The 72,089-nt window shown below is 38.8% G+C and overlaps 1 pseudogene; it reads right to left on the bottom strand.

Annotated features, from left to right (window-relative positions):
- Positions 1–27,407: 27,407 nt before the first annotated feature.
- Positions 27,408–65,463, bottom strand: LOC119535439 (annotated as a pseudogene).
- Between the last annotated feature and the right edge of the window lie 6,626 nt (positions 65,464–72,089).

The following is a 72,089-nucleotide window of genomic DNA, read 5'->3' as shown; positions in this document are numbered from 1 at the left end:
AAAATACCTTGCATTTGGCATTTCGGCTGTGGAATTCTGTGTAAAATAGTTCTTTTTTAAAAAAAGATGTGTCTGTTACTCTGATTTCCATTATTTCTCTCCAGATCATATTAAGTAGTGTTGGATTTCCAAATACTCAGGCAACAATTTATTACACCTTACTAGCACTTAATCACAACTTACTATGATGCCACAGATCTACCATAGGTGTAAGATGGCTACAAACTTTTCTTAGGCAAGCAGAAATTTATGAAAATTGTAACTTATGCTTTTCATTGAGTTTTGGAGTGAAGAAAGCTCATTACTAAAACAAATTGCAATCTGAACCAATGGAATAATAAATGGGAGGAATTAGGTCTATATTTGCACATGCTTAATTTTATGTTTCCGTAAACTTTAATTAAAAAAACCCAAATTAGCAATGCTTCAATCAAATGATATATTAGTAACTGAGTATATGAAATTCTTCTTTGTACTATAATCAACTTGTTTATGTTCTACCATTTCATTTAGATCCTGCTTTGAGTTCTTACAATTTTATTTTACAGAACAGATAATCAAAAGAGGAAACTCATTTTTTGTAGGTAGTAACAGAATAAGAAAATGACCTCTGTGTTAATCCTCTATTTCTCCCTGCTCATCACTAATAACTTCCTCAGTATAAAGATTTGTGTAAAGATACTGTCTCTCCCCTGCTACCTCTTTCCCCATATACCTAACTGCTTCTCCCCAAAAGAAACAATCTGAATTTGATCATAGGCAGTAAACAAGATATTCTTTTTAGTGAACTGAATCAAGAACAGTAAAAAAAAAAGGCTCATGTTATTATTTTCATCATTTGGTGTATGAGAAAATCATACCCTCTTTGTCTGAAGTTTTACATTGGGTAGCAAAACAAAGTCTAGTCAGCTCTCCAGGCTAATATTATTTGTATCACACCACATTATTGCTTACACTAAGTCTAGCTAGTGATTTGTTTAGAGTTTGTGCTGTGTATATTAATATGTGTTACTTCAATATTCCTGCAGATTTTAAGGGCTATTAAATCATTCCACAATATTTTTTGAGAAACTACTATGAGCTGGAGATACAACTTTAAAGCAGACAGACAAATTCCTTGCCTTCACAGGACTTAAATTCTAGTAAGGGAAATAGACCATAATTAAGCTAACAAATCTATAACATAACCATAAATATTCAAAGCAGGTTAAGAAGATAGAGTACGTTGAATATTTACTTCATGAATACTTTTTTTTTTTAATTTTATTGTGGTAACATGTATACAACATAGCATTTCCATTTTACCCATTTTCAAATATACAATTCAGTGGTTTTAGTTACATTCACAATGTTGTGCTACCATCACCACCATCCATCACCCAAACTTTTCCATCACCCCAAACAGAAACTCTGTACCCATTAAGCATTAACTCCCCATTCCCTACCCCCACCCCGGTACCCTGTAATCTATTTTCTGTCTCTGTGAACTTGCATATTCTAGTTATTTTATATAAGCAAGATCATGCAATACTTGTCCTTTTGTGTCTGGCTTATTTCCCACGACATGAAATGCCTTGTTTTGGGTATATTACTTCTCAAGTGAAGTTGGGATTGAGACATTTTAACAGGTATTACAGAAAATATGCTTTTATATATGTTGGGACATTATTCAGTATATTCACACATGTGAATACAGACACACACATACACCATGTTGGCAAGGTTGGCATGAGAATGGCTTTACTGATAAATTATTAGAAAGCCATTTTAAATAAATTCATCTCTTTTCATTGTGAGTGTTTTCATTCCCTCTTACTCCAATTTATTTCAAGATATTGTTGTTTGGCAGTCTGAACGGCCAATAGGTATAGAAAAAAAATGCAACACAATGACTTAGTAAAACACAAAACATACTGGGTTCTCCTCCACACAGCAGTGGAGAAACTTTTCCTGGTTGGAGAAGTAAGACAATTTCACTCTGTCATCATCCTTGGGGAATTCCAATGTGCTGTGGAGAAGAAGGAAGTCTTAAGCTTCCTTTCATCCTGATCTATCATTAAAGAATAATGACGGTATTCATACTTCCTGAATGGCCACAAGGCAAGGGCCGATATTTTCTCCCCTTCCCAACTTGTTTCAAAATACTTGAAGATTTCCCTCAACAACGGAGAACCGAGTATCAAGTTGATAATGATAATAGCTAATGCCCAGCTAATATCAAGCCCTTACTAATTTCTAGGCATTAGTTAAAGTACGTGGCATGAATTATTTCATTTAATGCAAACAAAAATCCCACGAGGTAAGCATTATTGTGTTCACATAGTAACAGAGTCCTGAAGAGGTTAAACATCTTGCTCAAGGTCATGCATGTACTCAGGGGAGTCAGACCATAGCAAGTAGGCTCAGGGCCTCAACTTTTAAACAAAATCCATCTGTGTGAGTCTTTGATTCTGACCAATGATCCTTGTGGATCAGGTTTTAAGTGAAAAATGGGAAAAAAAATGAACTGCATGGCATGAGGCAAAACTATGAAATGTGTGAAGGTGGTCATTGGTCATGGTCAGTAGGAAAGTAAGTAAGGCAAGTCCGGAGAGGTGAAACAACCATGACATTCCTAAGTCTCTATCTGCCCCTCCTCCAAGAGATCCCCAAAATACAACAGAGAAGTTGTAGAATATAATAGCAGAGGTTGATGCAAACAGAAACCTTGGAGAAATTTAGATGATTTTTTCACTGCAAGAGTTTTTTCGATAAGTGCTCTTGGTAAAGCATTTGTAGAGCATGTTTGGAAAGACCAGGGAAAAGCCTTACGACTGTGCTGCCTGGGGAGGAGAAACGCAACCACTGTCCTAGTTTCAGCTGTGTGCATGTTAGGGGGTATTACTTCCCTGTTAGAAATAGCAACCAAAATCAAAAGGGATTCTTGTGGTTGGTGGAGACACCAGCTTCATTAACCATGACTTTCTGGTTCCTGCCTATTCTGTCTCCTGCGGCTGCAAATTCTCCACATTCGCAGATACTTCTCTGGTCATGTATTCATTCACTCAAGCAATATTCATTGAGCCTCTGCTCTGTGTCAGGCATGGAGCTAGAGGGTTGTGATATATAGAAATTAAAGACCTACTCTGTGTTCTAAAATAGCTTGTGGAATATCCTTTCCTTCCTATAGTCATTCTACAAATATTATGACAGTAAATTGCATGCATTATCCTGCTGGGTTCTGGCTTCCAACCAAAAACAAGGGTGGAAAAATCTAACCGAGCTTGCGAACTAGACAATCTAAGGAGAAGACAGAAAACAAACAAGTAAATAAATAAAGACAGATAATGATTAGTGCTATCAGGGAAAAAAAAAAATAGGATGCTGTTATGGACATTCTATGTAATAGAATGTCCATAAATGGAGGAAAGATGAAGAAAACCTCTCTGAGGAAGTGACGTGTAAGATGAAACCAGAAAGGTGCTTCGGAGACGATCAGAAAAAGCCAGTCAAAGTGCAGTTCAGGCAAGGGACACAGAAGGTTATGGAGGAAGAGGTGGGGGGAATGGAAGAAGGGGGATTTAACAACTTAATATCGATTAGACAAACAAACAAGCAAACAAAAAACACCTGAAGACATCATGCTGAATGAAATAAGCCAGACAGAAAAAGACAAATATTGTATAATCTTACTTATACTTAGAATAAGCAAATTTCATACAGACAGTAGATTAGGTTACCAGGGGCCTGTGGCTGGGGCAAGGGGCTAATGCTTAATGGGTGCAGAGTTTCTATTTGTGATGATGGAAAGGTTTGGGTAATGGATGTTGGTGATGGTAGCACAACATTGTGGATGTAATTAATAACACTGAACTGTATACTTGGAAGTGGTTAAAACAGGAAATTTTGCATTGTATAATGCTACTAAAATAATTTTTTTAAAAAACATACTTTAGTATTTCTTTTAGCGAAGATTTGATAGCAAAATTCTCTCAAAAATAACCAAAAATGTATTTGCAGAGTCAAAATTTTGAACCAGGTTTTCTGAGACTTATTCCTATGATTTCCATTACATTTTTTGTATTTTCAGAAACGCTGAGATGAGAGTCAAGTGGACTAAAGAGCCGTGAGGAAGAAAGAGGGACAAATATTCTACTCAAATTTTAACAGTTCTTTAAGATACTAAGTGACAAATTATATTTCCAGAGAATTAATAATTCTCCATAGAATAATATATCAAAGTAAAGTCTTAGGATATACATTCTATTCTTTTAAAAAATCTGTTATTTTCCAACAGTAAATTGAGACAATGGGGATGGTGGATTTGTTTCTACAGTTACTTTGAAACTTCAATTAAAAGGCTTTATTGAAAGTGTTTGTCATGTTACTTCACTTAATGGTTCAGAAAGTCATTGCTGAGGTCAATAGCTGTGGAAAAAGGACATTCTTTTTTGTTTCAGGTCAAAAATACAGAAATAACTTTTCACTAATGATTACTTCCTTCTTTTAACAAGGTACTTTTTACTATTATCATCCTAAGTTGCTGACACCTCATTACTTGGCAAATCTATATGGTTTTCAGATGTCTGATTTGTAAAAGCAAGACACCACGGAGCCCGAATTCACTCAGTTTCCTTATTTATATCACTGGCTAAAAATTAAGTCATGAGGGAACTACTAACAATGTGACTGAAACTCTGTGGTTGGCTGCTAGGTTGTCAGAAGAAAACACACCCACCCCCCACCCCCCCACACACACACCCACGCCATGTTCTCATTGAGCCGCCTCCTGCAAGTCATCCAACCTCTGCACCATCAGGCTGAGTGGGGCACGGCTGTCACAGGAAGCACTCCAGGGGCTCAGAGAGCATGGAAAGGACATGCCTTATGCTTATACTAGGTGATCTCTTTCTTAGTTGGAATATTTTTTCTAGTATTCTTCAAAAAAGTCTGAAAAGTCCCCAATTACTCCACAATGCTATCGCAGTCTTCTCTGATGGGGAAGTGGTTTATTAAGGGGGCCAAAGAGAAGTGCCATCAAGAGATCCGAAGTTTTCATCACACCTTTCCTTGCCACATCTTCAGGCTCATTCTTTTTATGATTCCTAATTCTCTAGATTCTCGCTTATCAAAGTGAGTTCCATGAACCAGCAAGATCACCTGAGAGTGTATCAGAAATGCAGAATTTTTAGCCCAATCCGGCTGAATCAGGAATTGCATTTTAAGAAGAGTTACATGCACATTGAAGTCCGAAGCACTGCTCCATATTCACAGATGCCCAGACAAAGCTTTCATAAGATCTTACCCCCTGTTCTTGCTATAATTGTATTTTCCCTTTCTATCATGGCCAGGCTTTGATATGCTGCTTCAGATATTCCAATTCCTGTTTGTTTTACCCTGTGCAATCTGGCTTCATTTCTATTTGTATGATATAGGCAAGAGTCATTACCTAACATCCACCCCTCCTCCTTTCTCAGGCTGTGGGGTTTACCCCCCACAGAGTAGAACACATGACCAGGTTAAGGTAAATAGCCCCTGACATTCTTGCTGGCCACAATGATTGATGCACTCAGGGGGATGGGTTTGCAACCACTTACTACGAATGAGAAACAATCAGATTTCTTACTTTTATTTCTATGGGGCTTGAAGATGACAGGGTGTAAGCTCTGGAGTTTCTCTTGCAATCCATCCTGCCTTTAGACCCTGTTCTGGACTCCATGCTTTAGAGAACTTGTTCTGGCCCTCCTCCAGCTTGGCTTCCCACCGGTTAAGGAATCTGCAAAGCCATGGGGAAGGCCCACCAAAGAGCCCACGATACTTCCTTCTTCAGGAACCCAGGACTCTGGAATTCTCTTCCCAAATGATGCAAGCCTCCTCTAAGACCTGTGTCTAAGACCCCTCGGATTGTCTCTTAGGTGCACCTTGCTGCTGATGCTGTGTGAATTTAGAGGCCTGAGGGGTTCCCAGGGTACAGCTTTCTAGGAGGGGTGTGGACCAAGCTTGGTCACAAGGGCTGTGGCATCCACACAGGTGTGTGCAAGGCCCTTCATGGTGCAGAATGGAGCCGAGTTAAGAAAGAGAAGCAGCCACCAATGGCCACCACTATTCTTTTCCTATTGGAAGCACACGAGACCAATCCCCCATATCTGTTCTGGAATGTCACTAATGACTTTTTCATTGCCAAGCTTTCCCTCCATTTTCATTCTTTGCGGTCTCTCATTCGTTTGCCACTAGTGACTTCCTTAAAGTTTACAAAACTCAATCACCATGTTTTCCAATGTTATTTCTGATTACCACTATCCACCCAGCTGTACCACACATAACCCTGAGAGTCAGCCTAGTCTCTTCCTTCCTCCTCAGGCCTCCTCCTCACCCTCAGCCCCTTCTTATTAAAAATTGTTTCTATCATTTACCTCCTCTCCTTCCTCACCGTAGATGTCCTGGTTTAGCTACTTCATTAGAACTCAAACCAGTCCCATTCCCTTCAAATGTATCCTCTACACAATCATGAAAATGACCTTTTAACAAGAAACAAATTACTTTTTCCCTACTTAATCATCAGTGGTTCCTCTCCACCTACAGAATACAGATGATCCTTATTATGGCTTGCAAATCCCTTCATGCCCTATTCCTTGCTTATACGCCCAAACTACTTCATTCATTCATCAAATATATATTTGTGGTAGGTAGAATTCTAGGCAGGAGGGAAACTGTGGTGAACAAGAGAAGAAGGGTGCTCACTCCCAAGGAACTTTGGGGAGAAATCACCCCCAGTAAGCAAATTAACAAATAAGCCAGTAAGGGAGAATATACAATAATAATGAGTGATGTTCCCCAAATGAAAATAGGTTTATTTACTAGAGAGTGACAGGGGAATAAATTAAGCCATATGGTCTGAAAAGGTTTCCTGAAAGTGTGACATTTAAACAGACTCGAATGAGTAGAACCAGACACCTGAAGGACAATTTTCTGGAATGTCAGAAAACAGTTTTTCTGGGCAGAATTCACAGATGGTGCCAAGACCCTAAAGGAAGAAGTTCTGGCTCCTTTTTGATTTGCATCATGTCCTTCAACTTGAGCCCCACGGCTTGCAATTCAACAAGCACGCCAGGCTCTGTCAAGCCTCCATGCCTTTAAGCAGGCAGATCTGTCTGCTTGAACTGCCCTCTCCTTCATCCTGCCAAGCCAGTCCCTGCTCCTCTTGCCAATCCCACCCACTCTTATCTCCCTTGCTAAGACTGCCTTGAGTACCACCCCCTTTCTAGGCCAATTGAGGTGTCCTCTCCTTTTGGTGGCCCTTTCCTGGCACAAATTGCCGTAATAATCCTGTCATGATATTGAAATTCTGCTAAAGGCAAAGACTGTGTTCTATCACTGTTTTTTCTTTTATCTCCTGAGCCTAGTATATTGCCCACCCAATAAAAATTTATTTAAATAGATGAAGGAAATTTTCTTTTGCAAGAAAGATACTGCTCCATTCTAGTTCCTTTCCAAAGCTCTCTGGCAGCCTTTTCTTTCTTCTTAAAAGGGTCCTCTTGTCTTTCCCCTTCTGTCTTAGTCTTCCAGGCAGCTATGACCAATACCACACAATGGGCTGGTTTAGACAAAGGGAATTTGTTTGCTCATGGTTTTGAAGCTAGGAGAGATCTAAAACTGAGGCATTAGCAAGGCAATGCTTTCTCTCCAAAGTCTGTAACATTCTGCTGCTGGCTTCCAGCGAGCCTTGGGATTTCTTGCCTTGTATCACAGCCTCGCATCACATGGCAATGTCCTCTCCTTTCTCTTCTGAGTTCTGTTAACTTCTGACTCCTTCCTGTTGCTTTCTCAAACTATTTCTGATTTTCTTTTGCTTATAAAGGACTCCAAAAATCTGAATTAAGACCCACCCTCATTCAGTTGGGCCACAACTTAACTAAAAAATAACATCTTCAAGAGGTCCTACTTACAGTGAGTTCACCCCACAGAAATGGGGATGAAGATTAAGAACATGTCTAAACTAGGGTACGTAATTCAACCTGCCACATCTCCCCATGTTGTCTTTAGTATTTTCTAGGACCCAAGCCTCCCAGCTTTCTATTTCAGAGATCCCTTGAATTTTCAGAATGTCAGCCACCATTTCTATATTGATTCAAAAAATTTTTATTTTGAATTTTTCAAAAAAATTCTATTCATATCAGTTGATTTAGGTTATTTTGTTTTATTCCTTGTCCTTGAGGACATAAACATTATTGAGAAAAGAAAAACACCAAAATAGTAGGCATAAAAATCAAAGTAAGCATGAGTTTTCACAGAATCCCAGGTATCTACTTGTGTGATGATTTGAAAATAGCCATGAGTCATAAATGCTAAGTGATTTGTAAATATTAGTCATTTAACATTCACAAGGGTCTTATGACATAGATACTTTTATTATTTCCATTTTGTAGATGGTAAAATGAATCTTAGAGAAAGATAATTTGCTCAGCTACCAGTTAGTGTTGGAGCTTGGTTTCTAACGCCCATCTGTCTAATCCAACATTCGGCCAGTAGGCCTGAAGACACGTATGATATAGTTTAAACATTAAATAATTTGACAGCTCTCTGACTCTTCTGTGGAGAGCCGTCTCCCGGGACGGGCATAGCGCATGCGCTGTAAACCTGCTCCAAAGTCCCCCCGCCCATCGAGTGGTGCCAAGATGGCGCCCACATCCTGCTTCCGGCTTCTGATGTATGTAACCACCCGCTGTATTCACCAATCATGCTTGTGTGCATGGCGTTAGCCCATTGGATACACGCAAGGTTTATAAGAAAGTTCCCGGGCAAAGCTCGGGGAGACAGCCCACAAGGAGCCGTACCTGACGGCCGCATCGAGGTTGTTCTCCCCCGAGGTGTCTCGCCCCGGGTGGAACCTGTAAAGAGGATGATTGCCTAGTCCCATTAAAAGTTTATCTGCTTTACCACTGCGAGTCCAGAGTGATCACGAGTGCGTCGGGTAAGACATTGTCCGCACCCTCTCTCCCCTTATCTCTCTGGTCCCCATCGCCGGCCGACCGAGGACTCGAGGCGGGGCGGAGGAAGCGCCGGACACTCTTCCATCTTTTGTTCTAAAGCTGTCTTTTGAGTAAAGCTAGGACTTAAATTTCTGCTGCTTATTCAGTAACTGTAGCTTGTATCCAGTTGTTTGCTATCTTGTTTTGTCTGGTCAATAAACAACTGTTCATAAAAACATTTATTTCTAAATCCAACAACACTTTTTTATTCATTTCATACACGAAAGCATTTTTCCAACTGGAAAAGGCAGAAACAGGACTCAGAAAGTGTCTGGGAAGAATTTTTGCTGTATAACTTAGAGTACATTTTGTAAACCAGTCAATACCATAATCAAGCTTTGGCATACCAAATGGCTTCTTCTAGACAATGTTTTTAAGATTAATGATGCTTCCTCTGGAAAGCTATATGAAGGCATGGTAGCAATCAGAATCTTTAGATGATTAAATCGTTAGTGATCATTGAAACTGACTTCACACTTTCTGTAAGGGCTTCATGGCAGACACCCTTTGAGGAGAAAGGAAGTTAAGCAATATACCTGATCATTAAGTAATTTAATAATAGAAAAGGAAGCCACCAGCAGGGTGCATCTCACCAACCTTCTCAAGAGAGCTATAACAGCCAATTGCAACTTTAACAGAAAATCTCATCACAGAAGCTCCAAAACTTTTGATTTCTGAAGAAATGGCTCTGATAGGTTATTTGTCTTCTGTTAATCTGTGAAAGGAAATAGCATTTGATTTCTGGAGTGGTGAATTCTTACTGACTGTAAATGTCAGGGTATGCTCACACAACAGTGGATTTAAGGGTCATTGTGAACTTCTGTGGTTGTTGCAGGTATTGTAGAGGATAATGCTAGAGTGATTGTGCATTTGAGAAAGAATAATGAAAGCTATGCTCATCTCCAACTTTGTATCTGTTCTTCAGAACAGAGCTACAGGTTGATACCGAGGGCTATTTTTGGAGACTATATAGCACACTTGGGATAGTAGAGGCTCTGGAGTTAGGCTACCTGGTGTGAAATGTTGACTGTACAAATTACTAGCTGTGGGACCTTGACAAGCAACTCTCAATCTCAGTTTCTCTACTTAGAAAATGAAAATGTCAGAAATACCTGTTTATAAGATATAATAGGATCAGACTGAACAATGCATATGGAGAAGCTTAAGGGCTTCTTCTTACAGTGTTTGGCACTTAGGAGTACCCTAAACATGTTACTGCCCTGTAAAACGTAAGTAGGCTGGCTTTGCCTTGGGTCACATTTGGTAATGGTGAAGATGATGACTCTTACACAGTAAACACATGTTTACACTTTAACCTTTCTGTGCACCAGGGCATGAAGGGGGGTGCACTGGGCTCAGTTAATGTCTCCCCACTACCTAGACCTGCCTGGCATCCCCTGCCCTCTAATGGCTTAAATATTTCCTATACAGTAAAAAAAAAGACATCATCTCATTTCTGTACAGTACCAGTTGCCCCTGCCTCTCCTGAGATGAAACGAGCACTGTGCTGAAGGGAACAATGGTAGCTCAAGTCTAGCACCTAGGCCCAATCTGACTGGACCCATGGAGGCTCAGATTTTTCCAGTGAGTGCCCAAAGGGGCTGGGCAACACATTTTGGGGGTATGAGGAATTAATGCCCTGTGGGGTGAGTCTTGATTAATGAAAGTCAGGTGAAGGGAAGAATGTATAGATAAATTGCTCATTTTTCTTTTCCACATGGCCTGGTCTGAGATATAGTGCTTATATATGGTTTATCTTGGCGACAACAAATGTCATTCTATGTCTCATGAAGCTGTGGCAATAAAAAATCACCTGGCATTTGCTTCCACTCCTTTTCTATGTCACTTCATTTTATCCCTCACTTTTGCTCCTTGAAGGTTGTACTCCCCCCAAAAACCTTAAAAGTTTATCCTTGCCTTAGGCTGATTTTTAGAGGGCTAAACCTAAAACAGGAGGGAAGAAACACCATTTGTCTTCAATAAACTGATTGTTTGGCTTGAGAAACATAAATATGTGAACAGAAACTTTAGAGCAGTTTGGTAGTGGCTTGGGATGGAGGCAATCGTCTTTTAAGAAAGGAGGAAGGGAATATCAGGACGGCTCAAAGAAGGACACTTTTTTGAGGGGATGAACAGAGTTTATGGAGGATGAATACAGAGAGACAAGAAAGGCAGAAAGAACAAATTAAGTGAAGGCAAAGGTTTATGAAAGAATGAAAACCTGTAAGCAAACAAAGGCAAACAATAAGGGCCCCTATGTCTGGAGCAGAGGGTATGTAGAGGGTATGGTATAGATAAGCTGGAAGAAGATGCATGATTCAGGTTGCAAAGTGCCCTGAAAGCCCTGCTAAGATGGAACTGTGGCACTGTATTCAAGGCAGAAGGGAGCTTCCAAAGATTTCAGATGGGGAGTGGTTTGAGCAGTATGCAAGATTTTAGAGGCAGCAGCTGACTCAGATGGTGCCATGGGTTGAATTGTCTTCCTCCAAGAGATGTGTCCAAGTCCTGAAACCTGGATCCCGTGAATGTGACTTTATTTGGAAATGAGTCATTGAAGATGTGATTAGCTACATGAAGCCAACCTGGATTAAGGTGGGCCTTACTCCAATATGACTGGCGTACTTATAAGAAGGGAGAAATTTGGATACATGAGACCGGGAGACACAGGTTAAAATGCCATGTGACACTGGAGGCAGAGATTGAGCTGCTTACAGCTACAGACCAAGGAACATCAAGGATTGGTGCCAAAACGCCAGGAGTGAGAGAGGCAGGAAGGATTACTACTCACAGGGTAGGGAGGGAAGAGGGCCCTGCTGACCCCTTGATTTCAGACTTCTAGCCTCCAAAACTGTGAGACAATGTATTTCTGTTGCTTTAAGTCATCCAGTTTGGGAGTACATTGTCACAGCAGCCCTAGGAAACCAAGACAGGTGGCTGCTTTCAACAGTCCAATAAAGTGTAACAGAGATGGATAGAACAATAAGGAAACAGGAGACATGGACACTACTCTAAACAAGCCAGACCTAACAGAGGTACATACAGCACTTTACCCAATAGCAGCAGAATACGCATTCTTCTCTAGTGCCCATAGATCATTCTCCTGGATAGAATATATAAGTCACAAATGAGACTGAATAAATTAAAAAGTATTAAAGTGATGCAATATATCCTCTTTGATCACAGTGGAATGAAGCTAGAAATCAGTAAAGAGGGAGAAAAGTAAAATCTACAAATATGTGGAAATTAAACAATCTATGCTAACAACCAATGGGTAAAAGAAGAAATCACAAGGGAAAATAGGAAATATTTTGAGGTAACTGAAAATGAAAACACAACATACAACACTTAAGGGATGCAAAGCAGTCCTAAGAAAGAAATTTATAGCTCTAAATGTTTACATTAAAAAGAAGAAAAATCTTAAATTAGAGGCCTAACCTCAAAACTGGAGGATCTAGAAAACGAACAGCAAACTAAACCCAAAATAAGCAGAAGACTAGAGTGGAGATAAATGAAATAGAGAATTGGAAAAAAAAAAAAAAAAAAGGTGCATCTTTGGAAAGATCAATAAAATCAACTAACTGTTAGCTAGACTGACACAGAAAAAAAAGAAAGAGGACACAAATAGATAAAATAAAATACGAAAATGGGCCATTACTAAAAACTGCACAGAAATAAAAAGGATATGAGAGAATACTGTGAACAACTGTATGCCAACAAATTAGATAACCTGGATGAAATGGACAAATTCCTAGAATTTGATTACAACACTTAGAAAACTAGGAACAGAAGAAAACTTCCTCAACTTGATAAAAGACATATATGAAAAACCCACTACTAACATCATAGTCATTGGTGAAGACTGAAAGCTTTCCCTCTAAAATGAGGAACAAGATGAGGATGCCCACTGTCAGCACTGTTATTCAACATTGTGCTGGAAGTTTTAGCCAGAGGAATTAGGTAAGAGAAATAAATAAGAGTCATCCAAATTGGAAAGGAAGAAGTGAAATTTTCCTTCTTTTGCTTATGACATGATCTTATTTATACACAGAAAATCCTGAAAAAATCCACAAGAAATCTACTAGAACTAATAAACCAATTCAGCAAAGTGGTAGGATATATTCCAAAATTGGTAGTGTTTAAATACATCAGCAATAAACAATCTGAAGAAGAAATCAAGAAAAAATATCCATTTAAAATAGCAGTTAAAAGAATCATATATTTAGGGATAAATATAACCATAGAGGTAAAGGACTTGTACACAAAAACTATGAAACATTGCTAAAAGAAACCAAAGAAGACTAAATAAATGAAAGGACATGCTGTGTTCATAGATTGAAAGACTAAACAATGTTAAGACGCCAATTCTACCAAATGTGATTTACAAATTCAATGCAATCCTAATCAAAATTCTAACAAACTTCTTTACAGAAATGGAAAAGCCCTTCATCAAATTTATACAGAAGGGTAAGGGGCCTGAATACCCAAAAGCCATCTTGACAAAAAAAATGTTTGAGAACTCACTTTCTGAACTTAAAACATGTTACAAAGCCACAGTAACCAAAAAAGCATGGTTCTGGCACAAAAGCAGACAAGGACAAAGAATTTAATTTAGAGTTCAGAAATCAACCCTCATATTCATGGCCATCTGATTTTTGACAAGGGTGCCAAGTCCACTCAATTGGGAAAGAATAGTTTTTTCAAAATATGATGCAGGGGAAACTGGATGTCCATATGCAAAAGAATGAAGGAGGACCCCTACCTCACACCATATACAAAAATCAACTCAAAATGGATTGAAGACCTAAATAAAAGTACTAGAACTATAAAACTCCTAGAAGAAAATGTAGGGAAGCATAATCAGGAAGTTATATCAGGCAATGGTTTCTTAGACTTTATACTGAAAGCACAAGTAAAATAGGAAAAAACAGATATGTGACCTTATCAAAATTAAAACTTTTGTGCTTCAAAGGACTTTATCATGACAGTAAAAAGACAACCTATAGGATGTGAGAAAACATTTGGAAACCACATATCCCATAAGGATTTAATATCCAGGATATATAAAGAAATCTTACAACTCAACAACAAAAAGAAAAACAACCCAATTAAAAAATGGACAAAAGACTTGAATAGAAATTTCTTCAAAGAAGATATATAAACTGCCAAGAAGCTCATTAATAGATGCTCAAAACCATTAGCTATTAGGGAAATGCAAATCAAAACCACAATGAGATACCATTTCACACATAACAGAATAGCTACTATTAAGTAAAACAGAAAATTACAAGGGTTGGAGAGGATGTGGAGAAATAAGAACACTTGTTCATTGTTGGTGGAAATGTAAAATGGTGCAGCTCCTATGAAAGACAGTTTGGTGGTTCCTTAGAAAGTTAAGTGTACAATATCATACAACCCAGCAATCCCACTTTTAGGTACATACCCAAAAGAATTGAAAGCAAGGACTGAGACATAAATTTGCTTGCCAATGTTCATAACAGCATTATTCACAATTGCCAAAAGATGGGAGCAACCCAAGTGTCCATCAACCCATGAGCAGACAAGCAAAATATGGTATATGTACAGCGTGGAATATTAGTCAGCTATAAAAAGGAAGGAAGTTCTGATACATGTGACAACATGGATGAGCCTTGAAGATGTCATGCTGAGTAAAATAAGTCAGACACAAAAGGACAAATATTGTATGATCTCACTGATATGAAATAATTAGAATAAGCAAATATATAGTGCAAGAAACTAGAATATAGGTTACCAGGGCCTGGGATGGGGGTAGGGAACATGGAGTTAATGCTTAAATTATACAGAGTTACTATTTGGTTTGATGGAAATGTTTTGGTAATAGATGGTGATGATGGTAGCACAACATTGTGAATGTAATTAACAGCACTGGATTACGTATTTGAATAGGGTTAAAGGGGAAATTTTAGGTTGTACGTGTGTTACTAGAATAAAAAAAATTTAAACCAAAACCATAAGACTGTTCAACACAAACACTGAACTCTGGGCTACAGTTAATAGTACAATTATAAAAACATTCTTTCATCTGCAAGGTATTAATAATAGACTGGTATAGTATATGGAAACTCTGTTTTCTGTGTGAGTTCTCTAATAAACTTCTCTAATAAGCAAAAAGGGAATAGACAGACTCTGGAGCTAGACTGGGTCTAAATTCTGCCTCTGCCCTTTACTGGCTATGATATTAACCAATACTCAAATTTATTATTGTAAATTTTGGATAATAATAGCACCCACCTCACAAGGTTGTTATGAGATGCCTGGCACATAGGTGCTATGTCAGCATGTAGTATATTTAATGTAGTATATTACTGAGTGTGTACTACGTGCCAGGCACAGTTATAGGGACTGGGAATACAGTGGCAATCAAGACAGACAAAACCCCTGACCTCACATGGTCTGTGTTCAATCACTCTAGTCGGGAAGACAGATAATAAACAAGGGTAAAGTTAAATATATATTATGATTTCAGGTTGTGTTCTAAATTGCATATTGGCTGTAACATTTTCATATGTTCATCAATATAACATCTTATATTAGATAGGACTCTGCAGTTTCTAAGCAACTTCTACAGCTCTTTTAATAATTATCACAACTACTTACTGGTTCAGATCTTTTTAGGCACATATTTTTTTTAATACTTTCTCAAATCCTAAAAGATAAGAAACTGAGACTCAGAGAAATTTAATAAATTGGTATGTGGTAGAGGTAAGTCTGTGTCTTTTAATTGCTCTATAGGGCCTGACAACCCTGTGATGGGAAGGAAATTGTATGCATTCCCAATTGAGGAAAGTGTGGTTCAGGTCATGTGTTTTGGGTCAAGGTCATATTTTTTAGTAAGTAGAAGTGCTGGGACTTAAAGACAGGTTTTTGGATTCCTATTTTGGTGTTTTCTATTTTGTCACCATTGCAAAATTCCCCGAATATTTTTTAGAATGGTTGGAAATGCTGTCTTGACCCTCAAACCACTCTTAGACTGTTATTATTTCTATCATGCTATGACTTAAGACATTTATAATTAAGAAAATCCATATGAACTGTGTGTGGAAGCCAATTGTTAGGAACAGGCATGCTGCTTCTACAAATAGTGATTAGGTTGTTAGATGGGCCTGCAAAAGTTTCCTGAACATTTAGGGACATGGAAATACAAGGCTAAATGGAAGCCTCTAGATGCTAATGGTTTGTTGCTTCTCTGGATTAGCATTAGGGGAGTTTCTTATCTAGGGAATCTGAATTGGGCAAGGAAGGACACACGGCCAACTCAGAAAGAGACTACCCTTTCTGAGATGAATGACACCCAATCAGTCATCCATTAGTTTAGGAAGACCAGCATTTTTATTCACCTGGAACAATCCCAAGACAGTATTTAGCACAGATGTTTCTGTGTTTTGTATAAGACAATAGTCATCTTCTCTGCAGTATTTAACTGATAAAAAATAGCATGGATCTTCAGGTCGTTATTGTGTCCAAACAATGATCTGTCCATTCCAAATTAAAAAGAAAATAAGAGATTATGGTTGAAAGAGTTTTTTGGAAATCATTTTCTAATCAGGTACTTCTTTGATACCTCCCCACCCCCATTTTCAGTGATAAAGGAAATGTCTGCCAGAGGACAAATCAATATCAGCAGCATGAACATGAAAGGAAATTGCTTGACAATACCACAGACTATCCTTGTAAGGCCCTTGATTTGGCCAGAAGTCTTCTTTTATTTAGGTGGCTTACATTTTGGAAATAACAATGTAAAACCACTTGTAACAAACATATCCTAACATGTCCCAGAGCTCTTTCATATTTCAGATCTTTTACTTTCATCTACTCACCAGTGAAAATGAAAGGGACTTTTCTGTGTTTAATTTCTCCTTTGGAATCCTAAAACATTTCCCTAAAGTTTTTTGGTCTTCAAACACTTTTTGAAAATCACTTTTTCCCTTTTTCCAAATGGTTCCTTTGAATTTCTTATATAAAACATTTATTTTAAAATATGCAGAATCACGGTGTCCAGAGTGTTGAGCATTGATGATTCCAGAAGGAAGATTGTATTAAATGTCATCATGACAAAGTGGAAACAATATTGTGCCAAAAGCAGAAAGACTCAGGGTCTAGCCCTGGACGTCCACCAAGAAGATTCACTTAAATCTTTGAGTCTCAAGTTTGTTGCAATGTCTGATTCATTGTAGGTGTACCATAAATATGTGTTGTATGAATTTACAAAATAAGAGTAGTCTTAAACTTGAAAAGTTATAAATAAGCTTTCAATGATGAATCTTTTTTTTTTTTTTTCACTCTATTCCTCTAACCTAGCATCTTTCCACTCACTTTCATGAGAACTATGAATGGTTTGGGCATCATAAAAATCTTGGCCAGCCAAGCATTTCCTAGATAATTAGTAAACTACTATTCTTCCATGAAGTTGGATGGAGTAGAAACAAATCTATTTTTTATTGGTAATTTTCTAATAATAGCACCTAAATTCACTAATTACGTGGCAACAAGAAGTTAATGCTTTAAAGTGCCAAGGAATGTTCAGAAAAATTTAATTACATGGAGTAAATTATGTGAATAATATCTACATGGTTTTAGTCTCAAACATATTTGATATTTTGTATTTCCTAACGTATATTGAACTTCATTGAGTCATGGTCATTATAGAAAGCCCATGTGATTACACATGGACCTTAAACATAGATTTTGATTTTAAAAATGCGTAATTACCAGTGCCTATTCCATTATTGAGAAATCGACTACTCAGCTCTGAGATACAAGTTAAAACCTTTAAGGAGGAAGAACAGCAGTTAAAATTGCACCAGAGGAACCGTATTGCCTTAGAAGAGTTAATATTTGTCCAAACTGGGATAAATTATTTCCTTCTTATTGGCAACATCAGTCCCTGGGATGACTGCCTAAAATTATCAGCTTGGAATTTAGGACGACACATTGCCTCAATCTGCTGTGCGCGGGGCTAGTTAATTTCATTTCCCAGAAATTCAGTAAAGTCTGCAGGCTTGTATTTATTTAACACAGGCTCCATTACTTTAAACTCTGACTTTGTGACTCTGGCAGCTCAGAAGTTTCCCTGGAATGAAAAGGGGGGAGATCACTGAAACAATTTTCCAGTTAATTGCTCTTTTTCAGCAATGGCCGTCTGGATCTGTGTCTAATCACTGCCCCAAGTATCATGTAGGAAGAAAGTGAGTGAGATAAAACTGGGAAAAGATGACCCACTATGCCACTTTACCAGTGAGATTATAACTAACAATCTCACTAACAAGCACAGTTTAGTAAAACCCTCATCTAGTCCTTAAAAAAATATTTCTTTACCAGTTCCTCTAGTAATGAGCCCCACTCGCTCTTTCTTTTTTGGAGCAATTTTAAATAAAGACATAAATTTTGTTTTTTCTAACCTCCAGTATACAAATGGAATATAATATTTTGCCATCCAGTCATTCATTTAATCTATGCTTATCAAATATCTGCTGTATCCTAGATACCAGATAAGCAGCTGGGGAAATAATGTGGAAAAAACAACCCAGGCCCTGTCCTCACGGAGCTTACCTGAACCACAAACATGAATTATTCACAAAAATTATCATGTAATTAAAATTTTCATCTAGGTGCTTTAGGGAAGGCTTTGCTGTGGATGGCAAGATTCAAAGAGAAAGAAGGGAGGAGAGAATTCCACACAGAGGTAATGTACAAAGACCCCGGTGGAAGAAATCATGGACAATTCCAGGAATTAAAAGAAGTTCCCTCTGTCTGGAGCACAGTGAATCTGAGAGTGATGTATTGTGAGACTGGAGGGATAGGAAGGGATGTAAGAGACTATGGAGCAGTTATCTTAGGTTAGTTGTCTTTTACTTACTCCCTTGTTATGGTCTCTTTGAAATGTTCTTTTATTGTATGTTTGTTTTCTTTTTAACTTTTTTTTTCATACAGTTGATTTAAAAAAGAAGGGAAAGTTAAAAAAAAAAAAAAGAAAGAAAGAAAAATAAGGAAAAAAAAATGATGTAGTGCCCCCTTGAGGAGCCTGTGGAGAATGCAGGGGTATTCGCCTACCCCACCTCCATGGTTGCTAACATGACCACAGACATAAGGGACTGGTGGTTTGATAGGTTGAGCCCTCTACCATAAGTTTTACCCTTGGGAAGACGGTTGCTGCAAAGGAGAGGCTAGGCCTCCCTATATTTGTGCCTAAGAGTCTCCTCCTGAATGCCTCTTTGTTGCTCAGATGTGGCCCTCTCTCTCTGGCTAAGCCAACTTGAAAGGTGAAATCACTGCCCTCCCCCCTACGTGGGATCAGACACCCAGGGGAGTGAATCTCCCTGGCAACGTGGAATATGACTCCCGGGGAGGAATGTAGACCCGGCATCGTGGGATGGAGAACATCTTCTTGACCAAAAGGGGGATGTGAAAGGAAATGAAATAAGCTTCAGTGGCAGAGAGATTCCAAAACGAGCCGAGAGGTCACTCTGGTGGGCACTCTTATGCACACTTTAGACAACCCTTTTTAGGTTCTAAAGAATTGGGGTAGCTGGTGGTGGATACCTGAAACTATCAAACTACAACCCAGAACCCATGAATCTCAAAGACAGATGTATAAAAATGTAGCTTATGAGGGGTGACAATGGGATTGGGAAAGCCATAAGGACCACACTCCACTTTGTCTAGTTTATGGATGGATAAGTAGAAAAATAGGGGAAGGAAACAAACAGACAAAGGTACCCAGTGTTCTTTTTTACTTCAATTGCTCTTTTTCACTCTAATTATTATTCTTGTTATTTTTGTGTGTGTGCTAATGAAGGTGTCAGGGATTGATTTAGGTGATGAATGTACAACTATGTAATGGTACTGTAAACAATCGAAAGTACGATTTGTTTTGTATGACTGCGTGGTATGTGAATATATCTCAATAAAATGATTAAAAAAAAAAAAAAAAAAAAAAAAGAGAGACTATGGAGGGTCTCAGCTTGCCCCTGAGAGCAAGGAAAAGCTATTTAAAAATTTTAAGTTGAGGACATTCTATTTGCATCATGGAAAATCATTCCAATTTGAATGTGAAGAATGGATTGAAGAGTGTCAAAAATCGATACGAAGTGGCCAATTAGGCTGTTTTAGTATTCTAGGCAACGGATGTAGTTTGTTTGGCGTAGGGTTAGTGATAGTGAACGTGTAAAGAGGAAAACAGAATGAGGTATATTTAGGAGGTAAACCTGACAAGACTTGGTGAATGGATTAGATATGGAGGGTGAAAGTTGTAGGTGTCAAGGACGGTTTCTGGGATTTTGGCTTTCAAAACCGAACGACTCATAGTGCCATTTCCTGAGATAGGAAATGCAGGAAAAGGAAATGTTTGGGGGCAAATTCCCAAGCCCAGATTTGGGTTGAGATGAACAGGTGGAAATGAGGACTAATGGGAGCTGGAGAGCTGGAATGGGGCTCAGAGGAGGGCTCTGACAGGAATTTTAAATAGAAGGTAATAGAAGCAGTGGCAAGGTTGAGATTGCCCAGGGAAAGAGCTGCTACCACAGGCTGAGTAGAAGAGAATGAACCCGAAAAGACGGAAAAAGAGCAGCACCAAGACAGTGTGGTCTCTTAGATGCCAAGGAAGAGCAAGTTCCAATGAGGGATCAGTGAACCACACTTTAAGAATCACATTCAGCTCATCAGATTTTTCCAGTGCTTTGCCTCCAGGCACATGGTAACATCTACTTTCTGGCCCATTGTAGTTGGTTTTGACCATCTGTTTCGTTTTGGCTGAAGACCTGTGAATAAAAAGGACGCATGTTGATTCTGGGCACAGCATGGATTGTTCGGTATGAAATCCAGCAGAGCTCTCCCTCTATCAAGGCAACAGGCCGTGTTCAGAATGGAACCTGCTCTGAAGACCTAAGTCCCTGAGCAATTAAGTTGAGCAGAACCCTCCTGTTAACCCTGAATGGACAGGTAGAATGAATGAGCAAGGAACCTTTGTTGTTAAAAGCCTGAAATTTTGGAGTTGTTTCTTGACTGACACCTGTGTGAAAATCTGCTGAGAAATCAAGAAAAACAAAAAAATCCATTGGATTTAGAAAAATGGCATAAGGAGAGCTTGGCAGAAGTCAGATTACAATGGGTTGAGGACTGAGAGGAATATAAGGAAACTGACAGCAAATACATATATAGAGAGAGATTGTCAAAAAGCTTATCTGTGATGCAGATCAAAGATGATCCTGTTAGCTTAAAAGGGATATGAAAGTTTGTATTTTTATAAGATGGGAGAGACTTGAGAGATGTGTGGATAGAAAGGATTCAGATAAGAGGAAGAGGTAGAATTACAAAGAAAAATGAGATCACTGATGGTGAGTATTTCTTGAAAAGGCAGGAGGGTCATTCCTTGAAAACTGTTGACAGAGTTAGACAAATTTTGATTAATGAATAGTTCTTAGCTCCTTACAAAGAGGATAACTTTTTTGGAGGAGAAAACTAAAATCAATAAATCAATTTGCAATGAGTAAACATGAAACACTGATGAAATCTTTATTATATTTACTTGCTCTCATTCTTTCTTTTTGGTCCCAATGCCATCTGCAAAGAAGAGAAAAGTTCTTACTTCTACCACTCCAGAATGAGACTTCTGTGCCTTTAGAATCAGCCCTAGGCAAAACTTCAAGTGATCAACTTTTATTTTGGGCAACATTAGTTAGGCTCATTCATGTTGCAAGAAACAAAATGATGAGAGTGTGTTGAGAGGATAAAGGACAAAATAAGGGAGCACAGGAAATCACCACATTTGTACATCAGGAAGAACTCAAAACATAGTTTAGTATAAATCTCTAGGCCACATCCACTAGAAAGCAGGGTGCAGGGCAGGGATTTGTGTCTACTTTGTTATTACTATATCCCCAGCTCCTAAAACAGTGCTTGGCACATAGTTGGCATTCAATATGTATTTGCTGAATGAATTACTAACAGCTTACCTTGCCCTGACCTTATTAATGGGTTTCTAATACTTCCTAAAGCTGTGATTCTGACATTCCTGTGACTAGACATTCCCTGATTTTTCTAATTTCCCTTATTTTCCTACTTTTTTCTGTCTGTTTCTGCTGCCAATCACCAACCCTTCACCCTGCTACTTTCTACACCCACGGACTCTGCACATTACTCAAGCTTTTGACTAGTTCGTGGTTTCTGTTTTGCACTTTGTCAAGGTGTTAATCTTGATTTTGCAACACTCCACAGCTTGTAACTCTCTTTGAAGTCGTTCGTTTGCATGTCAGAAGAGAGGATTTGATTGGTTAGTCAGTTGGTTACTACCCAATGTAGATACCCTGAAAGGGCACAGAGCTCCTGCTAGCTACCTACCTCATAGACCACTATCTAGCTGTGTGGCTTTCAAATTTGCCTATGGTAAGAAAAAAACATTTTATATTAGACCCACTACACACACATACACATATACTCACATTCGCAACTGAAATGAACTATTATACTTTTTTCCACTTGGCTCTGCTCAATTCTATTTAATCCATCCCATCCCATCCTATCCCATTTCATTCCAATCCAATTCTCTCTATTTTACTTTAATTTGGCACACAGAAATTATTTGTGACCCACAAACAGATCAAACACACAGTTTGAAAAACCCTGGTCTAGCTTGCAGATGGCCGAATATAGTTTGGGAATTAAATTTCAGTCAAATCATCTGTGGTCAGTTGGGGCCGTGGAGTCATACTTTGCAAGGCATGGAAAATTGTATCTGTGGTCAGGTTCTTTCATGGGAAGGGAACTGTGGATGCGAGAGGCCCTTCTTCTGGCCTCTCTGATGTAGGCAAACTCCTGTTCCTCCATTCACTGCTCCCCTCATCCTTTTCCCCTTCTGCCTTTTTCATCTGCCATCCCCTGCTGAAATGCTGGGCTGATGAATCCTTGCAATAGGAACACCTCTAAGGTGTATTTCCATTTTAAGATGGCACTCTTGAGAGCAAAGCACCTTTTCTAGTGGATGTGGTCTAGAGATTTATACTGAACTATGTTTTGAGTTCTTCCTAATGTGCAAATGTTGTGGTGATTTCCCGTGCTCCCTTATTTTGTCCTTTATCTTTTCAACCCACTCTCAACATTAATTTTTTGTTATGGGAGTTCAGACATGGTCATCGTCCAGAGGCACATAATGTTTTAGGGACCCTATTCAAATAATATATCATCTCCTAACACTGGTCCTTTGTGCAAATCAAAAGTTTTTTTCTGTCAACTCCATCTGAAGCCTCTAGAGGACCCAACTCCAAACTAATGTGTTTATACAGAAGTTCCTGAGGAGGTAACCCAGGGTGGTAGTAGAATAATGGCCCCTCAAAGATGTGCATGCCCTAAACCCTGGGACCTGTAAATATGTTGCTTATATGGCAAAAGGAACTTTGCAGATGTGATTAAGGGTCTGGACTTTGAAATGGAAAGATTATCCTGGCTTCTCCAGGTAGACTCAATGTAAAGGCATGAGTCCTTGAAAGCAGAGACACTTTCCCAGCTGTAGCAAAGGAAAGAGAGACTTGACAACAGAAAAAGGATCAGAGAGATGTGACAGGAGAGGACTCGATCCGCTATCCTGGCTTTGAAGATGGAGGAGGGGACCAGAACCAAGAAATGTGCATGGCCTCAAGATACTGGAAAAGGCAAGCGCACGGATTTCCCCCAAAGGCTTCAGTAAGGAATGCAGCCCTGCTGACACCTTAATGTTAGCTAAATGAGGCCCGGGTCAGACTTCTGACCTGCACAGCCATGAGAAAATAAATCTGTGTGTTTTAAGCCACTAAGTTTGTGGCAATTTGTTATGGCAACAGTAGAAAGCTGATACACCCAGAATGAACTTGCGAGTACCAGGAGACTCTGTGGAACCACAGACAGCCTCATGCAGGCGCAGGTGTCCCAGATGGGAATTCTCACAAGATATTGGACGAATGACATTAGGTGCCGCTCTTCTCTGTCAGAGAACACAGGGGTTTTGTCCCTTGGTAGGAAAAACTATCTGTGTGCTACAAATTCAATCTCTTAATCCCCATGAGGGACTAGAGTTCAATGTGGTTTATTACTTATTAGGAACACACAACATATAAACTAAAAGATAGTATTCCCAGGATGTGAAACATCCTGCTGCTTTTCTTACAGAGCTTCAAATAGACAGAAAAATTGAACTGTTCCTGAAAAATTCCAATGATGGTGTCCATAGCACATAGTTGTATGTGAATAGATGTTAACATTTAAAATTTTTTGTGTCTTCTTATGCAAAATTTAAAAATGCTCAGGAAATATACACACAAGTGTGTGTGTGTTTGTGTGTAATGAAGTATATTATCTAAAGTATATTGGAACATGTATTAGGCACATCTGCCACCCCTTTCTCTTGGCTTCTAGATTGTGAGCTTTTATAGAATGCAATTAAAAGCTGATATTTCATTCTCAAGGAACTTACACTCTGGTATATCAAAATCTCAGAGTAAACTTTTTTTTCCCAAAGTGGATGAGGTTATATGCTTGCTTGTGTACATACATACACACACATACACTAATAAAGAAATACAAAAAATCATTATTTGAATCAAGAGATGCAAAATTCCATGCATTTCTGGGACCTACCTAGTGACACAGATTTTATGGGGAAATCATATAAACTCCAGGGAAGATGATGTTAAGACAGCTGGTGACTTTCCCAAGGAGTGATCTTATTATGAAAGTGTGATCATACCAATAAAAATTCAAAGGAGTCAACAAATGGACAACTTTTTGGGTTATGGTTTGGAGACAAACAATCTATAGGCAATCTAGGGAAAACTACACAGAGCATTCTCTGTTACTGATTAGCTGCAACAGGAAAGCCTGGAAACATCCTATGATCATGTGAAAAGTTGGCATATATTTCCTTGCATGTTATCCTGAAAGCAAGAAATGAAGGAAAACAGTAATGAACTTCTAAACTACAGCTTGATGGGTGTAAATTTATGGATGATTCATCTTATGGTTGAGTAAGGATGGAGAGAGATGTAATGAAGGAAAATATGAAATTGTAAGAACAATTTGGCTTGCTCACTTAAGCTAAGGAAATAAGATCAATCTGACCTAAATTAACTCTGGCCCTAACATTTTACTATGATTTGAGCTCTTCACTGAAATTAATTGGTAAATGGCACGGTTATTAACTGTTTTTGGAAAGTTATAGGGTGATCATGACTCAAGGACAAAGTGACCCAAAAAACAGATGTCACAGACAGTCAAGGGTCTGAGAGTCAATACATAATGAAACAGGACAGAGGGAAAACTCCAAGGGGGAACTTTCTTCTAAACTTGTCAATGTGGTCTTTCTCTTTCCAAGGTAGCCTCATACTGGGAAAATCAGTCTGAATATGTGGGGAATATGGCTGTCTCCTGTTGCTCTTTCTGGCATAGTTGTACTCCAGGGAACACACATGGGTGACATTTAGCATAGGTCATTGAAGGATACCAAGAAAATCCCCTTTTGATTATTAAGTAATAGTATGCAACACCCTGGGCATATTCAAACCACTTTTGTACATTTGATTTCCCCATCTGGGTGTAGGAAATCACTAGATCTGCACCCTACTGTATACAGAGAGAGGGAGAAGTCAATTCTATACTGGCTGCAGCATTAGAAAAAATAAGAAGTACCCCCACCTCAATGAGAAACCCGACAGCTTCCATCTAGTCAGAGAAATTTTCAGTTAGAGGGAAGTATAAGAACGTCTTCCTCATTTAACTGGAAACTGCAGTTTAGATCACCAAAAATGTGCAACGGTCAGGTACTGTGGAACTTTTTGATATTTAGAGAAAATTAAGTTCCAATCCTTGATCTGCTGGAATCTAAATAAAGTGGAGGAGGCAGAGGTAATAGGTTTGATTGTGGGGTAAAGGCTGAGTTAGATGTTTGTATCGGTTAGAATTTTTAGTTTCCAGTAACAGCAACTGACTGTGACTGATCTAAATTAAAAAGCAACATACCAAATTCCAGTCATGGAATTGTTGCTGGGAGTGCTGGAGAACCAGGCACATGGAAGCCAGAGGAGCTTCCAAAATAATGTCACTGGATAGGTTTGTTGTTGCTGCTAAGCCCTAGAAACCACAGTTGGCACGACCACCTCCATGAGTCCTGGACCAGGCAGGGCAGACGGTGCGGACACTGCCTCCCAGAAGCAGAACATTGCTTGAGCAACTGCCTTTGCTCACTATTAGAGTGGATTCTTGCCTGTCTTTGCTTCTTTGTTCCCCAATTTGTAACTCCAGGCCCCAGATGGCTGCATCTGATTTGCCAGTTCTAAGTGTGTTGCCTCTCCCTCAGCTGCAAGGGTGGCCGGGAAAGTGGTCACTGACATTTCAGCTTCTGTGTTGTTTACTACCATTGGAGAATGTGATGGGGCAGGGGGTGAAGGATCAGAATTTAAACTTACCATTCAGTGTGTCACAGTCTCTTTCAGCTTAAATACTCTTATGGGTAACTTCTTTTTTTTTTCTTTCTTTTCTCTTCTGTTTCTCCTCCTCCTCCACTTTCTTTCTAAGATAGCATCAGTATATGCATCAGTATATGGTGAGGGGGTGGACATAATGTCACATTGTGGGGGAGAGAAAGAGGCCTAAAGCTTATATGGTGCTGTCTGTGTTCTGGCTGGTCACCAGCTATGGGAATCTAGTTTGGTTCTGGCCCTTGACCAACATAACTTTTTGGAAAGTTGTGCTAACCTGACATCCATTGATAGGTTATTCTTGACATTTTTCTCAAGTCATGAAGGCATAGTAGAGCCTTTCTCTCCTAACCCCCCGCCTCTGTAGGTCCACTGGTCCTCTTGGCAACTTCACAGCCCCACATTAAAGGATGTGGGAAGACTTAGTCCCCGATTAGCGCCCCCAGCTGGGTGAAGCGTATGTGGTGCAGGCTGTGTGGCTGAACACGGAGCCCTGCCTCCTGAGACATTTTGCTCTCCCGTACCTGCCAGTGTGCTTCTGTTGAAGCCCCCTGAGAGTTTCACCAAGGTCTGGCTTTCTTCTTCCCACACGCTGGGGGTGGAAGGGACTGGTTTACCATACCTTTTTTCTGTCTGGCAGGAAATAACGGATATGTATATCCTGCTACCCTTTTTCTCAGGTACAATAAATCTCACAGCTGCAAGTGATAATGATTTCACAGGAGAAATGAAAACATCTTTGATTAGCACAAAATATCATCCCATTTGGGACATTTGCCTAAGTCAGTACAAGAAACGTGGAAGGGGTCATATAAGGGGTGAAAGGGTCAGAAAAGACTGTCTTAAGGAAGTGACTCCTGAGGAAAAACTATGGACCAACTTTGGATAGCTTCGATTATGTTCACACAGTCAGGGGAAGGGGCTAGTGGATGCTTAAAATCTGATTAGAGGTGAGTTGGGAAATCGCCGTCACCAGTTTGCCTGTCTGACGGTCCCCAGAAAGCTCACTGTGTGAGTCAGCAGGATGTAGAAGGTTCATTTCCTCCCGTGTCTGAAGGACAGACAGACAGAGTGCGTGAGGTCTGGGAGAATCCTGTAGAAGCAGAGGTGTGAGGAACTAACAACGGCCCAGAGAATTCCCTTCCCTAGGTGGGAGACATCGGTGGTTAAGAACTATTTCGTGGAGTCCAAAAGTCCAAGCTTAGACTTCAGGACTAGGAGATTACATTCTAGCGGCAGGGAACCGGACATACCAGAGTGGTCATCGACATTTACAGAGGCAGGACTAGGTCAGTCAGCAGCTGGGATGGGGCTGAAGGCTATAGGGTGCCAAGGCCAGTCCCCGGAAAGCTGTTAGAAAGCCAAGTGCACAGCATGAGGCAGAACGGATGGGGCAATTGGTGCTGATCCATTAGAGCCTTCATTTCAGGTACTGTTAGGGGCTGAATTGCTTGATTTAATACTTTATCTGTCTGTGAATTAAAGTTGTGGAGGCCTCAGCAGACCAGACCATAGGGGATTCAGATAGCATTTTCCTTCATGGCATTTAGGGAATTCTTTAAACGCAAATGGATTCTGGGAGAGTAGTGACAGTGTTAGGCACAAATATCCAGCTTCAAATTACTATTTCAGTTATTTCATTCACTTATAGTTTATCAGAAATGTCTATATTCAAGTTACTGAGTTAGTGAGGTGGAAATAAAATAAGAGCTTGCCTTCAAATAGGAAGGTAAGACTGCACACACACACACACATACACACACACAAACCAAACACAAGCTATATAATGTGTTGCAAGAAGACTAGATGAAATATTAGAGAATTTATGAGGCGGGAAAGAATAATTCAGATTAGAGCAGACAAGGCAGATCATATTGGAGAAGAGAGTTTTTTTCATTGAGACTTGAAAGAGAAGTTCTGAACATTTATTTAAAGGTGGGCAGAAAATTCCAGGGAGAAGAAACAGAAAAGAGAAGAAAATCTTTAGGGCTTGGGAAAATGGAGAGCCATTTGTTTTGGAAGGAATATAAGTGACATGAAAGAAAGTCGGGTTATAATCAGGAGATTAGAGACTTGTGAAAATGAGAACTACAAGGGCTCAGTTTGGATTTTGGAGTTACCCAAGAGGAAGCTTTAAAGGGGCTCTGGATGGGTTAAGAGGCTTGGGCAGCAGGAAGCCTGGGAGGCGTTAGGGAGGCCAAATGTGGTAAGGAGAAACAGAAAGCACAGAAAAAGGAAAGAAAACTTCCCCCTTTGTCACCGTTTTGCCATCTCGTTACTTCAGATGGATCCCCCCGTTCTGTTTTTGGGCCCAGGCCAAGCAGGGCTGGTCTCTAACCATTTTCTGGGAATTTAATAGGAAATAAGAGGCTAGAGAGAGATGCTGTATGAATAAATGAAAGAAACATATCTCTTGGATACAGACTCAAATACATATATTATATATATAACATTTCCTGTTCTGGTTGAAAAGATGAGAAACAATTGTTGCACCTTTCATTTCATTAGGTTTTTTAATTCCCTTTCTTTCAATTTCTTTCAAATAACTTGATTTTTTTTTTTTTTTTTTTGCACAGTTGGAAATAATCCTGGAAAATACGTAAGGAAAGCACAAAAACCAGAAATATGAACGGAATTGGGAAAAAATATCAACAAAGGTTCCGTATTGCTCGTGAAGCACATTTAAAAAAATCCCAGGCATTTTGGAGGACTAAGGGCCGATAGGTCCCACTGTGTCTGTAACGTCTCTCAGTGACAGGGTCCCCGGTAGGAGGAAGTAGGCTGGTGGCCACACCTCCAAAGCCCTCACTCACCTGCTCCTACAGGCAATGAGGCTCCCTCACATCTGAATCATCGAAAGGGAATCTGGTGGGGCAGGTTCCATGATTGTATAAGGATTTATTTGCATTAAGATTTTTTTTCCAGTTCTTGCCAACACTGAGGAAGCCTCTGACTTCTTGCAAAATTTCAAACCACTTTTTTCCCTTTGACAGAAATAGGTTAATATTTAGAAATATTTCTTACATATACCCACCTGATTTTTCACCCTTATTCCTTTTCCATCTATTTTCCCTTTCTTCCTAGGGTGAAACTCCAGCCTTCCCCCCCTCTTCTCTTGGTTTCAGGTGAGAAGTCTGAATTGTGGGTGTTGCAGTCTTCCCGCCTTTCCGGGTTTCTGGTTGGGCAGCCCTGCAGCCGCACTGGTAGGACTTCCAGTCCCCGGCAGCTTGGAAAGCAGCAGTTTGGTGCCCACACACCGAGCAAGTCATTTTTGAGGACACTGTCTCTGCTTGGTAGAGTGACATTTTTTTTTCCTAGGAAACACGGGAACAGGAATGTTTTGCATGTTTCCATTCTCTAAAATAATGTGCCTGAACCGAAACAGCTGGGGCTCATTTCCACAACTGTAAGTGTGTGATTTTTTAAAATTTAGTATTAATTTCACCATTGATACATGCTACACACTAAGAAATTGCATTTTCCAAAATAGTTGAACATACTCATTGCTTCTTCCTTCTAAGTTTCTGCTTGGGAAAAGGGAAGGTGGCTGGTACTCTGTGGGCTTGTTGGGACTTGGTTTAGAATAAACCGTGAAGCATAGAATGGAATAATACCTTGATACTTGGCTTAGAATCAAATTAATTGTAAGAAAAGGAGGAAGACATGCACGCAAGGTCAAACGTAAAACAAAATATTATCAGACTTGCTTCAAATATGTAGCTGGTAGAAATCATCTGAAGAATTTAAGTATTTCCAAAAGGCAGCCAGAGGTGGGGAAAAAACTGTGGACTCACAGTCAGATAAAGTTGGATTCAGTGGCCACATTGCTAATTAGGTGTTTGACCTGTGGCAAGATGCTTCATCTTGCCAAGCCTCAGTTTCCTTGTCTGTAAAGTGGGGCTAAAACCTACCTCACTGAGTTATTAGAATTAAATTAACAAAATAGTGCCTTGTACTAAATAAGTGGTTAGACAATAACAGATGGAGGATAAACTTGGCTTCATCCTAAGTTTCAATTATGTTTCAAAAACAGATCAAAGGGTATGTAATGAAAATTCGGGTGCCTCCCATTTATTAAGGGCTCCTTCACTTTTTAAAAAATATCTAAGTCCATGTTTAGTAGGTGTCATTTTACGATTTATATTGGATCACTTATGTTAGTGTCTGATATTTATGTAATGATAATTAGAAGGTGATGATGGATTTCAGGTATATTCTTAAAGTTGTCTCTACCTTAGAGGTGATCCTTTTATTCCTTCTTTGGCTTAATTACGTCTTTAATTCATATTAGTGACTTTTTAAATGTGATTTCATGGCTAGTATACAGAATCTAGGAATTGGGAGGTCATAATTATTAGTTAGAACTTGAAAGAGTTAGTTCCAACTTGCTTATAAAACTTTAAGCAAATTATTATATATTGTTTTTTTTTTCACCTTCCCTTCAGCTAACTTATATAGAGAATATTTTTATTGGTTTAGGTCCTAGAGAAAATAGAGACTATTAAGACAGGGTCTGTTAAATACTACCTTTTTAAGAAATGTATTAGTTAATTTGGAGGACAAAGGAAAAATTGATATTAATTTTAAATTTGAAGGCGTGTCATTGATGAATTTTTGGTATTGCTTTCTTGAGAGACTTAAGATTTATGACCACATGTGTGCCTAGCTGCCTATTCACACTAAGCCTCACCTATAGTAGTTGGTGAAAACCAGAGGTGATAGCAACCAGCATTTGTGCTGTGTGCACAACGTTTTTTATATGACATGCCAAATAAATGTAAACCCTTTCAGGAATTATGTCAGCAAGTCCAGGGTAGCATCAGAATGAAGAGAAGGGAGGAGAAGAGTGGCAGAAGCACTTGATAAATATAGAAGACTGCCTAGAAGGATAGAATTGTTTTTGTCCTTGAATGCCACCTATAGTGTATTTTCTCTAGAACATGTCATTTATTCATTTAACAACTACTTCTAGCAATCCTACAATGTGCCTTATGCTGGGCTGGGCTGAGGCACAGTCCTTGATGTTGGTTCTGGTCTATTAGAGGAGATACATACTCATAAATAGTTAAAAGGAGGAAGTACTAATTCATCAATCACTCACACCGTTCCTGGAATCAGTATTCATTAATTCCCACTCCTTTGAAGGTGTGATACTCAGTATCAGTAGAAACAGAAGCCTACACAAATCTGCATTTGAGCTGTAAGCATTTGAAACCAGAAACTAGAAACTAGAAAACCTGTATATGAATCAGTCAAAGACAGAGTAGAGTAACTTCCAAAAACCCATAAGAGATGCTGTGCCAGTTTGAAACTGTTACGGACCCCAGAAGAGCCATGGTCTTTTAATCCAATCTTGTTGAGTGGAACCTTTTGATTGAGTGTTTCCATGGAGAAGTGATTCACCCAACTGTGGGTGAGACCTTTTGATTAGATCATTTCCATGGAGGTGTTGCCCCTACCCAGTTAGGGTGTGTGGTCTTAGTTAGATCACTAGAGTCCTTTAAGGGGCTCAGGTAGAGACACAGGTGCCAGATCTGAAAGAGATGCTTAGAGATACTTGGAGATGAGGACAGAAGGATGTTTGGAGATGCTAAGCTAAGAGATGAAGCCTAGAGTTTGCCCTGGAGAAGCTAAGAGAGGACCCCCAGATGCTTAGAGAGAAAAGCCCTGTGAGAAAGAAGCAAGGATGCACAGGAGCTGAGAGAGAGGGGCTGAGACAAAAGCCCAGAGACATTTTGGAGAAAGCCATTTTGAAACACAACCTGGAAGCAAAGGACCAGCAGACGCCAGCCACGTGCCGTCCCAGCTGACAGAGGTGCTCCAGATGCCATCGGCCATCCTTCAGTGAAGGTATCATCTTGTTGATACCTTAGTGGACACTTGTATGGCCTTAGAACTGTAAATTTTTAACCTAATAAATCCCCTTTATAAAAGCCTATCCATTTCTGGTATTTTGCATAGAGGCAGCATTAGCAAACCAGAACAGATGCCTACCTAGTAGGTTGGTGAAAGGGGAAGTGATGGTGTGCTGGTTTGAATGTATTATGTCCCCCAGAAAAAGCCATATTCTTTGATGCAATCTTGTGGGGCAGACATAATAGTGGGGATTAAGTTGGAATGTTTGGATTAGGTTTGTTGCATGGAGATGCGCCCCACCCAACTGTAGATGATAACTGATGGGATATTTCCATGGAGGTGTGGCCCCACCCATTCAGGGTGGGCCTTGATCAGTGGAGCCATATAAACGTGCTGACTCAAAGAGACTCAACTCAGTGCAGCTGTGGGTGACATTTTGAAGAGGAGCAAGCTGGCTAGAGAGGAATGTCCTGGGAGAAAGCCATTTTGAAACCAGAACGGTAGAGCAGATGCCAGCCACATGCCTTCCCAGCTATCAGAGGTTTTCCAGATGCCATGGGCCATCCTCCAGTGAAGGTACCCGATTACTAATGTGTTACCTTGGACACTTTATGGCCTTAAGACTGTAACTGTGTAGCCAAATAAACCCCCTTTTTATAAAAGCCAATCCATCTCTGGTGTTTTGCATTCTGCAGCATTAGCAAACTAGAACAGATGGTGTATTGCTTATCAGGAATGTAGGAAGTGGTGGAGCTTTTGCCCAGCCTGGAAGGATGTGCAGAGTTGAGATTGGCAGAGAAAGGTGAAGAGAATATCTCATGTAGAGCAGCATTTCCCAAACTTTGCATGCATTAAATGATTTTAGGAAATATGTGGACAAGACACTCAACGTTGAATTACAGAATGAAAAAGATATTATTTTTTCAACTTACTTTCAAGTCTTCAAGAGTAAAGTTTTGTTGTTGTTGTTATAACTTTAAAGTTCTTCTGACACTTGTTTAATCTTCCTTTATAACAAAAATAGAACAGGCAATAGCCTTAATGATTTTTGCAGGAAAAAAGTATTGTTATAATTTAATAATTAGAAAATAATATGTATTTTTAGATACTACCTATCATGTTTTGCCAATGCTGCTATGACAAAGACCACACACTGGTTAACTTAATAGCAGGAATTTATTGTTTTGTGGTTTCAGAAGCTAGAAGTTCAAAATCAGCAAGGACATGCTTTCTTCCTGAAGTCTATAGTGTTCTTTTTGGTGCTGGCTGGCCACAATCCTTGGGGTTCCTTGACTTGCATCTCTGCCTCCCATCACATGGGGATCTCTGACTCCTTGTATCTGCTCTTCTAGTTTCTGATGACTTCTGGCTTCTTCCTGGGGCTTTCTCTGGTTTCTACTTCCATCTAAAAGGCCTCTAGTAATACAGATTAAGACCCACCCTGATTCAGTTTGGTTTCACCCAAATAGGATCTTAGAAGACCCTATTCTTAAATGAGTCCATATCTTCATATGGACTGATAATACATCTTCAAAGGGTCCTATTTTCAAATAGGTTCACACCCATGGGTATGCAGATTAAGATTAAGAACCTGCCATTTGTTGGGGTACAAGACTCAGTCTACCACATCACCTATTCATTGCAATAGATACTGTTTTATTTTTTTATTTATGGTACTGGTAGCAATTATCCTTTAATAGATATTTCTGAGCTAAGAAGAGAGTTGATTCACAGAAAAATATTAAATAAAAAATAATTAAGGTAGTATGTGATAATAGAAAACTCATGGAGAGGTACCAAAATGCCTGAAGTTTGAGTAACACTGAGGTTGAGGAAATGCCCAGTACAAAAATTAAGAGGTGAAGTTGAATAGGCTGTTTTTATGAGTAGCTGGAGAGGAGGGATTTTGTGGTATCTGGGAGGTGAAAGGGGTAGGGGCTTTAGCTTCTAGATGGTGGCGTATCCAAAAGGGTATTGAAGCAGGAATGGAGATGCTAAAGCCTGCTTTAGGAAGATCATGCCAGGAATGATACACAAGTGGATTGGTGGACAGGCAGCATGAAGGCAACGACAGCACGTTGGTTACAGGGTTTAATTCAGGAGGGGTGTTGGGAATGAAAAGGGAAAAGAAAGGAGGAAGAGGGAATCATTCAATAAAATAATAATAATGATAATAATTAATAATAATAATAAAAAGATGACAGCCAAGATACCCTTGAGCTATTAAGCTTGGGGATGGCAACACTGAAGCATAAGAGAGGGAGCTAGTTCCTGTGGGGGAAATGATGCTGTGCACTTCAGGCAATTTGAAATTGAGATTAGAGTTGACCTTCAAGTGGAAGGGACACTGCATTGTTAATCATATGGAATGAGAATTCTGGAGAGCTGTGCAGAAATTAGTGGCTAAGGGACAGTGGTTTGGGTCAGGAAGTTGATGAGCTTGAGTGTGGATTACCTTCCAGTTCTGGGATAGGTAACCAACTGGGTGGATGGTGGTATCTTTATTTCCTTAGAGAGGGAAGACAAGAGAAACCGGTTTGGGAGGAAGGATGTGATGAGTTCTGTTGAGGCTGGTGGACTTTGACACAACTGTGGTCATCTATATGGAAATACTCTTATGCAATTGGACAAGTCTGAGAGACAAGGGCAAGTGGATTAGAGGCACATTTGGGAGCCATAAATCCTTAGGTGTCATTGCAGTCATGGGTGTGGATGGGGTCTCCCAGGCTAAGGACCACAACATGAGAAGAGTAGAGGGCTCAGGGTGATACCCTCTGACATAATTCTACTAAGGTTTAATCAGAGGAAGAAACAGCCTTAGTGGAGACCAAGAAGAAGAGACTAGAGAGAAAGGAGGAAATCTAACAGAGAGTAGAATTGGTGAATACAGAGGAGAACTTTTCAAGAAGGGAGTAGTTAGCAATGCCACGGGACAGAGTGAGGCCAAATAAGAATGAAAGATATCCTTAGAATTTCACAGGGAGCCTTGTCCAGAGCAGTTTTGGTGGAGTGGTGGACCAGACACCAGATTGCCATGTTTACATCTGTGTTTCAGGAAGTGGCAGCAGGTAGGTTGGCTTTGGAAAGGAAGAGGGGAGAAAGTGGGAGACCCATGCAATAGAGAGGAGGTTGGGGCTCAAGATGGGAGGTAATAAGGGCCAGCCAGGGGAGTTGTCACGGCAGTAGACACAGAGAGACTATGGCAGCAGGATTTATCAAACAGATGGATATGATGTGTGAGAGAGGGGTTGGAGTTCAAGAGGGCCCCAAGATATAATTTGAAATAACAGGAGATTGTGAAATCACCATCAAAGGCAGCATTCAGGAAAAGAAACAGGCATTTGATTTTTGTTGGTGGATATAGCAAAGGAGAAATGACTTCTATCTTAGATAAGTTGCTTTGAGGTATATATGGAGATGCACCAGGATAGGGCAGCATTCACAGGAAGAGGTGACTCAACTCAGGAGAGAGATCAAGGCTAGAGACACAGATTACTGGGCTGCTTCTGTAAAAATGGGATCTAGAATCATGGGAAAAGGTATAGTGTCTTAGTTTTCCTTAGCTGCTATCACAAATATCACAAAGTGTTTGGGGCTTAAACACAGGAGTTTTTATTGCCTCGTGGTTTCAGAGGCTAGAAGGCTTGCTTCATCTTGGGGTCCTTAGGGTCCAGTGCTGGCTTTCTGCAATCCTTAGGGTTCCTTGGTTTGAATCCCTGCCTCATATCACATGGCGATGTCTTCTCCTTGCTCCTTTTCTTCTGGTTTTCTGCTTCCTTCTGGCTTTGAGCTCCTCCCTGGGACTTTCTCTTTATAAAGCCTCCAGTAATCCGGATTAAGACCTACCCTTAGGTCACATTTTAACTAAAAATAATATCTTCAAAAGGTCCTATTTACAATGGGCTCACATCCACAGAGATGTGGGTTAAGAATGATGACTTGTCTGAATCAGGATGCAGAATAACTGAAGGAGATCACAATGAGTGAGAAGCAATCTGAAAAACTTGGGAAATGATTAAAAAAATATATGATTTCTATTTTAAAATACAAATGGAAGCTTATCTGGTGCCCTTGCTTTTATACTCAATATATTTTGGTGATTGGCCCATATTATTGCGTATGTAGGTACCACATTTTAAAAACCACTATGGTTTTTAATGGTCCCCTGTTGGTGACATTTTTACAATTTCCAGTCCTTAGATATTATAAGCAAAGAGCTGCAATGATCATTTTTGCATAGTAATAGGATGTTTACTTGGAAAATTTCACTAAGATTCTATTTCTGATACCATAAAGAGCTAAAATTCCAGTTGGGAATATTTTCACAATTCTTGTGCTTCACCCACTTCCAGATTACAAAGAAAAGTAAAGGGAGAAAGAACACTGGGAAATTGAAGTGCTGATGAAAATATTGAATGGGGAATTCTAATTTCTGAATCAAAACTGCATTTTGCAACTTAAAATAACCACAGGATTTTCTAAAATCTAAAATGACCAGAAGATACATGGGGCCCAGCTGGGGAAGTTTCACCAGTGGTATTAGAAAAACTTCCCCCAATGAATACATTTTTAAAGGAACAGTGGGGGACAAAAATCAAGTTGCATTCTGACTCATCTCATAAATTGTGTTTCTCTAATGCGGTGGTTACATACCTGTGTCTTTGCCCCACATTTATGGGAAGGGTCATTCTTAAACAAGTACAGGATACTAACTTATGGATTGCTGAGCAGAGCAGAGACAATTAATTTGTGGTAGGAATAACCAAAACTGAAACAGTACTTTAGAGCTGTGCTGTCCAACGTGGTAGCCACTAACCCCAGGTGGCTTTAAAATTTACATTTATTAAAATTAACAAATGAAGACTTCAGTTCCTCATTGGCAGTAACCACATTCCAAGAGTTCAGTAGCACATGTGGCTATTGACTACCTGATTGGACAGAGCAGATATAAGCTACATTGATGGAACCCCAAGGCAAGGGTAACAAAATCCACTGGACTCTACTTTCAAAATACAAAGGAGATTAATGTGAAATCTAGAAATCCCTAAGGGAAAGAGGCTCTCCTCGTCTCTATAGCATTACTGTTGCTTGGAGACACACTCTTATTTCTGTTTCTAATACCTTCCATTTTCCACTCCATAAATTGATTCACAAAGGCTGATTCAACTAAAAGAATTTTGATGAATGTTAAAGATTTTAGAAAGTGATGGTGAATACTAAAGAACTGCACTTAACAGCTATATTATCCCTTCACTTTGGCACATTCTCTAAGAAATTACTCATAGTCCTTGATATGTGTAGTTGGTTTCGAAACCAGACTTGCTTTCGGTTGTCTTTTACAAATGAAGATAAATGAAATTCAGCATGAAAATATTGCTTTTCCCTAAATATCTATGGTGTGTGGAGATATGTATCTTACTGAGGAAAGGACAGACAGGGTCAACTGAAAACAATACAAGGAAATTAGCAGTAAGTAAGGTGTGAAACCCCTTTTCCCTTTTAGCTGGAGGCCAGGATGGGTCCAACCAGGGCATTTTCTGAGAGCACCAAGTTTTGGGTTGCAGATGTCATAGCTCAAAAATGGAATCTAAGGTGGTATTGAGTGCAAAACCTTGAGGGATGGATTGCAGTCCTTCGGGAGCTCAGGAGTGGAAGGCAAGGGATGAAGTAGGCTTTATCTACGTCTGTCCATTCTCACTTTCCTAGTTCAGGCCACTTCCATCTTTCTTTGTCTCTAGTTCTGCTCCACTGTTTGCTATCTATCTTTCTAACATGTTCATCATATATCTGCTCATGTCATTCCCTTAATTTAAACTCCTCCATCTCGTGTTTCTTTTAGGCTAAAGTTCAAGTTCCTCAATATGTTTTATGAGGCCATTCATGACACGCCCCTGCCCTCTGCTGCATCCTTTCCTTTTGCCACACCCTCAGTTCTACTCTGCCCTCTACCCTGCTGTCCGGCAGCCTTACTGAGCTACTTGCTGCTTCCTGAATGAGTCATGCTCACTCTTGTTTGCACACTGTTGTGGGTATCACATTCCTTTTACCAGAAGCACTCCTCACCATTCTCCCAACAACCTTCTGCTTGAAGATGGCCTTTGAATCTATCTCCAGGACCCATTTCATAAACACTGGATGATACCATGGGGCAAACAGGCTGCAGGGCCTCTTCTCTGGCTTCTTGTATTTTGTGATCTATTTCTTTTTCCCTTCTTTTTTGTTTTAAAAATACACTGTGTCATCCTTCCTCTGAGTCTGACCTCCACTCATTCAGGTCTTCCTTATATTTGAGTCACCAAGTCAGGTGCCATAGTGTCACTTCTCTCCCTTTACTTTTTTTTTTTTAAATACAGAAACATAACAGTAGGAATCCATCCTACTACATAAGACCCAGACATCTTAGAAGACTTTGAAAAGGGGAGATGAACAATTGCCTGAGTTGGTTTAAGTTGATAGATTCCTGGATGCAGAGTGATATTTAAAATATTCAACAACAGGTATGGTATAGACACTGACCAATCAGAATGGATGTTGGGCAGTATGTAGTACCTGGCCGTTCTGACCGAATATCCACGGTGCCTACAACCTAGAATGGTACCTATATTGCTAGGCCCAGGTGGTGACAGGTGTCTTAGAAACCTAACTGTGCAGTGGTGGGAATATTTCTCCACTGTCAACTAAAAATGAAACTATGTACTGATGGTTGAGTGCATTTCTTCATCTCCCCTCTTATGTACCTACATCACTAGATCTTTCATGTCTTGAATTGATTGTGGCAGTTTCCTAAAGTTGAGATTCCCTATGATTAACCTATACACTCTTGCCTGATCCAATTTGACAGTTTCCTTTCTCTTCCAGGACTCTTTGTTATGACCAGTAAGTTGATTGGGAATATTGATACCAGAGGTCGCTCAATAACCTCTTTTGGATGTCATCATGTGTTTTCTTCAATTTTATTTTATTTTCTTCAATATTATTATTTTGAAATATTACTTAATAGCATTTGTTAATGGGGGAGATATTTTCATCTGTTTATCTGTAGCTGTCCATTTCTAGTAACTTTTTAAATAGTTATATATGTATAACATGTATAATGAGTAGTATAGCCACTTGTTTTCCTTTGTTCTCTATCTTGCTAGTGATTATACTATTTGGCTAACTCAACAGTGATTTAAAACTGTTTGCATGGACTTTTTCTTTAAGAAAAGTTTTTATTGGTTAGTTTATGGAATATGTATTTTATTTATTTTTTAATCAAAGAAGGTGGTTCAGATTGAATGACACTTTATGTACTCTTTGATTCATCTCTGTGAGTACGTCTTCATTTCCTTATGATGCTTAATTCTCATATTCACAGGTGCTGTGTTATTGCTGTGGTCTTCCTATTTAATTGAGCAGTTTTACTTATTCCCCCATTCTAATCTTTATCTCAGAGCATGGCTATGAAGTGATTGCTTCCTGATGATTATGTGGTGATCTCCCCGGTTTTGTGTGGGGGTGGAAGGGAGGTTCTGGAGTCTGAGGGTTGGCTTCTGGCTAAGAGGATGCCCATGTGTCCATTCAGCTAAGCAAGATAAGCCAAGGCTTCCACTGGTATCTCCTGGGGTGAGCGTCTGTCTCCACTCCACCACATACTTCCAGATCTTTTCCTTTTGCCTGAGAGAGTCTTTGGCTGTCATGCTATCTACTTCTCAATGCATCTGCATAGTAGAAAGTCAAACCTTGCCAACTGTTTATCTGTGGACCACATCACCACCTTAGTAGCTAAAGATTTTCTTTTCTACTCACAGTTTCCTCGCCCAAGCTTTGTATAAGCCACTTATTCTATGTCTCAATTTCTTATCTGCAAATGGAGTGAATAACATTGGCTACTTTTCTCTTCAGATAGTCCTAAGGGTTAATGAGCTGGCATTCAAAAGCACAAGCGTCTAAAAGATAGGCTCTCCATAAATTCAAATTACTATTTTTACTATCCTCCCTTTTTTACTGCCAGCAAAATAATAACACTCACATAGAATCCAGTGTTTATAGAGGGCTTGCATTTTTAAAAGTATCATAATGTTTGCTACACAGTCTCAGCATCATATTTTTATGGTCAAACCTCCTCTGTAGAGCTCTCTTTTTTATTGACTCTTGATTGTTTTGCCAATTCCAGATTTTAAGATTGGTCTTGTCTTTGATTTCAAGAATTTGTCTTATATCAAGGTTGCTTGGGGTATAGAGGATGTATTTCTTTTGATTGAATTAATTGAATAATATGTATGCAATTTGACTTGTAAATTGGTATCCCTCATCTTGCATCACTAGAAATTATGCAAAAATCTTGAATCATTAGAAGGAGACTAAGGGTGAGATCTGAAGGAAAACTCCAGAATGGAGGCTTGGACTAGCAGCAGACTCCAGGAGCTTATCACGACACAATTGACTAATCAAAGGATGGAGTCTGGGCTTGTTTACTGTCTGGGTAAACCTTAAATGTTTACATTAGCCAATTGATCCCCTTTCATCCTTGCTCCCCCGCCAGAAGACTGACACCCATTAAATGCTAGACCTTGGCAGTCCTGTTTTGTTAATTGTTTATATCCTGAACTAGCATGACATGCTTGGATCTTCATCTCTCTATGGTCTGCCATTCTGCCTTTGGATCTGATGCCTAATTCTGGTTCAATAAAGCCCTGGGGACTTGACCCAGGCACTAGTTTGATTAATGCCTGTGAAAGAGGATCAGACATTGCTTTGATCAGTATCGATTTGGTAATGGTTTGCTTCTCTGCTCACCTGTCTCCTCCATACCCCAGGTACAAGATACCCTCGGGGCCTCCAGATGTATGTAGACTTTTTGAGGTTTCCTGGTTAATATCCAAACTTGGGGACCTTTCTGTTAATCCCTTTCCCCTCAGATGAGTCAATTTGGTAACTGGGAGGCAGTTTGTCCCCACTACTTTGCTATGTGAGGGTTTCACCACTAGAGGGTGGTAGTGTCTTTTTATGATCTGGAGATCATTTATGTTGAAATGGTCTTTATTAAACAAATATTTCTACAAATGAGATAGCCAAAAGTAAGTAGTGATCAAAATAAGCCTCTATTTTGTAAGGAATGCAAATTATACAAACAATAAATACAAACAATAAATGGTAAGCTTTAGATTTCTCCTAAAAGCCAAAATGTTAATAATAGGTGATACAAATCTGATTGAGGATTTTTGTTCCTTCTGAAATTGAGGGTGTAGAATCATGACTTAAAAAAATTACAGCTGAAATATTGCATATTTTTCATAATGTAACCAAAGCTTGCCTGAAATTTTTGTGACATGAAAGTGCATTATACTTTTTTAGTTTTTCCTGGAGACATATGCCTGATAAGCTATTGATGCCAGGTTAATTCAGAATTCAGACCCTGGCTTACTGATAGTAGGCTCATAAGAACATGTGCAGGTTTTATTAAATGGATGACAGAATGACAGAATTTGATGTGTATGATGATTTAAAAAAAAAGGCCAATCATTTTTAAAATGTCCAAAAAATAAAGAAAGAAAGAAAAGAAAAGAAAAGAAAAAAAAATGTTGTCCTTAAGATTTCACAAAGTATTTTGGTTACACTTATGTGACATACAAAAGCACGGGGCTACTGATTCTCTATGGGGTGGGGGGAAGGGGGTGTAAAAACTTTAGGTTTGCATAGGGAAGAGGCAGGGGACTGACAAGTTGGAAGCAAACCTGAAAAGAAAAGAGAGCAGCCCCTCAATTGACATAGGTCTGGGAGGAGGAAAAAGTAGTGCTGGATCTGAGAATAAATAATATTTGCTGCATTGATGAGTTTAAGAAAATCTTAGATCCTTTTTAATCTTTAACAAAAAATTGCAGTTGTTAAACCCTTTTCAAACACCATTTTTTAAAAGCCAATACTGGGATGTACACTTCTGTTACAATAAAAATAAAGATCTGGAAATCAGAGAACTGGAGTTCTGTTGGTGATGTATCCCAGTCAGGTAAAGGCTTTTAGATAGCTCACAAACTCTCTGTGCCTCAGTTTCCATATTTATAAAATAGGGCAACTGACATTGATCAGTGATATTCAGATGTACACCATGGAAAACGATGAGTTCTGTAGAGTGACTCCAGAGCTGTGTATTGCAATGAAACAGGGTAGTTATCAGTGGTAGGGGGTGGTTTTCTCTTATCCCCCTGTCTTTCACTCAGAGGATCTTTGCCTTTTTTTTCCCCCCTGTTATATTTCTTTAAGTTTTGGGCAACATTTCGTTTGAAGAAATTGCTTCTCCTTGCATGATAGAAATATGTTTGAAAACCATTCAAGTAAACTATTGTTGAGGTCTCTTCAGTTCTAAAAATATGTTTTGCTAAGATAACTAATGATAATATATATTGTGTATAACAAACACTCCCTCCACACACATTGTTATATATTTACCTTTCCCCTAAATGACTCGAAGAACCTCATAGTAAAACAAAAACAAAAACAAAAACACACATATACAATAAAACTGAAAATCAATGACAACAACATAAGCTAAGTCCCATGGAAAAATGACAGGGTTGAAGGGATTGGAGGGGGAGTTAATTACATTAAACCAACAAACAAATAAAAAGCGAAGGTTACTGAATGTGACTTCAAGGTACACAAATCCCAGTCTCAATTTCCCTAATGGCCAAGGTAAAACCCAAAGCAGGAAGGTATACTATTATTTTAGTAAGAGCAAACATGCTAGTTCATTAAGATTAGGAGAGAATTTTTCCTATCCTCAAACTATGGCAATAATTTGCCATTTGGGGTTTATATGAAGGAAACTGAATAATATAATGGGTGAGATCGTTGATTACTATTTTACAAAATATGTAGGGAAATTCCATATAAGTCACATCTCATCTTTACCACAAATAAAAGCCAAGGAGGTAGTGTAAAACCAACATTCTGTAAAGCCAATTTCCTTAGGAGGCTAGAGTAATATCCTTCACTATTTAAGCTGCCTTTTGATTGGAATTTATGTAGGGATAACTCTAGAATTATGTGGATGTGAATGGTTAACGTATCTCCTTTTACTATGGGCATAGCTTTTAATGGAAACTCCATGGTAGGCAATTTAAAATTCACATTGCAAAGAAATTTCTGAAAGGCAGACATTTCTTGGTGCTTGAAGACAGAAAAATGATGTTTCCTGTGAAAATAGAGTGGCTGACGTGATCTTGCTTTAACGGCTGCTTCTACTGGACCTCAGCCAGCGGGGCCCAGGGTTTGAGTTGGCTTTCAGCCAAAACCCGGATGAGCCAGGTGTGAACTTTTAAGGGTTCAGTGAGAGGAGTGAAGCTCTCCATACCTCTGTGGTGAGGGCAGATTAAAATGTCTCTTCCTGTGTTTCTCTCTAAGAAAAAAAAACTGTACAGGATGAACATGGCAGGGGGCCCCCGCCATGCATTGTTTTCTACATTTGGAGAAAGAAGAAAAGCTGGGGTTCCCTGCCTTCTTAAACCACTGAGCGATGTGTAAGAAACTGACTTCTCTTCCAATTCTTTTTAAAAAATCATTTACAATTTTATTTATTTCTAGTATCTAAACTTTTATCATCTAAAATTCTTTTTATAAAATTAAGATGCCAAAAGAAAAAAATGTGAGAGATAAAAGTCACACAGAGCAGTGTTGCTTCCTAAGTTTCCTGCTTTTTAAATGGACCCCAATTCATCTGTGAAAAAGTCAGATAATGGGAGCATGAGATGGGATCTCGGTGATTATGTGGTGAAGAAATCCTCATATTACAGATGGAGACATGAAGGTTCTTAGCGAGCAAGGACTCCCTGCTGGTCATATAACCAGCTGCCGTGAACCCAAAACCAGACTCCGGATTTTTTTATTTCTGTTCTACCATGCCACAGAATCCAAACAGTTATTATAATTGCTGAGGTGTTCTTTAAACGTGTCTTCTTCTAGAAGATGTGTGTCTGTATATGTGTGTGTGCATGTGCACACTTTTGCACACACACATACCTATTTGCATAAAAATGGCAGATAAGGGGATGGAGAAAGGTGTTGGCTCTTTAAGTTTGGGCTCCTGACGTTTTAGTTTGCCATTCTTGGTGCAAAGTGGAAGAGAAAGATGCCAAACTTCCCCAAATATCTGAGTTTACCTTCCTAAGGACAAGTTCATTTTTCCGGGTTATATTTTGCAAAGAATCAAACAGTCCAGCCTGCATTCCCTAGATTTGGACATCACAGTAATTTCCCTAGTTTAAATGCAGAGTTTATAGGATCTCTGAGCAAACCTTGGAAGCTAGTTTCTGAGAAAGCTTATATGACTTAAAGTTGACTGTGATAGGATACAACTTAGATGAGAAATGTAAATTAAAAAAAAAAAAAAATAAAGGCAAACTTGCATCCCATGGCCATTACTTCAGCTTAACTATTTTCACTTCTCCAAATTTCCTTCTAGTTTTTATCTGTAATATATACATTTTGTACTTGTAATCATAGTTTATATAAACTTCCAAGTTTAGCTCTTTTTCACTTAGATATATTATAAACTATTTCCCATGTTGTTAGAGACTTTGTTTTTTAAAAGATGATATCATGCCATAAATTGATTTAACTATAATAACATAAATTATTTAACTATTCTTCTTTTATAGAACTTTTAGGCTTTGTTTTAGTTTATTTTTCTATTACATGTAAGTCTCTAAGCTAGTTTTATAAACGTATCTGTTCCCCTTTCTTTGGAATCATTCTCTTGTGGAAAATACTGATTACTGACGAGGGCCCAAAGACTTTTAAGATTATTAATGTATACACTCCAGGGACAGAATCTAGTTTTGGGGGGACTGACATTATACCAGTTGGGGGATCTCTTTGAGAAAAAGAATGCAACATTACAAATAGCAATTACCTCAAGCTGTATAGCTTCACGTTGTCAAAGAGGTTCCCTCAAGGACTGCAGTGATTCTCAATTTCATCTGTAAGATATGAGAATGCATTCATCCCTGATGCTTCATGAGCCCTGCATTTTGTGATTTAATTATATTTAGCTAATTTACCTAGGATAACTTGGTTACATACAACACATAGTAGCTAGTTTGCTTTTGTGGGCATTTCTTCATTGGAGAGACCATGTTCCATTATCTATTGCTACATAAAAAAAGTTAATGGCTCAAAACAACCATTTTATTATACAATTTGTTAGATGAGAAATTTAAGTAGGACTTGACTGGGTGATTCTTTGCTGATCATAGTATAGACTAGGGTTTTCAGGTTGCAGATGGGCTGTTCTGGAGGTTTCAAGAGAGTTTTACATTTATGTCTTGCACCCGGCAGGGAAGACTGGAAGGCAGGCTCAGCTGGGACCACAGCCCAGAACAGTTGGAGCCTCACAGGCCAGCTGGCTTCACCCAGAGCAAGTTTACAAAGGGACTTGGACAGAAGCTGCAAGGTTTTGTTTGATCTAGAATTGGAAATCCCAGAATGTCACTTCCTCTTCATTCTATTAGTCATGCAAGTCTCTACAGCCAGTCTAGATTCAAGGGGAATCTCAATGGGAGGAGTAGAAAGAAGTAGAGGCCATATTTAGCCTACTGCAGGCTAATTATTTTTCCTTTATTGTTTATTTTTTTTGTGTGTACATTATCTGCTCAACATCATGTATTGGAATTTGAGAAGAATAAGAAAGTTTTAAGAACATGTTTCACATCAGTGAGAAAAGATAGATATTTTATAACGCAAAAATCTACGAAATGTGCGTTTATGAAAGGTGAGAAATCAGAATTTCTCCAATAAATGCTTTAAAGTCATAGATTTATAGTCAGATTTATGTAATGTATATTACATATATTATATCCTGTCTTTTGTTTATATCATCTTGTTTACTTATCATTTATTTTTTCCTTTGTTTAAGATTAGAAGAATTAGATACCAAATTCCCAACAGCAAATTTGGTGCTGTCATGTTAAATAAATTCTAGAGAAAAATTGACATACAAGATAATAGGTGTACCAGCCATTTGCCTGTTTGCTTTCGGCCTATAGTTCTGTCCTTCTGTGCTCTTCTATGCATTGTAGGGTTCTGGAACCCCATAGATTACTTTTGCAAGTTTTTCTTGCTAGCAGGATTCCAGTTAGGTCCTGCACATGGGAGGCCCTGTTAAGAGACTGGAAAACAAAGAAGAGGAAAAGGGACTCGGTTCCTGTGTCCAGGTTCTGTGCCTCCCTCCACAGCAGCATGTACAAATGGACTCAAGCATCATCTGCAGTTTCAGTACCCACAGCATGGAAACTCTTCCTTGGTTCTAGCACCAACGTTTGGTGCCATTTCAGATATTCCTGCACCTGCCACATGGCTCTCCCCTTGGCCATCCCAACACATGCCAAGCAGAGCTCCTTTGTTATTGCTAACACCTGCTGAGGGGCAGCTCCTTATCAGTTCCAGCACCAGCCACATACGGCCCAACTGTTTCTATCTGATGTGCAGCATACCCCACCCCTGCTGTCCAAGCATCTACTGTGTGGTGCCGTGTATTAGTCCCAGGACTGGTGTGGTGACCCCTCCTTGGTATTTTTCCAGGATCCCTTGAGGCACCTCACAAGTGCATCAGCACTTGGGATCCTGGGATCTACCACTTCCTCCCCTCTTTTGTTCCTCTGACTAGGGGGATAGTATCTGCTTTCTGCACATATTAATATCTGGGTTAGTTCACATTCTGCCTCTAGCTCTTCCAGTCTTCCAAACACTGCTTGAAATCCCTCCAATACCTTGAAATACATTGAAATACCTTGAAATGTGGATTCTATTTTCCTTAATAAGCACTAAGTGCTACAGCAGGTGCTGTGCTACTGCTACTCATTTGCAGGTGTGGAGTAAAATGTTTGCTGAGGAAAAAATGGCTCAACTTAGTGCAGCTGGTGGGAAGGAAGGTGGCTTTTTATGAGCAAGCCATTTATAAAATATTGGTGCTTTGTTTTCTGTGTTTTTATTATCCCTCCCTTAGTTTACAGGTTCTGTGTACATAGCACCAGTTGTGTTTTGTACTTTCTCAAAATAGAGAGCAAACATTCTTGAAAGTAATACTCATTTTTCTTGTCAGTTGTTAAAGTGAATATTGTAACACCAGAAACCACAGGAATATGTCCACAGATGATTCGGTCATTAACACTTCACAGGCAGCCTCTTAAAAGCAAAAGAATGGACTATTATGAGGAAAACAGTTTATGATGAAAATCCATCCATTTTTCTTGATTTGACAAAAGCTAACTGTAAGATTTTGGCTTAGTTGCAGTTTTGAAGCCATGAACTACTCCTGAATTTTCATGCTTTAGAATTATCTGTAGTCTGTGGGAATGGAAAAAGGCACTGCCAATTCCTTTTTGAACAAAAGAATCAAAAATGAGGAATCTTTATTTGTTATGCTTTGACTCTTACATTCATTTGTCAGTTCTGAAAAATGCATATTGTAAAAAAAAAAAAATCGTATTTAATGCCAAGACCCAATAACCATTTCTTAGATAATTTGTATCTGTTAAATACTGTGCAAATATAAAATAATAATTACATTAACATCAAAATGTTTTGAATAAAGAAAGCTAAGAAGAATACAGTCAAAAATTAAATATTTATTTTGTTTTCATTGTAATTACCTTTGATAGTCAGCAAACAAAAATAATATGATATACATATATTTGAGCAAGCATATAAAATGGTCCTGGTTTATTTTTTTCTTACCTTGGGCCTGGTCCTGTAGCTAGAATGAGTAGCCTCTCATGCCCGATTTGGTAATTATCTTTCTGTCTTTAGAATGCCGCTTATTTATGGTCATTCCATACCCAAAGACATCTCTTTTTTGATATTAAGTACTCTGGAACACAAAATACTGGCCTTAGAGTTTATTTATTGAAGTCAGCACCCCAGCACATTTCTGGAGCTGATTTAGAATACTGTTTCATGTGACTGTCTGTATTTGTAAACTTGGAAAACAAGTGCTTGAAATTGATAATCAAACTAGGTCAAGGATGGGCTATACACATCTTCATAGAATGGGGTCTAAGGGTATAGCATTAGAAAGAATATAGAAATTCACCAGCTCTCAAATGTTGAAATAATTTAATTTAGAAGATAATTTAGAAGAGTCAAAATATTTGTTATTGTCAGGTTTACTCATTTCAGTGAAACACTTTAATCCTCTAATATAGTATTTTTTCTAATTTCTATTTTTACAATATGAAGTTTACAAAGGTGTGTATATATATATATATATATATATATATATATATATATATATATATACTAGCCTTAAGTTACAAATTTTGATTATAATATGCAATTCAAGGGAAAGTTGAATCTATATTTGTAGAGTACACATAAAACATTTTTTTTTCTTAAGAACACAAATACTGCCCTGTTTTATACCATGAGTTTTTGTTTTGGCAGCCTGGTAATGCCAGAAGATTTGAGACATATCTTAAGACTTCAAAGTAAGTCTTGTTTCAACACAGGGTTCTAAAAAGAAGAAAAACCTAGAATATCATATACTTTTAACTCTGTAGAAGTATTATTCTAGCTTTCTAAGCCTTAATATTTAACAAAAATGTAAGTTGCGCAGGACAGAAAATATACAAGTGGGTATAATCAGAGTTTGCAGAGATTAGCCAAAATAGGCCTTCATAGGTAGTTGTTTGCCATATTGTTTTCTGAAAGACCTCTGGTCTGTTATCAGAAGGGAAAACATTCTTTGAGCACTGAAATCTTAGAATGTTGAACTCATCTAATAGATTGTAAACGTGACACTGGAGTCCTATACTGGAGAAAACAATTTGAAGCTGTTCTTATGATAAAGGCAGCTTTGTTACAAAGTGAGAAGAATATCAAAATTGATGATTCTGCTTGAACTTAAACATATTGAACCTGAAACTTAAATAAGCATAAAACTTAGTTTAAATAATTTCTTCTCCCCCAAATCTTGTAAATTCACAAAACAGAAGTGAAAAAAACGTAACTAATACCCATTTTAACAGGACAGAGGTAAAAGGAAGGTATTTCTTCCAACCCTGGAGAAACATTCTTACATTACAATAGTCACGTGCTGGTTCCAATAATTACAATCATTAGCACCTGACTGTCAAAGAGTATGTTTAACATCATGACCAAAACACCCAATTTAACAAAACTGTAACTGTACAACTTACATTTTTGTTAAATTTATTTTTGTGCACAACTACAGGACCCTCGAAAACAATGGAGAAGGATCCCATCTATGTTTCACAAGCCATTCTAATCACAAATAGCTCAGGCACTTTCTGGGCATGACTGAGGTTGTCTGAAAAGCTGACCCTAATGATAAATAGATAGAAAGGGACCGTTCTTGTATGAAAATTATGGAAATATTCAATCAACTGCCTTTATTTTCCTTAGGTACTCTTTTTATTGACTTTGAATGCGAGAGTGTTCAAGAATAAGTGAAATATTGCTAAGTTTTAAATATCTTCATTTTGATCTATCATCAATGATGAAATACTTTCTACCATGTGTAAGGACTTTCAATAAATGAGATGTTTAAAGGCTATCAGTATGAAAATGAATGGGATAGCACAACTTAGAAATAGGGGTACATGAGATACATGTTTGCTTTGCTGTTTATAGTTTAAAAGAAGCATTTCTTTAAAAAGATATTCCCTCCATCCACTTTGGACAATAGAGCCTAATTTTTCTTTTTGTTGTGATTTATCTTACTGATATTCTATGCTGTTCTTCTTCCCAAACTAAAGTCTGTTTTGCATTTAAGAAAAATCATGCATTATGAAAAGAATGACCCACTTAAATGTGCTTGGAGCCCTTTCATGTTGGCATTAATCAAAATCCACTCATCCCTTTAAACTTTTTCCAGTTTGTCAGATTCAGATAAGCAGAACTGCAAACATATTTTGGTGAAAATAGGAAGTAGTTAATCATCTAACTACTATTTGATAAATATATGGCATGGTATGATTGAGAAACAATGGATTATATGCTACTTGAGGGCAGGAACTTTCTTTAGGGCCTTTCAGAGTGCCTGGTGCAGAATTGAGCATTAATAAATGCTTATTAAATGAAAGAATAATGAATTAATGTCATTAATTAGCCTTGCAGTTTCCAGTTTTCCCTGAGTCCTCAAAGAACATTTTTTCTATTCGTAAGAGATTTTTATCGCTTTGGAAGAGTACTGATAGAACAATCAGTTCCAAGGGTATATATGTGATTGGGATAAAGAGGGACTCAAAAGCTAAAAAGCATGTATGTCGATGGCATGCAGGTAAGATTACTGCAAAACTAAGAAAGGTACTTAGAAGACTCAGAAATTAAAATTCTACAAGGATACCTACTTTTATGATATAATGAAGTATCATTTCTCTAGTTTTAACCAGTCTATTTGGGGACAACTCAAGGATTACAGTTCTTATGGTAGATTTCTGTTAAATATAACCAAATATTCATTGGTGAGCAAGCATTCATCTGCAAAAGACACATTTACACATTACATCAAATGCAGATTCACTTTTAAAACTAGAATATGCTTTGGTTCAGTCACCCAAAGTGGGAAGGTTAAAATAAAAGGTGGCAAGAGGTTAAGCTCAAGTTTAATAATTTTGAAGCAAAAGAAGGTATCTTGTTAAAATGTTCTCCCACGTTAATGTATAAAGCCAGCATTCTTCCAGTTGGCAGTTCAGCTAGTGTTAAGAAACAAGAAAGATGTGCTTTAAGTACCTTTTTACTGTACCTTATCTTAGTTTGAAATTCTGCCCTTAAAAGGATAAACTTGTATCATTAATCTACTAGATTTTTTTTTTTTTTAGAGAAAGGATTCCACATTAGCCACTTAAACAGTCTATTATTTACTAATGTAAAATAAATTTCACTTAATAATTATCACAGCATAGAAATTCCTTTATTGCTCAAAACACATAATCCTGTTATACAGAATAACCATTTTAGAATTGTCTATCAGCACACATTTATGTAGTGTTTATATACCTAGCAGAATGAAAAAAAAGCTTGAAAAATAAGTAGGACTGCTGCTGATATTTTTTTAAAGGTAGTATGTAACAAGTGTAAATAATTCTCTAACACCAGGCCATTAAAATAGGGACTAATTTCAGGATAAGTCTCATTTGATGACCTCTCAGGAAAGGACTTACCTATTTCAGAAAAAGAAAAACTGAGCCTTTCTTTTTTTAATGGAGAGAAAGAAGGAAATGTTCCAGGGAAAGAGGAGGAAGAATTTTCACCCACCAGTTGGCTCCTTACAGATGTCTGTGTGGAATACAGAGGTGATGTCTAAGCCCCAGATGTCAGTATGTGCGGGAGTGGTCTACCTGAGTGAGGAGAAATTACTCTGCAGTTTCCTTTCTATTCAACACATGGAAAACCCATAACATTCTCAACAATTTTCCTAATTCAAAATGCAAAAAAATTAAGTTATCCAGTGTTATAAAAGAGGTGGGATATCAAAAGCCCATTTATCATTTGAAAATGATTTGCCATATTATGGCATCTAAATACAAAATACATTATTTAGCAAGGCTGTCCCATTCAGAAAAAGCTCTTCATTTGTGGTTTGAAAATCCCACAAACACAATTATTTGAAGAACAACCTGGTCACCCATGATTGGAAAGCCATCAAAATACAGAAAATAAGCAACTTAAGGGCTCTTGTTCTTGGGCTGTTGGTGAACAAAGCCAACCTCCCATATACTTTCATTTCACATCAATATTCAAAAGATATTATTAAAAACCCTATGGCTGGTTTTTTTCTTGGATCCAGTTGTGTGATGTTTTGAACGGCAGCTGGGAAACTGCAGTTACAATGGCGAGGCCGAGAGAAATGCCGAAACACCAACTCAGTGACCTGATATTGCAGAGCTCCTAAAGCAGACCTGGAAGCCAACTGTTCCAGAGTTCTTAAAGCAGCTGGCAATTACCCAAGAACTATATGAAACAGTGTTTTTGGGGTCTCCAGTAACCAATCACACATTGGACGCAAGTTTGGAATTGGAGGAAAAGCTGAGATCCCAGCAAACATTGTAAGTTCCCCGGACCAGGGGTCTGATGCCCCTCCCCACCCAGACCTCACAGACTGTCTTGCTGCCGGCTCCCTGAAAGGGGGGGGGGGGGAAACCCAGAAAACAGCAATCTGCTGAGGGCAAGAAGGGAGGCTCAACCCAGCCTCAATTGCAGAATTAATTAACAAATTAATTAACTAATTTTGGGAGCCGGGGTGCTAAAGAAGGGCTGGGCTCCAAGAAGTGGGGGCACGTAAAAGCGGGCACCCATTCCCAGACTCCAAAAAAGCCATTTTTTTTCCCCTACATTTTGTCCCTTCTGGCTTCTCACTGATCCCTTATCTTTTTGCATTTCAATAGCCCCCGGCAGGGGTGGAACTGAAGTGGTTGGAGAGTAATTATCAGACAATAGCCCAAAGCATATCTTTAAATGCTCTATTCTGACACTGACAAAACTTCCAGGCTGGGGAAAGACTTTTAAAAGAGACTCTTCTTTTTTTCTTTTTTCTGTTTCTTGTTTTTCTTTTCTATTTTTTTTTTTTTAATCTAAAAGTAATATATGTGATTATTTTCTATCGGAAAGCCCAAGTTGAGGGACTAGGCTGGGCTTGGCGGAGACAGAGTACCCACAGTGTCTTTGAGTTCTGTATTCACTACTGAAGGCCTCCACCCCCATCTTTAATTGGCAACTCAGGCTGACCAAGGAATCTACCTGGAGAGGCCCCAAAGGGGAGAGGGGAGAAGGGAATAGTGCCCCTGAGAGATAACTGGAGTTCTGAGGATTGGGAGAGTGGAGGGAGGTCCAGCTCAACTGGCAGTCCTCCTTCTGGGAATTCAGACCCCAGGGGCTGGAATTCAGATTCCTGCTTCAGTCAGCCACGCCCCTGACAGGATCAGAGTCACCAGGAGAACTAAAGTCTACATACCTCCTTACACTGGTGGGGGAGCTGCGGGCTGGCCAGCGCCACCTGCTAGACAGGAGAGGTAAAGCACCAATTCTAAAGGCCTCATAGGAGGGTCTCATTCTCAGGAAAACTCCATACCTTCCCAATGAGACCTGGGCCTCACTAGACTGGGAAAATCTGACTAGGGTCGACCATATCTGAGGAGACCCACTCACAAAAAGGTTACATAGCGGCAGAGCAAGAAACAGAAAAAACAAGAGGGGAAAAAATTCTGATCAACTAAATAGAACCTAAGTTAGAGGTCTAGAATAAGTTGAACTGAATAACAGAGGCCAGAGAACAAAGCCAACCAACAAGAAAACCACTAGGTAAAAGATAGAAAACAAGCTCCAAAATAAACTAATCAAGAAAATCAGATGCCTAGACAACTTAAGATAACAAGCCATACCAGGAAACATGAAAACATGGACCAGACAAAGGAACAAACTAATGGCTCAGCTGAGACAGAGGAGTGGAGGCAACTAATGCTAAATAAATTCGATGAAATGAAGGAAGATATAGCAAAAGAGCTGAAGGATATAAAGAAGACACTGGATGACCATAAAGAAGAATTCATAAACTTAAAAAAACAAATGGCAGAACTCATGGGAATGAAGGCCACAATGGAGGAGATGAAAAACACAATGGAGGGACACAACAGTAGATTTGAACAGGCAGAAGAAAGGATCAGTGAACTGGAAGACAGGTCATTGGAATTCATACACACAAAAGAATAGATGGTGAAAAAAATGGAAAAATATGATCAGGGTCTTAGGGAGCTGAGTGACAACATGAAATGCACAAATATATGTGTTACGGGTATCCCAGAAGGAGAAGAGAGGGGAAAAGGGGCAGAAAGAGTAATAGAAGACATATTCACTGAAAATTTCCCAACTCTTATAAAAGACAGAAAATTAGAGATTCAAGAAGTACAACGTACCCCAAATAGAATAGATCCCAATAGACCTACTCCAAGACACTTACTGGTCAGATTGTGCAATGTCAAAGACAAAGAGAGGATTCTGAAAGCAGCAAGAGAAAAGCGATCCATCACATACAAGGGAAGGTTGTTAAGACTATGTACAGATTCCTCTGCAGAAACCCTGGAGGCAAGAAGACAGTGGCATGATATATTTAAGATACTGAAAGAGAAAAACTGCCAACCAAGAATTCTATATCCAGTAAAACTTTCCTTCAAAAATGAGGGAGAGATTAAAACATTTTCAGACAAACAGACACTGAGAGAGTTTGTGAATAAGAGACCGGCACTACAAGAAATACTAAAGGGAGTGCTACAGGCTGATAGGAAAAGACAGGAGAGAGAGAGTTGGAGAAGAGTGCAGAAATGAAGATTATCAGGAAAGGTCAAAGGAGAGGAAAAAATAAGATATGACATATAAATTCCAAAAAACAAAATGGTAGTAGAAAGTACTGCCCTTACAGTAATAACACTAAATGTAAATGGATTAAACTCCCCAATAAAAAGACACAGACTGGCAGAATGGATTAAAAAACAGGACCCGTCTATATGCTGTCTACAAGAAACTCACTTTAGACACAAGGACAAACATAGACTGAAACAATCCCCTCTTAGAAAACCAGTGGGTAAAGGAAGAAATTACAAGAGAAATCAGTAAATACCTCAAGGCAAATGGCAATGAAAACACAACTTATCAAAACTTATGGGATGCAGCAAAGGCAGTGCTGAGAGGGAAATTTATTGCCCTAAATGCCTATATTAAAAGAGAAGAGAGAGCAAAAATTGAAGAGTTAAATGATCACCTGGAGGAATTAGAGAAAGAGCAGCAAACTAACCCCAAAGCAAGTAGAAGGAAAGAAATAACAAAGATTAGAGCAGAAATAAATGCAATTGAGAACAGGAAAACAATAGAGAGAATCAACAAAACCAGAAGTTGGTTCTTTGAGAAAATCAATAAAATCGATGGACCACTGGCTAGGCTAACAAAAAAAAAGAGAGAGCAGATGCAAATAAATACAATCAGAAATGGGAAAGGAAATATAACTACCGACCCTGCAGAAATTAAGGAGATAATGAGAGGATACTATGAGCAACTATATGCTAATAAACTAGACAACTTAGATGAAATGGACAACTTCCTAGAAAAGCATAAACAACCAACATTAACTCTAGAAGAAATAGATGACCTCAACAAACCAATCACAAGTAAAGAGATTGAGTCATCAAAAAGCTCCCAAAAAGAAAAAGCCCAAGACCAGATGGTTTCACATGTGAATTCTACCAAGCATTCAAGAACGAATTAGTACCAATCCTGCTCAAACTCTTCAAAAAATTGAAGAAGAGGGAAAGCTACCTAACTCTTTCTATGAAGCCAACATCACCCTAATACCAAAACCAGACAAAGATACTACAAAAAAAGAAAATTATAGAGCAATTTCTTTAATGAGTATAGACGCAAAAATCCTCAACAAAATACTCGCAAATCGAATCCAGCAGCACATTAAAAGAATTATACACCACGATCAGGTGGGATTTATTCCAGGTATGCAAGGCTGGTTCAACACAAGAAAATCAATTAATGTAATACACAACATCAATAAATCAAAGCAGAAGAACCACATGACCATCTCGATTGATGCAGAAAAGGCATTTGACAAAATTCAACATCCTTTCCTGATGAAAACACTTCAAAGGATAGGAATAGAAGGGAACTTTTTCAGTATGATAAAGGCAATATATGAAAAACCTACAGCTAACATCACACTCAATGGGGAGATACTGAAAGCTTTTCCTCGAAGATCAGGAACAAGACAGGGATGCCCACTATCACCATTGTTATTCAGCATTGTGCTGGAAGTTCTAGCTAGAGCAATTAGGCAAGAAAAAGTAATAAAAGGCATCCAAATTGGAGAGGAAGAAGTAAAACTTTCACTATTTGCAGATGACATGATTCTATATGTAGGAAATCCAGAAAAATCTACAGCAAAGCTCCTAGAACTAGTCAATGAATACAGGAAAGTACCAGGCTACAAGATCAACACGCAAAAATCTGTAGTGTTCCTATACACAAGTAATGTGCAACAAGAGGAGGAAATCAAGAAAAAAATCCCATTTACAATAGCAACCAAAAGAATCAAGTATTTAGGAATAAACTTAACCAAGGACACAAAAGACCTTTACATAGAAAACTATAAGAAACTGCTAAAAGAAATTGAACAAGACCTGAAAAAATGGAAGAACATACCATGTTCATGGATTGGAAGACTAAATATAGTTAAGATGGCAATTTTACCTAAACTGATTTACAGATTCAATGCAATACCAATTCAAATCCCAACAACTAACTTTACAGAAATAGAAAAACCAATAACTAAATTTATTTGGAAGGGTAAGTTGCCCCGAATAGCGAAAAATATCTTGAGAAAGAGGAATGAAGTGGGAAGTCTCACACTATCTGACTTTGAAGCATATTACAAAGCTACAGTGCTCAAAACAGCATGGTACTGGCATAAGGACAGATATACTGATCAATGGAATCGAATTGAGTGTTCAGAAGTAGACCCTCGCATCTATGGACAACTGATCTTTGATAAGGCAGTGAAGCCGAAGCAACTGGGAAAGAGCAGCCTGTTCAATAAATGGTGTTTGGAGAACTGGATATCCATTTCCAAAAGAATGAAAGAGGATGTCCATCTCACACCTTATACCAAAATTAACTCAAAGTGGATCAAAGATCTAAACATTAGCACCAAGACCATAAAACTTTTAGAAGAAAATGTAGGGCAATATCTTAAAGATCTTGTGATAGGAGGTGGTTTCTTACACCTCACACCCAAGGCACGAGCAACCAAAGAACAAATAGACAAATGGGATCTCCTCAAAATTAAACACTTTTGTACATCAAAGGACTTTGTCAGAAAAGTAAGAAGGCAACCTACGCAATGGGAGATGATATTTGGAAACCACATATCAGATAAGGGTTTAATATCCTGAATATATAAAGGAATCCTGCATCTCAATAACAGAAAGACAAACAATCCAATTAAAAAATGGGCAAAAGACATGAACAGACATTTTTCTGAAGAGGAAATACAAATGGCTCAAAAGCATATGAAAAAATGCTCAACTTCACTGGCTATTAAGGAAATGCAAATCAAAACCACAATGAGATATCATCTCACACCTACCAGAATGGCCATTATCCAAAAAACAGAAAATGACAAGTGCTGGAGAGGATGTGGAGAAAGAGGCACACTTATTCATTGTTGGTGGGAATGTAGAATGGTGCAACCACTCTGGAAGACAGTATGGAGGTTCCTCAGGAAGCTAAATATAGATTTGCCATATGACCCAGCTATTCCATTGCTGGGTATATACTCAGAGGAACTGAAACTTAAGACACAGACATTTGTAAACCGATGTTTACTGCAGCATTATTCACAATTGCCAAGAGATGGAAACAGTCCAAATGTCCATCAAAGGATGAGTGGATAAACAAACTGTGGTGTATACACATGATGGAATATTATGCAGCTGTAAGACAGAACAAAGACATGGATTATGTAATAATGTGGATGAACCTTGAGGACATTATGTTGAGTGAAGTTAGCCAGAAACAAAAGGACAGATTCTGTATGGTCTCACTAATATGGACAGACATTAATGAACAAACTTTGGGAGTTAAAAGCTGACAACACAGGTGACCAGGAGATAGAAAGAGGGCAGAGATCAGCCATTTGATGCTGAAGGACTACAGAATGTTTAGGATTGATTGCATAGATCCAGAAATAGATAGCTTAATACTGTGTGATGGTAGCACGGTATTGTAAGTACACTGAACAAAGATGTCTGTGAGTAAAGCTGAAAGAGGTGGGATAGGAGAATGTATGACACCAGAGTTAAAGATAGATGATAAAGACTGGGACTGTATAACGTGGCAAAAACTGGAGTGGCCAATGACTGTTACTAAATATACAAATATAAAAATATTTTTGCATGTGGGAAAGCAAATGAATGTCAACCATGTAGAAATTTGAAAAGGGGATGGTATTCGGGAAAAAACATAATCAAAGCAAACTGGAGTCTATGGTCAACAGTAACATTGTAATATACCTCCATTAAATGTAACAAAGGCAATATGCCAATGCTAAATGTATATGAGGGGAATATAGGGGAGGAATATGGGATTCTTGGTAGCGGTGTTATTTGCTGTCCTTACTAGTACATTGTATTATATGACATGTTATTTTTCTTTTTATCATTTTTTTCTTATTGCTAAAAAAAAAAACAATTTTTCTTGTAGGTAAAAAAAACAAAAAACCCTATGGCCCTTGGGTTCTCTACATGACCATTTAAGCTGGCACAAAAGAAGCAGAAATGCTCACATGCTTTGTCTCTCCTGCCCACATTTTGACCACGCCTTCTTTTTTACAGATCTTTTTCATAAAATTAATAAGCAGGGTGGCACCAGAAGATCCCCCTGCAAATTTTCTCTGTGGCTTAGCCTTTCATAATAACACAGGAAACTTTAACCCAGTGGCTTTGCCACTGAAGTTTCTGTTTGCCTCATTAAACTTCTCATATTAATGATACTTTCACTGCAAAGAGCATCTAACCTCCCTTACCTCAAAGTATTATGTGTTGAAATTCTACTTTCAGAAATCATGGCTGGACCTTCAAGATATTTTTTTCTTCCCTGAATTACAAATTTTTCTCAGATGGAATCAAAATTAGGTTTATGAATTTTCAAAACATAAAAAGCTTTTGGAAAACATATTCTAGTCTAGCTTATAATTTCTGCAGTTTTAAGTAGGAAAGATCATTCATCTTTGGATCCTTAAACATTATGTGGAGCTGGAGGAAGAACAGGCACCTCAGTCTCTGCTTATGCTAATCTCATTGCACATGGTCAGGGGGACTGAGCGGGGTTACAATGTCTAACTGGAGCTAACTGGAGCGAACTCTGCTAATAAGTCTGCTATTTGGCATGTCCTCCCTATCAGTCAGTCTGCTCTCAAACCAAAGAGCTTGTGTTTTGATAAACAGCTGTTTTATTTTATTTTTTTCCTATTTGGAGTACCACCCTCCTCTACATATCCTCACAGCACTCCTGATGCATCTAGTAAATGAAAACTTTGCCTAGATCTTTCTTCAGAGAGCATAGAGAACATCAAGTCATTATTAACTTTTCTTTCAGATTCAGGGACTGTGCTAATCTTGGAACATTATATAGATATACTATTTTAAATGTCAAATATATGCCTCCTTCATAATTAGGAAAAACAAGCCATGATTCTCCAACACCATAAAACCAACAATCTTACTGCTACTAAGTCCTAATGATGACATCTGGCAATACTTAACAAAACCCAGGTAGCTGTCGCATGGTCTTGTCCCCCTGCCCACTGTACGATGTGTAACTGAACCAACATTGAATCTCAAATTAGCAGCTACTGGTCCATGTCTGCTGCCACAAAGGGAGATGGCCAGGGCCAGGTTCCTGGATGGGCTCACACAGCCCAGAGCAACTTGACCTGATGTTTGTGCTAAAAAGCTGAGTTCACTGCAAAGTCTACTCTTTAAACACGCTGGCTCTTCAGGAATTAACTTTCTCAAAGAGATATGCCAACCATAAAAGATGCAGTTAAGGAAATCCACCTCAAAAACTAGGACAGATGATCTCCCTGGAATGGCAGTGATATCCAGTTATTAAAACAGTGGCGAATGAAGTTCCACAAACCCTAACCAAAGGTACAATCAATCAGGTTAGCAGTAAAAAATGTCTTAGGCTAAAATGAGGCGTTTCCTTTAAAATGAATCTCATCCCCTGGCTCCTACCTAAAGTAAGATCAGAAAAACCTAAAACAAGCAAACTTTTTCTTTAGAGTAGTGCCCTCCAATTTGCTCTTTCATATGATCACTACTAGAATGGGAGGGGAAGGCGAGGCAAGTCAAATTTCCCAAGTTCTAAGTCCTAAAGTTAGAATTTATGAGGGGCAAAGCTTGTGATGAGGTGGGAAATGATGGCTAGGGTAAGATGGAGCAAGAACTGGGACAGATGGAAGAACCCTTGTTGATGCATACTGAAGGACCTCACCGGGTAGAAGGAATAAGTAAAAACGGTAAACTCCAACAAAATGTATAACCCAAAATGTGTAACAACAAAGAAGCAACTAGCTACTGCAAACTAGTACCTGGGAAGGGATGGGTTCAGCAGTGATTTGCAGGTCCTTATCAAGGCACTGTGCTGGAGGAGAGAGCAAAGAGCATTCTGTGTGTGTGTGTGTGTGTGTTTAGGTGGAAATACTTCTTGTAACATTCATTCAAGGCCCTTCTGATTTTTTAAAAAATTCAGTTTTATTGAGATATATTCACATACCATACAATCATCTATGGTGTACAATCGGCTGTTCACAATACCATCATATAGTTGTGCATTCATCACCCCAATCTATTTTTGAACATTTTCCTTATACCAGAAAGAATAAGAATGAGAATAAAAAATAAAAATAAAAAGGACACCCAAATTATCCGCCCCCATCCCATCCTATTTTTCATTTAGTTTTTGTCCCCATTTATCTACTCATCCATCCATACACTGGATGAAGGGAGTGCAATCAACGAGGTTTTCACAATCACGCTGTCACCCCTTGTAGTCTACATAGTTATACAATTGTCTTCAAGAGTCAAGGCTACTGGGTTGGAGTTTGATAGTTTCAGTTATTTACTTCTAGCTATTCCAGTACATTAAAGCCTAAAAGGTGTTATCTATATAGTGCATAAGAATGCTTACCAGAGTAACCTCTCAACTTCATTTGAAATCTCTCAGCCACTGAAACTTTATTTTGTTTCATTTCACATCCCCCTTTTGCTCAAGAAGATATTCTCAATCCCGTGATGCCAGGTCCAGATTCATCCCCGGGAGTCATATCCTGCATTGCCAGGGAGATTTACTCCTGGAAGTCAGGTCCCACGTAGGGCGTAGGGCAGTGCCATGGGACTGCACTTACAAACAGTCCCATGTGAGTGACTTTGGCTGACAAGAACATGTGCAACAAAACTACAATCAGCTTTGGACAAGAGTGTAGGTCCATGGACTTCAGGAACACCAAAATCTAGATACAGATTTCTGGTGCAGTGATCAGCAGATATTTTCAGCCTTTCAAAGGGTAGCGATGCAATGTGCTGCTGGAGCCTCCATTTTCCTTTTTGATAGTGAATCCATTTTCATAGTGGATAGTGAATCTTACATCTGCATAGTTAGAATGCAACCTAGAGAGACTTCCTTGATCAGCTCCTCGGCAGCATGGCAACCCTGAACAAGAATCCTGGTCCAGGTTGATATATCCCAATGTGTCTCCACCCTAAACAGATGCATCTCAATGCGCTGCCAAGAGCCTGTCCTGGTAGCAAATGTAAGGTCAGATCCACATGAAGGTGATCGACATCCAGAACCAAAATGAACCAACCTTGTGGTAGGAAGCCATGGTATGATGTTGTCCAGGCATCCCTTTTCCATGGTACACAGTCACAAAGCAGCACATCCTTCTCAGACACAGCCATGAGGACAGTCCTCCATTATTGTCTTCCACCATCTAGATTTTTTAGCAGTTTTATTGAGATATATTCACATACCATACAATCCATCTAAGCTGTATAATCAATGGCTTTTAGTATAATCACAAATTTGTGCATTCATCACCACAATCGATTTTAGAACATTTTCATTACTCCAAAGAGAAAAAACCCATACTCCTTAGGAGTCACTCTCATTCTCTCTATCCTTCCCCAGCCCTACATAACCACTAATCTATTTCTGTCTCTATAGATTTATTTATATTTAAAGAATACTAAAATACTGTTAACTATAGTCCATAGTTTGCATTAGGTGTAGTTTTTTCCGTATAGCACCCTATTATTAACACCTTGTACTAGTGAAATACATTTGTTCTAGTTCATGAAAGAGCATTCTTATATTTTCACTGTTCACTACAGACATTGTCCACCACAGGGTTCACTGTGTTACACAGTTCCATGCTTTATCTTCTATCTTTCATTAAAGTAACATACACGACCTGAAACACCCCTTTCATCCACATTCACACACATAATTAAGTGCTGTTAAGTATACTTACAGTAATGTGCTACCATCACATCTATCCACTTTTGAACATTTGAAACCAACCTAACAGAAATTCTGCACAGCTTAATTATCAGCTCCCCATATTCTACCCCCATTCTTTCTCCTGGAAACCTATATTCTAGATTCTAACTTTTTGAGTTTGCTTATTATACTTGGTTCATATTTGTGAGATTATACAATATTTGACCTTCTGTGTCTGGCTTATTTCAATCAACATAATGTCCTCCAGGGTCATCCATGTTGCCACAAGCATCAGGACTTCATTCCTTCTTACTGATGAATAATATTCCATCATATGTATATAACAAATTTTGTTTATCCATTCATCTGTTGATGGATACTTGGGTTGCTTCCATCTTTTGGCAATTGTGAATAATGCCCCAAAGAACATAAGTATACAAACGTCTGTTCGAGTCCCTGCTTTCAGTTCTTCTGGATATATTCCTTGTAGCAGGATTACTGGATCGTATGGCAGCTCTATACTTAGATTAGTTCCTGAGGAACTGTCAAACTGTCTTCCGCAGCAACTGTACCATTTTACATTCCCACCAGCAGTGAATGAGTGTTCCTATTTCTCCACATCCTCTCCAACACTTGCAGCTTTCTGTTTTTTTTTTAAATAGTGGCCATACTAGTAGGTGTGAAATGATATCTCATTGTGGTTTTGATTTGCCTTTCCCTAATAGCTAGTGATTTTGATTGTCTTTTCATGTTTCTGGCTATTTGTATTCCCTCTTTGGAAAAAATCCCTATTCAAGTCTTTTGCCCATTTATCTTTTAAATGAGTTGTCTGTCTTTTTATTGTTGAGTTGTAGGATTTCTTTATATATTCTGAATATTAAACCCTTATCAGATATGTGATTTCCAAATATTTTCTCCTATTGTGTAGGCTGCCTTTTCACTTTCTTGACTAAGTCCTTTGAAGCACAGAAATTTTTAATTGTGAAAGATCCCATTTATTTTTTTCTTTTGGTGCTTGTGGCTTTGGTTATAAAGTCTAAGAAATGATTGCCTACCACAAAATCTTGAAGAAGCTTCTCTACACTTTCTTCTAGGAGTTTTGTGGTCCTGGTTCTTATATTTAGGTCTTTGATCCATTTTGAGTTAATTTTTGTTTAAGGTATGAGACAGGGGTTCTCTTTCATTCTTTTGCATATGGATATCCAGTTCTCTTAGCACTGTTTGTTGAAGAGACTATTCTGCCTAGATGGGTGGACTTGGTAGCCTTATCAAAAATCAGTTGGCCATAGATGTGATGGTCTATTTCTGAACTCTCAATTCCATTTCATTGGTCATTATATCTGTCTTTATACCAGTTGTTCTGGTTTGCTAATGCTGCCAGTCCGCAAAATACCAGAAATGGATTGGCTTTTATAAAGGGAGTTTATCTGGTTACAAATTTACAGTCTGAAGGCCATGAAAATGTCCGAATTAAGTAATCAGCATGAGAATACCTTCACCAAAGGAAGGCTAATGGCATCCGGAAAACCTGTATTAGCTGGGAAGTCATGTGGTTGGTATCTGCTGATCCTGGGTTGTGTTCCAGCTCCTCTTTCAGCCCTGTGCATTTTTCAAAATGTTGCTCTTGGGGCATTTTGTCCTCTCCTAGTTTCTCTGGAGCAAACACTGGGCTAGCATCTCCAAAGTGTCAGCAAAAGTCTGCTTTCAGCAGCCTTCTCCAAAATGTCTCTCTCAGCTGTTCTTAGCTCCTTCTGTTTCTAAGCTCTTTTATAGGACTCCAGTGTTTAAATCAAGACCCACACTGAATGGGTGGGGACACACCTCCATGGAAATAATTCAATCAGAGTTATCACCTATAGTTGGGTGGGTCATATCTCTATGGAAACAATCCAAATATCCCACAAGATTGGATTAAAAGATCCAATTTCTTGGGGGACATAATATATCCAAACTGCCACACCAGTACCATGCTGTTTTAACCCTTGTAGCTTTGTAATATGCTTTAAAGTCAGGAAGTGTGAGTCCTCCAACTTCGTTCTTCTTTTTCAAGATGCATTGGCTATTTGGGGCCCCTCACCCTTCCAAATAAATTTGATAATTGACTTTTCCAATTCTGCAAAGTAGGCTGTTGGAATTTCGATTCCACCATCTAATGTTGCCTGTTCTGCCAGCCAGGCAATGTGTTTGACCTCCTTACTGCTTCCTGCCACATTGGTTGCACCAAGCATAGCGCTGACTTCAGCCAACCCCTGTGGGAGGAAAGCCATTATGTTGTTGTGGCTGGCTATGAACCAGGAGTGTGCTGTGGCTGTATCCTGGCAGTGCAGGATCAGTGTGTGCCTGCTCTCAGGAGAATGTAGCTCTATTAATCCGTTTTCCAGATCTGTCATGCTTAGGTTTCCAGCATCAAAGCACATTTTTAGAGGGATGACTTTTCTGTATTTGGTGCTATTCTGGTGTTTTGGAAAACCAGGGTCCTCACCACCACTGAAACTTGGTAACTGAGGTGCTGCACCTTCCCCTGGCAGAGCTGATGCTAATGATGGCTTCCTGATATATGGTGTCACTTCTCGGGTGAACTTGACCCCCAGCAGCACGTCCTTGCCATGGCCTGGTCGTGGGTGGCCTGGCGCAGGTCTTTGTGGTTCACTGACAGGATGGCGTCGCCTCGCTGCCGTGCCTGGCTCCAGTTGGCGGCCAGAACCAGGAAGGTCTTGGAGACAAGGATTGGCATCCAGTTCTTGCAATCACCCTTGATGCTGATGCCCAGGCTGCCCACCACTTGCTTCACCACCCGCACCCCATGCACCTGTCATGACGCGCCAGCGTCTTTCATGGGACCCCATGGTGGTGCGGGCTCCCCGGCAGCGAGTCAGGGGTGCAGTTGCTGTCCCCTGAATGGACTCGGGCTCGCCCGCCACGGCGTTGTCTATCAGTCTCAGGTTTTTGTCACTCAACTCGACCACCAGCCAGACCCAGTGCTCCCTCAGCAGCAGCTCCACCTGCCCTGCTTTGGTGGCCTGTGTCTATACCTCCATAGCTGGCCCTGCTCCAGCCGCAGTTGCAGCAGCTACCTCTAATATAGTAGTATTCAAACTGGAGTTAAAGAATGTAGTCTTAGGAAGCTACACATTTTCTAGGAGAATTTTTAAAGTTTTGATTTTTATTTTGATGTAATATATGCTGGTTTATCCCTGATGACCACCCTGTTACTGCAAATTGACTTTTTAAATTTTTTATTTTTTTTTAGTGTGTGCAGGTATTTTTGATGGAGCAAGCACCAAAGTACCATTTCAAAGTGAAAAGATAAGTCTAGGTCAGGCAATACAAAAATAATGCATTTTGGTCATGTAAAGGCACTGCAAAAAAGAATGTTTGCGGAAACTTTAATATAGAAATACATGGGAAAGTTGAGTCAACACGTGGCATTTGGTAAATATATTGGGTCCAAGGATCTGTGAGATGTAGTCTTGCCATATTTATATTTAGTTTCGGCAAAGCAAAATCATCCATGACATTAAATTAATGTGGTTATTTTGAAAATTTATTAATTTGTAGCTTTGTTTTCTATTAATTAGTAATTTTGCTTTTATCTTCTATTGTAAAACATCATATGCACATGGAATTTATGAATATTTTAATTCTCAAGTACATTAAAATACTTTTTAAAACTTAAGGCAAGAATGGAAGGCCTCTATAATTATTTTTTTCTTTTAAAAATAATGTATATATTATTCCAGCCTGAAAAACACTGACTATTCCCTGAAGAACCTTGGAAAATCTATGGGATAATTAACTCACAAAGGCTTTTATGTGGAAGTAAAACAGCTCCCCAAATGTCGGTGACTTAAAATATCAAGAGTTTATGCTTTTCTCATGCTCTGTATCTATTGCCAGTTTTATTTTGTTTTTTTGTGTTTTTTTGGGGGGCGGGGTGGGTAGGAAAATGGTGGATTGCTCTTGGTTGTCAGAGACCTAGATGGATGGAACAGCACCTATCTTGAAAATTACTCATCCCAGAGGGGAAAAATAAAACAAACCAGAGAGCATTTGGAGGGTCTCTGACTGATAATGACATGCTCTTCCAGAAGCTGCTTCCAGAAGTTACTTCTGCTCATAACTCATTAGCTAGAGCTAGTCAATGGCCTCACCTGACTACAAGGGTAGCCTGGAAGTTCAGTCCAGAAGATAGATGAAGGGGAAATATTTGTGAACAGCACTAATTACTATTGCAAATATAGTATCCATGGATTCCTTAAGTGGCATAGAAGGTTGAAAGGTAGACTTCAGAGAGTCTCATGTCCTTTCCTTTGGTTAGACTTTTCTGGATCTCTCTCTCTTTCTCCCTCTCTCCTCTCTTGTTCTAGTTTGCTAATGCTGCAGAATGCAAAACACCAGAGATGGACTGGCTTTTATAAAAAGGGGGTTTATTTGGCTATACAGTTACAGTCTTAAGGCCATAAAGTGTCCAAGGTAACACATCAGTAATCAGGTACCTTTACTGGAGGATGGCAAATGGCATCCGGAAAACCTCTGTTAGCTGGGAAGGCACGTGGCTGGCATCTGTTCCAAAGTTCTGGTTTCAAAATGGCTTTCTCCCAGGACATTCCTCTCTAGCAAGCTTGCTCTTCTTCAAAACGTCACTCACAGCTGCACTCCATTCAGTCTCTTTGAGTCAGCACGTTTATATGGCTCCACTGATCAAGGCCCACCCTGAATGGGCAGGGCCACGCCTCCATGGGAGTATCCCACCAGAGTCACCACCCACAGCTGGGTGGGGCACATTCCAAGCAAATCTAATCAGCCCCAAAAGTCTGTCCCACAAGACTACCTCAAAGATAATGGCGTTTGGGGGACAAAATGCATTCAAACTGGCACATCTCTCTCTCTCAATCTCAATCTCTCTCTCTCTCTCTCTTTCCCCCACCTCATATCTGCAGGTAGCCTCTTAGACTCTCTCACTTTGGTCCAGAATTATTTGAAGGTAGAATTTAAATATGGCATTCCTGGGTTATGCTGCCCAGAAATTTCACACTGTAGTTGGTATTTCTTTGAAGAAAGACATTCATGTAAACTTTCTATGTGCCAGAATTCTGCTGATTTGATGCACATGACTTTTGGCCTGTTAATCTAGCTCATTTCTTTCTTAATTTTTGGAGAAAATGAACTTCAGTCAGCCTTCACTCCACAATTATTTATTGAGTATCTACTATGTATCAAAAACTGTTCTAGGTTCTGGGGATACAGGGAGAACAAAGAAAAGAAATAAATCTTCACCCTTATGATGCTTGCAATCTGGGAAGGGTAAATAGGACAGAACAAAGGAAATTAGTCAGATATTTAGCATATTAGATGTGATAAGTGATGTGGAGAAAAATAAAGCAAGAGGAGCAATAAGGAGGTGTGTTGAGGGAGACTATTTTTAAACAGAGAAGCCAGGGAAGGCCTCATAATTGAAGTGACATTTTAGTAAATAACTAAAGATGGTGAGGAAGTCAGCCATTGAGATATCTGGGGAAAGAGTGTCTGAGACAGAGAAAACAGCAATCACAAAAGCCCACAGCCCCAGTGTGTTCAAGGAACAGCAGGAAAGGCCGGTGTGGCTGGAGGCACATAGGAAGAACATCCTAGATGAGGTCAGAGAGCTGATGGGGCTGTGGGTTACAGCACAGGGATGGACAGGCCCCATGGCTTTCTTGGGCTTTTGCTCAGAACAGCCACTGCAGGAATTTTTTTTTTTTTTTTTTTTTCACATAAGGAAGCATTTATTTGAGGTTTAAAATGAAATCATACAAATAAAATTTGTATAAACACAAATCCACACTGAGGCATAACACAGATAGCAAAGGACAAAGTAAAGACAAAGGAAACTCACTGGTAGCTTTGTACAGTTGGACAGTTCTATCTTGTACACTAGAAAGTCTTTTACAAAATAGTCATCTTAGAGCAACAAAAGACCCGTCTTCAACATTGTCCTACAAGATGGGTTACTTTAGCATTTCCTCCTCGTTTCTCCAAGGTCCTCTTTTAGTATGGATGGTAATTGTTTTGGTGATTCACTGCAGGATTTTGAGCAGAGGAATGTCATGATCTGAGTGATATGATTATGATCTGACAGTTTCAAGGAGGAGATAGTGATAAGCTGTATTGCATGATGTTTGTAGGTCAATTAAGATAAGGGATGAGAATTTAACATTGAACTTGGCAATGGGGAAGTCATAGAAGGCCAGAGTTTTGGTGGATGGTTAGGGTAAAGATCTGATTGGAGGGGTTTGAGAGAGAGGAAGAAAAATAATTAGGAAAAAGTAGCAAAGGTTTTTTGTTTTTGTTTTTTTCTGTAAAGGGAAGGGAAGAAGCATGAAGTAGGAGCTGAAGGAGCAAGTAGGGTCAAGAAAGGTTTGTTGGACTTTTTTAAGATGTGATAAACAGCAGCATGTTTTTATGCAATGGGAAAGATTCAGTAGAGATGCATTGAATGCACTTATGGTGCAGGGCAGACAAGTGAATTTTGTGTTTTTTTTTTATTGTTTTGTTTTAAAAAATGCAATTTTATTGAGATATATTCACACACTATACAAATTATCTGAAGTATACCATCATTGGCTCACAGTATCATCACATAGCTGTGCACACATCCCCATGATCAAATTTAGAACATTTTTATTTCTCCAGAAAAGAAATAAAAACAAAAAAGAAAACCCAAATCCTTACCTCTCATCTCCCCCATTATTGACCCATAGTATTGGTGTGGTACATTTGTTACTGTTGATGAAGGAGTATTAAGATATTACTATAGCCCGTAGTTTGCAATAGGTACATTATTTCCATGTGCTCTTCTATTATTAACTCCTTGGAATAGTGTCATACATTTGCTCTAGTTCACAAAAGAACTTTTTAAAATTTGTATAGTTAAAAACAGACATTGTCCATCTCAAGAGTCACTGTGTTATACATTTCCATGTTTGAACTTCCAACTTTCCTTCGGTGACATACATGACTCTAAACTTCCCCCTTCCAACACATTCACACACCATTCAGCACTGTCAATTATTCTCACAATAACCTGCTACCATCACCTCTGTTCATTTTGAAATGTTAAAGTTCAACCTAGTTAACATTCTGCACATATTAAGCAACTGCTCCCCATTCTTTAGCCTCATTCTAAATCCTGGTAACCTATAGTCTATGTTTTATGGCTGAGTTTACACATTATAACTAGTTCATATATGTGAGGTCATACAATATTTTTCCTTTTTGTGTCTGGCTTATTTCACTTAAAATATCCTCAAGTTTCATCCATGTTGTCATATCTTCAGGACTTCATTGTTTTTACTGCTGAATAATATTCCATCATATGTATACATCATGTTTTGTTTATCCATCCATATGTTGGGTTGTTTCCATCTGTTGGCAATTGTTGATAATGCCGCTATGAACATGGGTGTGCAAATGTCTGTTCCTGTCCCTGCTTTCAGATCTTCTGGATATATACTGAGTAGCGGGATTGCCAGGTCATAAGGCAGCTCTATACTTAGCTTCCTCAGGAACAGCCAAACCATCGTCCACAATGGCTGTACCATTTTACATTCCCACAAAAAGTGAATAAGTGTTCCAATTTCTCCACATCCTCTCCAACACTTGTAGTTTCCTGTTTGTTTAATAGCGGCCATTCTAGAAGGTGTGAGATGTTATCTCGTGGTTTTGATTTGCATTTCCCTAATAGCTAGTGAAGCTGAGCATCTTTTCATGTGCTTTTAGCCATCTGTATTTCTTCTATGGAAAAATGTCTATTCATTCTTTTGCTCATCTTTTAATTGGGTTGTCTGTCTTTTTTGGTGTTGAGTTGTAGGATTTCTTTATATATTCCAGATACCAAACCCTTATCAGGTATGTGGTTTCCAAATATTTTCTCCCGTTGATTCAGTTGCCTTTTTACCCTTTTGACAAAGTCCTTTGAAGCACTGAAGTATTTGATTTTGAGGAATTCCCATTTATCTAATTTTTCTTTTATTGCTTGGGCTTTCAGTGTAAAGTCTAAGAAACTAACACTTTTTTTTCAGGTCTATTTTTCTTTATTGAAGATGAACATTTTTAATGTATTCTTTAGCCATTTGTATTTCCTCTTTGGAGAAATGTCTTTTCATATCTTTTGCCCATTTTATAATTGGGATGTCTGTACTATTGTCATTGTGTTGTAGGATTTCTTTATATATATTGAAGATATCAGTCTCATCAGATATATGGTTTCCAAATATTTTCTCCCATTGAGTTGGCTGCCTAGTTATCTTTTTGAAAAGTTCCTGTGAAGTACAGAAGCTTTTAACTTTAAGAAGCGACCTCCTAATAATAGGTCTTGAAGATGTTTCCCTACATTATCTTCTAGGAGTTTTATGGTACTGTCTCTTATATTGAGGTCTTTGATCCACCTTGAGTTAATTTTCTGTATAGGGTGTGAGGTAGGGGTCCCCCTTCATTCCTTTGGATATGGATATCCTGTTCTTCCAGCCCCATTTGTTGAAGAGACTGTTCTGTCCCAGTTCAGTGGATTTGGGGGCCTTATCAAAAATCAGTCAACCATAAATCTTGGAGTCTATTTCCAAAATCTCAATTCAATTCCATTGGTTAATATGTCTGGCTTTGGGCCAATACCATGCTGTTTTAACTACTGTGGCTTTATAGTAAGCTTCAAAGTCAGGAAGTGTTAGTCCTCCCACTTCGGTTTTCTTTTTTAGAATGTTTTTAGCAATTCGAGGCATCTTTCCCTTCCAAATAAATTTGATAACTAGCTTTTCCAAGTCTGCAAAGTAGATTGTTGGAATTTTCATTGGAATTGCATTGAATCCGTAGATTAATTTGGGTAGGATTGACATCGTAGTGACATTTAGCCTTCCTATCCATGAGCATGGAATATATTTCCATCTCTTTAGGTCCCCTTTTATTTATTTTAGTAAAGTTATGTGATTTTCTGTGTAGAGGTCTCTTACATCCTTGGTTAAGTTTATTCCTAGGTACTTGATTTTTTTAGTTGCTGTTGAGAATGGCATTATTTTCTTGAGTGTCTCTTCAGTTAGTGTGTAGGCCCATTACTGACTTATGTCATTAATCTTGTATCCCGCCACTTTGCTGAATTTGTTTAATAGGTCAAGTAGCTGTGTCATCGATTTCTCAGGGTTTTCTAAATATAAGGTCATATCATCTGCAAATAATGACAGTTCTACTTCTTCCTTTCCTATTTGGATGCCTTTTATTTCTTTGCCTTGCCAGATTGCTCTGGCTATAACTTCTAGCACAATGTTTAATAATAGTGGTGACAAATTGCAAACAAATTTGGACATGGATATCCAGTTCTTCCCTTGGGCATCCTTGTCGCATTCCTGATCTTAGAGGGAAGGCTTGCAATGTCTCACCATTGAGTACTATGCTGGCTGTGGGTTTTTCATATATGCCCTTTATCATATTGAGGAATTTTCCTTCAATTCCTACCTTTTGAAATGTTTTTTATCAAAAAAAGGATGCTGAATTTTATCGAATGCTTTTTCAGCATCTATGGAGATGATCATTTGATTTTTCCTGTTTGATTTGTTACTGTATTGTATTACATTGATTGATTTTCTTATGTTGAACCACCCTTGCATGCTTGGAATGAATCCCACTTGGTCATGGTGTATGATTTTTTAATGTGTCTTTGCATTCAATTTGC

Source organism: Choloepus didactylus, chromosome 5, assembly GCF_015220235.1.
Source record: "Choloepus didactylus isolate mChoDid1 chromosome 5, mChoDid1.pri, whole genome shotgun sequence".
NCBI classification, from domain to species: Eukaryota; Metazoa; Chordata; class Mammalia; order Pilosa; family Megalonychidae; genus Choloepus; species Choloepus didactylus.
Note: the sequence above shows the minus strand (reverse complement) of the source record. Positions and strands in the feature narration are given on the sequence as shown.